Source organism: Nomascus leucogenys, chromosome 15, assembly GCF_006542625.1.
Source record: "Nomascus leucogenys isolate Asia chromosome 15, Asia_NLE_v1, whole genome shotgun sequence".
Lineage (NCBI taxonomy): Eukaryota > Metazoa > Chordata > Mammalia > Primates > Hylobatidae > Nomascus > Nomascus leucogenys.
The window spans coordinates 10124432-10185379 of record NC_044395.1 but is presented as its reverse complement, the minus strand read 5'-3'; the positions used below and the strand labels follow the sequence as shown (position 1 = coordinate 10185379).

The following is a 60948-nucleotide window of genomic DNA, read 5'->3' as shown; positions in this document are numbered from 1 at the left end:
GCAAGCCACATGGTGCCCCTGGCTCCTCTCGCCACCTCAAGCCCGGGGCCGGAGGAAGAGGGTGGCCCCGTTACGCCGGCCGCAGTGAAGTCGGTCTCCTCCGCGTGTGGCTAACCTGGCTAAACAGCAAAAGAGCCTGCCTTGCCATCTAAAACACAACAAAGGACCTCAGGAGACCGCCCCTTTCTTCTTCTCCTCAGGGAACTTTGGGCATGGGTCCCAGACCACCTGCAGATTGCATTCCAGACCCGAATTAAGGATCGGCTCTGCCGTGCCAAGCGAGTAACCTTAGACAAGTTACTTAGTCCTTTGAGCCTCAGCTTCTGGGTCTGTAAGATGGGATCGCACTCCTTACCTGCCCTAACAATGGCTTTTAGTGAGTGCCAGACACTACTCTAAGCACTTGGCGTGTATAATCTCACTGATTCTTCCCAGCAACTCTAGGAAGTAGGCTCTGTTATGATCGTCTTTACTTCAGAGATAAGGACATTGAGGCAGGGAGCAGGGACTTAACTTGCCTGAGGTCACACTGCTACTTGCCAGGAATGACCCAGCTAGTAAGCAGTGGAGCCGAAAGTGAACACCTACAGGCTGATCCCAGAACCTGTGTCCTGTCCTTAGCATAATGCTGTGGTGCTAGTTCTCAAGGCAGGTGTGAGCATCAAATCATATCCTCAAATCCAGAGAGAGGCTTCGTTTTTGTTTTTGAGACATCGTCTCACTCTGTCGCCCAGGCTGGAGTGCAGTGGCACAATCTTGGCTCACTGCAACGTCTGTCTCCCAGGTTCAAGTGATTCTCTTTCCTCAGCTTCCCAAGTAGTTGGGACTACAGGAGGCCACCACCACGCCCAGCTAATTTTTTGTATTTTTAGTAGAGACTGGGTTTCACCATGTTGGTCAGGGTGGTCTTGAATTCCTGACCTCAAGTGATCTGCCTGCCTTGGCCTCCCAAAGTGCTGAGGTTACAGGCATGAGCCACCATGCCTGGCCCAGAGAGGGACTTTGTACCCTGTAAAATGCTAAGCAAATGTGAGAAGAAGCAATTATTATTACTATTAATATTAACTTACTGGGCTCTGTGGCTTGTGCCTATAATCCCAGCTACTTGGGAGGCTGAGGCAGGACGATCACTTGAGGCCAAGAACTCAAGACTCTTGTGATTCACATTCATTCCTAGTTTTGAACCCAGAGTAGAGACAAGGCAGTGAGGGATGGAGCCACTGAACAGAGAGAGAGAGCAGGCAGGGTGATGGCTTTTCCTTGTGTCCTAACTGCAGCAGTAGAGCTGACAGTGACCTCTGCCTGACCTCAGGCAGTGACCCCCACGCCTTCAACGCACACCCCCAATGCACACTCTTCTGTGGTCAAAACACAGACACACCAAATGGTCTCCATCTCCCTACAAATGGCAGAGGAGTAGTAGCCTGAATTTTAAGAGAGAGCATGGTGCAAAGGGATGAGGGTGAGTTTGGACTCAGATGACCCATGTTACCATATGAATCTGTCATCTACCAGTTGTGTGAGCCTGGGTGAGTTGCTTATCCACTCTGAGCCTCATCCTGCCAGTTGGGAATGGTAGCTGCTCTCCCTATGTCGCAGGACTGCTGTGAAACGGCTAACAGGAAGTTCTGGATGTGAAAGGACATTGTCACTTTTTGTCCTTGGTTGGAGAGTGCAGGTCACTCCCCTGGGACATGCCAGGGGTTTCTAGAAATGGGCAACAGGGCAAAGAGCCTGAGCTCTCCCGTGAATACCCTTCCCCTCCCACTAGTAATCTGATTTTGGGATCTACAACTCCATATTGATCTCCAGTCAAGAATGATTTGAGACCAGAAGCCAATCATCTCCACCCAAGTCTTGATGAGTTTGAAATGAGCCAGTTTCCTCTGGATGAGTTTCTTCTGCTGAATCAGGGAAACTGAGGCTGCTCAGGCCAACTGAAAACAAATCAGTCTACCCCCGTGGAAGTCAGACACTTCCACCTTCCCACCAGTCTGACTCTAAAGCCCCCAGCCCTCAGTAATGCTTTGCACCATCCCCCCCTCCTCTGTGGGGGCCACCAGTACTGGCAAAAGGGGAAGCATTAATAATTTTCTCCAAAGGAGCTTGTGTCTAGAGAAACCAATATTTAACATCCCCATTTACATTGAAAGCGTGATTCTGATTATGAGATGGTAATGAGAGGATTAGGCAGAGGAGAGGGCCCCCCTGCCTGCCGCCGCCTCCTGTTCCTCCCTCCATCACCCTGCATTGCACAGGGTCTTATTCCTGGAGGAGGACGTGGGGAAGGGGTTGGGGCACTCCCACTGGGAGAGCATCAGAGATGCCAGAGCAGGGCAGAGGTCCTTCAAGACCCCAAGTGAGAGCCCCTTATTCATGTCTGGAATCAATTAGCCTCAGAGGGGGTGACGGGTGAGATGTGAGACACCTGACTCTGGTCCTTCCCATGCCTCTCCCCTAGACTGAGCCCCCTCTGCTCCTGGATTCTGCCTGGTATTCCCAAAAGATGTGTTTCTTATGTCGTTCTTTGTTTCTGAGGTGGACAGCTGAAGTCAAAAAGTATGTTGGGAGAACTTTTGCTTGGCTCCTGGCTTCTCTGGCTGAACCTCAAATCCCACTCCTCTCCCCTAAATTCCTTGTCTCTCTGGAATGGCACCCTTGTCCTCCTTGCCCCAACCCTGTTTTTTAACCAGGCAGCAGTTTATCTCTGGCTTTTCCTATGGGGCAAGGGATGGGGGATGAAGAGAACCCAAGGGGGTCACCATCCTGAGGCCCCGTTTGTTGGTGGACAATTGCTCTCAGACGGGATAATTCAGTGTGTGATTGTGGTCACGCCCCCTGCCTTTTGTGCCCCTTTCAGAGCCAATCTCCCAGGCCCAGATGGGTTAATCCATAATGCAGACGAGCAAGTAACTGGCTGTCAGCCCAGCCCCCAGGACCCCCTCCCTATTAGTGCCACTGCCCTAATGAAGCCCAGCTTGGAGAGCCCCCTTCTCAATGAGGCGCCGGCCCCAACCCAGCCCGGCACACATGTGTCTCCGCTGCTCTGCCTGAAGCCTAGCTCCCTTTAGGGACCCCGAGCCCAGCCTCCCCGGGGTGACCCAGCTGCCAGGGCTGTGGAGGCCCGGGGGGAGGCTGTGATGGATGGGAGGGAGATAGTTAATAGAGCCCAAAACACATGGGCCCTGTCTCCACCCTCCACACACAGACACTTTCACAGCTTCCACTGACAGCATCCCTGGTCTTTCTGAAATAGCCCCATGGAATAGTCCCCACTCCCATCTCCAAAGTAAGTTGTGCTGAAATAGGATTTAAATGGGGATTATGAAGCTGATTTTCTGGATACTGGCCCAAGTCATTGCTACACAGCCAACCCCCAAATTCTGCCAACCTCAGCCCTCTTGTAGATTTTGAGCAGAAATGGCTCAAGGCAAGTTAAACAATGAGCTCGACCTTCAGCCTTTAGGGTCTCAATCAATATGTGAATCTTATACCAAGAGATATTCTTTTTCTTATATCTTGGACTTCCACCTCTGCTCTCTCTTCTCATCCACTTTTTTATTTTTATTTTTTTTTTTGAGACGGAGTTTTGCTCTGTCACCTAGTCTGGAGTGCGGTGGGGCAATCTCTGCTGACTACAACCTCTGCCTCCTGGGGTCAAGTGATTCTCCTGCCTCAGCCTCCCAAGTAGCTGAGACTACAGGTGCACGCCACTATGCCCAGCTAATTTTTGTTTATTTGTTTTTTTGGTAGAGATGGGGTTTCACCATGTTGCCCAGGCTGGTCTGAAACTCCTGACCTCAAGTGATCCACCTGTCTTAGCCTCCCAAAGTGCTGAGACTACAGGCATGAGCCACTGCGCCCGGCCTCTCTTCCTATTCATTTCTGAACCAATTATTTAGAGGCAGGACCAGCCCAGCAGATGAGGCAGGTGTCTGTAGAGAAGACCTGCTGTTTGTGAGAGCCGCCTTACCTTGTCCTAGGCACTGCCCATCAGGTTCTGAGAGCCCTGCCTCTGGAAGGATTCCAGCCAAACCTGGATGACATCTGTTTAAAATATCATAGAAGAGAGGTTTGGGGAGGATGTTTGCAAAGAAACCACACTTCTCTGATTCTCTGCACTTACTTCCTATTCCCACCTCTTTGTTCCCTCTTTTGCCCTAATACAAACAACTGGCCTTGCTGGCTCTGGTGCCAAATCAATGGGGGGAAAGAGACTCTGGCCTCTGCGGCCTTGGGCTGCCCTACGATGCCCACAGAGGCAGGAGCTTGGGGTGCTAAGGGGAGCCAGCTGTAATCTGCCTGCCCACCTTCCTCTACTTCACCCTTTCTAAATGATAATTGTATATTTTTCCATTATTAATTAGGAGGACAAAATATTCAAAAATGGAGGAAAGATGGAAAAGTTGTATACATTCTCTTACACCTAATTCCACCATTGGTTATACTTTGGTTTATTTTTCATTCCATCTTTTTCATAGGCACATTGGAAATCATTCAGCATAATTGAAATATTTACTGAATATCTTCTATGTGCCAGGCACAGTGCTTATAATTTTTCCACCTAGGTTATAACTCTAGACCCATTTCTATTTCCTTTTCCTCTTCTAATGCCAGTGTAATTGCCTTGGAATAGGTAAACTTTCTCATCATGGAACGTTTGGAAGTTTTCACATTTAGAGATACAGGACCCTGAGATGATGGAGGTTAGAATCTATACCGGGCTACAAAGTCACAGTGAGGAATCTTTTTATGATTAAGACCACGAAGAGGAAAATAAAGCCCTCATCCTGATAAGAGGAGGGCTCAGGGGTTGAAGGCAAGTGACTCTGAGAAAAGTCTAGCCCCATTTCTGATTACAGGAGGGAACAACGCTGGGTGGTGAAATACCGTTCAGAGGTTGCTCCTAGGAGTTGCTGAATATTTATGGGCTATGCAATCAGGACTTAGGAGGTAAGGCTTAAAGAATAAACAGGCAGCAGGATGGGGGTAGGGGAGAGAGACATGGAAGAGAAGCCATAAGAAATGGGGAGGGACACACAAAAGGAAGGAAGGAGAGAGGGAGTATTTCCCATGACTTGTCAGAATGGTGACTTCTCTCTACACCCATAAAACCTAGATGCATCTCATTGTGTAGACCGGGAGTGAGGTTAGAGTGAGGCTGGACTTTCCCAGGGTAGACTCTGCTTCTCTGTGGGAATCCAGGGAGATCTTGGAGTCATCTTTACTGCAAGGAATTGAGATCCAGAAGTCAGTGAAAAGGAGTCCCTTACAGGGGCTCAATGTGAGGCAGTGGAGGCTAAAGATCAATGTGAGGCAGTGGAATGAGGGACTTTAGGGTCAAGAGATCCCTGCAGATAGTGGAGAAAGGTCCAATATTCAATGAATACAAACAAATCTAGGAACGCACACACAAGCACAGAGAAACAAAACAATAAAGACTCAGTGATGTCAGGTGGAAAACCTTTCATATATGCATTTAACACAAAAGCATTTCCCTCTGAGTGGAAATCATTAGAGGCATGGGGATATTCCTCTTTAATTGAAAAGTGGGACATCCTCTGTAGGATGTAGGGGATTTGAAGATCTTAACTGGTCCCTTCCTTTGTGAATTTGATCCTCACCTACAGAGAAAGAGAGAAAAAAAATGGGGGAGGGAGGAGGGATGTGGGAGAGAAAGGGAGAGAGGGGAGAGAGATTAAGACAGAGAGAAATAAAGAACAGAGTGCATTTCTGACTTTCTTGAGACTGAAAAAGTTTCAGGAATTAAAGAAATGGCAAATACAGTAATCCCTATCAAAATACTAATGACATGCGTCATAGAAATAAAAAAAATTCGAAAACTTTTATAGAACCACTAAAGATTTTGAAAAGCCAAAGCAATCCCGAGCAAAAAGAACAGGGCTGGGTGCAGTGGCTCACGTCTGTAATCTCAGTGCTTTGGAAAGTCAAAGCTGGAGGATCACTTGAGGCCAGGAATTTGAGTTTGAGCTCAGCCTGAGCAATATAGTGAGACCCCCTCTCTATAAAAAACAAACAAACAAACAAACAAAAAAACCCGGGCATGGTGGCACAAGCCTGTAATCCTAGCCACTTGAGAGGCTGAGGCAGGAGGATCCCTTGAGCCCAGGAGTTTGAGACTGCAGTGATCCATAATTGCGCCACCGCTCTCCAGCCTGGATGACAGGGACCCAGATTCTAAAAATAACAACAAAGCTGGAGGCATCATACTACCATATTGGACTTCAAAGTTTACTACAGAGCTGTGGTAACTAAAACAGCATGGTACTGGCATAAAAAAACAGGCACATAGCCCGATGAAATAGCATAGAAAACCCTGATACAAATCCATGTGTTTATAACCAACTTATTTTCTACAAAGGTGCAAAGGACATACAATGGGGAAAGGACAGTTCTTTCAATAAATTGTGCTGGGGAGACTGGATATCTATATGCAGAAGAATGAAACCAGGCCCCTACCTCTCACCCTACACAAAAATCAAATCAAAATTGATTAAAGACCTAAAACTATGAAACAACCAGAAGAAAACTTTGGGGAAATGCTCTAGGATATTGGTCTTAGCAAAGACTTTTTGTGTAAGACATCAAAAGCATGGTCAACTAAAGCAAAAATAGACAACTGGGATTGCATCAAACTAAAAAGCTTTTGCACAGCAAAGGAAACAATCAACGAAGTGAAAATGCAGCAACAAACAGAGTTGGAGAAAATATTTGCCAACTAGCCAGCTGACAAGAGATTACTAACCAGAATATATAGTTCAAAATCTCAATAGAAAAAGAAAACTAAATAATCTGATTTTCAAATGGGCAAAAGATCTGAACAGACACTTCTCAAAAGAAGACATACAAAAAATTAAAAAAAAAATTAGCCGGGTGTGGTGGTGCACGCCTATGCTGCCAGCTATTCGGGAGGCTGAGGTGGGAGGATCGCTTGCACCTGGGAAGTGGAGGTTGCAGTGAGTGGAGATCGTGCCACTGCACTCCAGCCTGGGTGACGGAGTGAGACCCTGTCTCAAAAAATATATTAATAAATAAAATAAAAGGAATAGAGATACATATACTTATATATGCTTTTTAAAAAAAATCGGAAAGGACACACAAGAAACCACTGGTAGCTACCCAGGCAACTGGATCTGTAGGATTAAGAAGGACTTAATGATGGAGTGAGGACTTAGAGTTTTCATCTTATAATTTCTTATACTGCTTGAATATGTTTGCCTGAGCATGCATTATGATTATCATTACAAGAATATTTTTAAAGCTCAAATAATAGGGCCCTGGGAGAGTATCAGAAATACGGAGAGAGCAGAAGAGGAAGGAAATACAGGAAAATAAGGTATACTAAGTTAAATGTGTTGTCCCCCCTAAAAAATTCCTACTCACCCAAAACTTCAGAATGTGACTTCATTTGAAAATGAGGGTTTTTGCAGATGTAATTAGTTAGGGTGAGGTCACGCTGGATTAAAGTGGACTCTAATCCAATGACTGGTGGCCTTATAAGAAGAGGTGAGAGACACCGAGACACACACCCAGGGAAGGCCATGAGAAGACAGAGGCAGAGATGGAGTGATGAATCCTCAAGACCAGGAAGGCCAAGCACTGCTGGTAATCAGCAGATGCTGGAGGAGGCAAGAACAGATCTCTCCCTGGAGCCTTCAGGGAGAGCATGGCCCAGCTGACACCTTGATTTCAGGCTTCTAACCTGTGAGAGGATACATTTCTGTTGTTTTAGGCCACCTAGTTTTTGGTACTTTCTTACAGCAGCTGTAATGCAAAAGGAGAGACAGAGAAGGCTGGTGGGCTCTGCAGGGGCAGTTGTGAGGACTAACTAATCAGGTATAGTCACCAAATGTATATTTATGGAAGCTTGCTCTGTATCTAGTTTTATAAAAAGAACCAAGATAGCTCTTTTTCTCCCTGGCCTTTGTTTTATCTGCATTGGGATGTGAACATTTCTGCCCAGTTGCCTCCAGATATCCAGACTTGGTAGAGTGTGTTGCAAAGTGTCTCCCCGCAGTCTCCTCCACTGGAACCCTGTGGGGAAAGGGGTACTCTCATGCAGGGGGCCTTGGCTTATTATCTCAGCAGCTACAGGGGTTGAGCCAACACACTCCGGCTCCTGCTGAAGGCAGGCTCCTGCTGTGTGCTTTCCAGCTGGGTGCCTGCTCTTTGCTCTCTGATTCCCCCTCCTGTTTGGTTCTCTGGCCCCTGCTGGCTGGGTCATTGCCCCCTGGCATCATCACTCTGAAGCTAGCAGCCCTGCTGGGCCATTCACAGGCATACCCTAGTGGGGGTAAGGGGCAGATGTTATTGCTTTGTCCCCCTCCCAGCAAACACACACACACACACACACACACACACACACACACAATCTCACACTCAATATGTATTAATGTCCTGGGAAGAGGTCCAGGCAGAGAGCGATGGGAGGCTACAGGCTCTGGGGGGATGCAAATGGACTGGACAGTGTGTGTGTGCATTGTGGGGAGGCAGTGGTAGTAATGGGGGGTTGTCTTCAGACTGCCCTCCTGGGCAATTACATGCCAGCAGCTTCATCCACTACCAGCTGGCATGGAGGATTTAGACCACCAAGAAGCCTCCCCATATGGCCCCAGCTTGGCCACTGAAAATTCCCAGCCACATTCTCTGGCCGATATGCTGGCACTAGGCCAAGGAAGTTAGCCTGGGGTAGCTGTTCTCTCCCCTAGCACGTGAACACACACACACACACACACCCCAGTGGGGGGTGGGATGGAGAGTTCCTTTAGAGGCTCACGATTCCCAAAACACCACTCTTGTGTAGGGTTCCTGCCTTACCCATAATCACTTGCCCTTCCCATTTCCCATGTTCCTCTGCAAATCCACCCACCCAAAATACCACCGTAGGAAAGAAATATTCCTCTTCTATATTACCTCATCAACTCCTGGCCCAGGGCTCTTTTCTAGGGCTCTACCTGTGAACCCACACATGCACACACATGCAAACACACACACATGCAAACACACACACACACACACACACACTTCTTCCCATCAGATGCTGTAACCTTATCAGAACAAACTTAGCCCCTAACTCTACAAATTCAACTCACCCCATCCTCCCTACTTCCTGCTACTCTCTCTTCTTTCTGCCAACCCTCCTTCAAAACCTCTGTTTCTTTTTCTTAACCTTTCTAAAGTCTGGAATGTACATATTGTTGGTAAAACTCTGGGAAAGAAGTAGTTTCCTGAGGTGGTAGAAGGGAGGGGCTCTAAACCCAGCCCTGACTCTTTCTCCAGCCCAAGGTGGAAATTTATAAGTCAACAGAATGAATGGACCCTGCCTGAGTCTCCTCCAATTGCAGGGCATCTATTCAGTGTTTTAGGTGCTGTACAGGCACTTACAGTTGACAAATTAGGAAACGGACATAGTTGCAATGAGTTGCATACCCACTCCAGGAAAAGGACAAAGAGTTGTCTTGGTAATTTTCAGAGAGTGGAGCAGGCAATGAGGAGACTAGTAGGAGGCAAACCCCTTACAGAACTGCCTATGGGGGTAGCCAGGAGAGAAGCTGGATGTGGACAGGGGCAGGGCCAGTTTCTAGGCTGCCTGTCTGACCCTCAGTAAAGAAGAGAAGGTGGGGAGAGGGCTTCAGAAGAGCTGGGAGGTGTGACTTCTGTTGGGCCTTCTCTGCCCACTCTCCGCTCCACTCTGCCCAGCCCGGGGCCCTGGGGACACTCGAGAATGGGAAGGAAAAGGGAAGGAACTTAGGTTGTGGTTGGGAGGTATTTATTCTCTGCTACCCCCAGTTGGGAGAACTCAGCCCTCTTGGCTTAGATCTGAGTTTGGTTTAAAAGGAGAGTATCATCAAGATAAAGAGAAGTACAAAAAGGAAAGAGCAGAGAGAAACGAGAAAAAGTGGAGAGTGAAAATTAGAGAGAGCCCAGACAAGGTGAGGTGTAGGAGAGACAGCAAATTCCTGGAAAGTAGAGTGGCTCGGCTATTTGTCCAGCCTCCAAACCCACATGACAGGGCCTGTGAAGCAGCCTTGCTCACGGGCTGAGCCGCGCCTCCGCTCAGGGAACCCTGAGCAAATACGCCCTGATCCCCACATAAAGGGCCAATTAACTGCGCCGTCTCCGGGAACAAATCCGCTAACAGGGTGACAAGCCCCTAGACGCTGGCAGGCCCTGTGTTTGCGGAGAGGCCAGCCCGGAGCAAATCAGGGGATTAGGACCGAGCAGGAGCCGCATGGTGGGAGGGTTTCTGGCCCCCTCCGCCCCAGAGCAGGGCCTGGTGCCAGGACGCGGGGTTTCTATCCCGGTTCAGCCGCTGATGTGATGGAACCCAGGTGACCGCGGTCAGCAGGGGACGGAGCAAAGGGCCCCGGAGCCTCGAATCTCACTGGTCAGAGTAGATCAAGCACTCCAATTCCTCCTTAACAGATGGGAAGACTGAGATCCAAAGCCGTAACATCTTGTACTTGGCAAACGTAGAATTAGAACCCACTTCTGTTTTGGTCATTCCTGAAGGATAGATTTCGGGTGGGAAATACATCCCTTACTTTCTCTCTTAACTGAATACCATCCTGGAGCGAGGAAGGGGGGGGGGCGTCAAATCTCTTAGTATCTTCTTGCTTTTGAAAGGATGTGTCTCTAGCCCGTCTCCCATCTACCCCAGTCCTCAGCCTCAGGGTCTGCTCGGATTTATGTCTTCCTTGGGGGCTCCAGGGCCCTAGTCAGGCACCGACAGATGAGGTGCTGAAAAGGACAGCTTTCAGGGCGCTGGGTGGCGGTGGGGGGGGTCCATCCGGCCCCACTCCCACTCCCACCTACCCCCTCCCCCACACCTAGTGCTTCCAGCCTTTCTACGTCCCGCCCAGAACTGCTAGGGTTGGAAGGCACCTAAACACTCATAGTTGGAGGCTCACAGCCAGGCGCCTGGACTGAGGAAGGAGGCTTGGAACAAGCCCCCCAACCCTTGACAACGTCTCGGGTTCCCTTGAACAAGCTCTGCCTGAACTATTTCAATTCTTGATTCTGCTTACTCCCGAGTCTGCGACTGTATAGCACCCACCCCTCTGATCTCGACCCCTCTAGGGTCAGAAGCAGTCGCCCCATGAAGGTTGTCTCATGCCAGAGCCTGATGGCTGAGCCAGAACTCCGGCACTGACTCTTCAATCAGCAGGGCCTTACCTCAGGTTAAGAATGCCCCGTCTCTCTCTTTCCCTGACACCCCAAAGCCATCTCCTGTCTAGGAAAGTGAGTTTGTCGAGGTGGGGACTGGGGGGTCTTCAGGTAGAAAGAACTCCAGAAAAGTCAGAAGCAGACCGCGACTGGAAGTGGGAGGTGGGAGTGGGGGCACATGGTTTTCTTCTCACCCCCCAGTAAGGACGACTGTTAACCGATTTGAAGAGATTTGCACTAATTTTGCATCAATCCCACGTGCCTTTACAAAAATAATATTGTCTTTGTTTTTGTCCTAGAATCCTTGGTTCCATTTCAGTCTCCTCAAAAACGTAAAACAACTTAATAAAAAATGTCAAAGCAGGGTAATGTAAAAGGATTCAAACAAATGACAGTTGCCTGGGTTTCCCTGGCTTTCAGTCTCCTACAGGAACTCCTAGATTAGGGCGTTTGGAGCAGGAATCCCGGGTCAGGGCGCGCCGCTCCATACTGTGGCCTCCCGCCTGCAGACCAAAGGACCAGAGGGCAGAGAGGTGGACCTGCCTTGGAATTCTCTTCCTACTCCCAACTCTTGCTGCAAACCACCCCAGTCTCCTGCCCTTCCGTCGCCAAACCCCTAGACTTGGGAGGGAATGGAAACCAGAGCTTTGGCAGCAAGGAGCATTGGTTGCGCTTTGCCTCAGTTTCCAAAAGGTTCGGGAAAATAGAGGACAGATTCCTATTCTAAAGTTGGGCAGAAGGGCAGAGTCCGACAGAGCCTCGTCCCTCATCTGGGGTGCTTTGAGAAAGAAGGGAAAATCTCTCGCTGCGTCCAGAACGGAACGCTGGGCTTGGGGTGCGGGGCGGGGACTCCAACTCGCGCGCTACGCTACTCGTGTCTCCTGCCCGGATAGTGACTGTAGAGGTAGGGGTGGGAGGGTAGAGGGAGGCGGATTAATCCCTTAATTACGCCGTGATCGGCGTGGCACCTGCTTTCTGCCTGCCCAGCTCCCGGGGGACTCCGGCACTGGGGGGTGGAGAGAAGGACGAGGGAAGGAGGAGGGCACGAAGAGGCACCGACCGTACCCAGGCGCACAGGCAGGAGAGCGGCACCGTGGCTGCCGCAGCGCGCAGAGGCTGTGGAGGGGCTTACGGCTCCCAGCCCACGGGTCTCAGACCCAGGGGCTGGGCCCCCAGCCCCCCGCCCCGATCCCAGCTGGGTCGAGCCATGCTGCGCTACCTGCTGAAAACGCTGCTGCAGATGAACTTGTTCGCGGACTCTCTGGCCGGAGACATCTCCAACTCCAGCGAGCTGCTCTTGGGCTTCAACTCCTCGCTGGCGGCGCTCAACCACACCCTGCTGCCTCCCGGCGATCCCTCTCTCAACGGTGAGACCCTGCCTCTTGGGGATATGGGATCCTGGGATGGGGATGAGGTGAGAGGGCGGCGTGGAAGGGAAGGAGAAGCGCTCCTGTCCCGAGGTCCAGGATTGAGTGGCGCCTCCCAGCGCCTCCCTGGGTTGTGGGGTCTAAGCGATAATTTGGAGCTTCGAGCGCCTGAGTGGGGGCACCCGCGGGAGGTCGAGGGCTTGGGAGAAGATGGCTACTGAGTCTTTTTACACCTCCTTCCCTTCCCCTACAACGCCCACCCCAGGTGAGAAGAACCGTTGCTAGTAACGGGCAGGGAAGTCCGAGCTAAGAAAGGCCTGGGCCCAGCGCAGCGAGGGCAGAGGAGGGGGCACGGTCTCCCGCCGGCCTAGGCCAAGGCGGGTCACTCGGTGACCCACCCAGGCAGCTGGTCTTCGGAACCCCGAAGTTTCCCAAGAACTCACTTAGGACCAGAGGAAGCCAAAATGCTGGATGTGTTTGCTGCGGAGGGGACAGGGGCTGCGATCATTTTAAGGAAACTTAGAAGTTTGTCTTTCAGCGGCGGGACTCTCAGCCGGCCCACCCCGGCAGAGCTGTGGCGGGCGGGCGGAGCTGGCGGCGAGGTCGTTACCGCTAATTACGGTGATTAATAAATGACTGGGACAGCGCGCTCTCCCCTAGCGCCGCGGGGAAGCTGCGGGAGCCGGCCGGCGCCAACCTGCGGAGAGGCCGGAGCGCGCCCCCTGCCTACCGCATCGGGAACCCCCCCTTTACCGGGCGCTTTCGCGTGTGGTTCCCTCCAGGTGCACGCGGTCCCCATCCCTCTGCCTCGACCCACTCGAGTCTAGTGACAAGTACTGTGCTGGGGACTTGAAGGTGGAGAGAAAGGAGATCCAGGCAATATGTGTGTGTTTATGTGTGGGGCACATCAGGTGCTGAGGGAGGAGCCCCAGAGTCTCATTAGCATGGCCATTAGCTATTCATTAGGCTGCAGTCGAAGCATCTCCTGAGACCAGGAAGGATAGAGGGGGAAATTCCAGGGAAAGGGCGCCTGCAGCTGTGTCTACAGGAATTAGGGGGAAAAGGCCGACCAGAAGGGTGTGGTCCGTATAGAAGGAGTGGGGAGAAAGACGATGGGGGAGGAGCCCGATTCTCCAACCTCTTGACCCTCCTAGATTCCCAGGAGGTTAAGCACAGATCCCTTCTCGCTGGCACCCCGCAGAGTCCCGCTTCTGCTCACCTAGCGCGTTTACAGAGTGTTTTCACCATACTTTGTCTCATCTAAGCTCGAAACTTACTGAGGTACGTAAGGAAGGTGTTGACAGACACATTTTGCCGCTGAGAAAATGCTTTATAGAGTGAATGGTGCCCTAATCGTCACAAAAGCAGCATGAAGCAAAACCTAGCGATAAGAGATCAGTCCGTTTCCATTACACCTGAGGGCTATACCAAGGGGAAAAAAGAATACTGGGGCCTGGTAGAATTTGATTCAGGTAGAGACTGTAGGAGACAAGATAAGGTGCATATGCTGGGAACACAAGCCCTTAAATAATGGCAGAGTAGTGACGTTTATCTCCCAAGGGCTTTACATACATTATGGTCTTAGAGCAACCCTATCACTGCTCCCACATCACAAATAAAGAAACTGAGACTGAGAGAAGTTAAATAATTTGCCCAAGTTCTTACAGCTAGGAAGCGTCAAAGTCTGAGATTCCAGCCCTGGTTGGTTCAACAGCAACACTTGAGCTCTCAATCACTCCAGTGTTGCTCACCACGGGGTGTTCCAAAATTGGGAATGGGAGGAGATGGAGGAGAAGAGACGGGTGAAAAGCAGAGATTTCCATTTGGAAGGGAGGAGATAGAGAAAATTACTGTCCCAAGTGGGACAGAAATCGATCTTCTTGACTCCAGGCAATTAAAATAAACCCAGGACAGCGCCAGCACGGGTCAGCCTGTCCAGCTTTGTCTACAACAGAACCTCTAAGAGGAGGGGCGGGAAATGAAACCCAATCTCACACGCGGGCTGGAAGCGGGAGGTTCCTGCAGATTTTGGAACAGGGTAGGAGGGGCGGGGGCAGGGGGAGGGGGCAGGGGGCAGAACAGATGCTTGAAGTGGTCCCTAGTTATTTTACACCAGATTATTCAATGCTGCAGTGGCACCTACTGGCCGCCACGGGTTACAAATCCACTTTTGTTGGCTGGACTAGGGGCTGAGAGGGCCGGAGTAAAACAGGCTCGGGATTCCAAACCGTGCTGCAGAAGGCGAAACAGGCCAAAGTCTGCACGCCAAGTGACATGTAGGACAGACTATGTGGATGAACTGATCGGAGTGAACAGGGGAAGTAGAGGAACATCAATCAGTAGAATACTCTATTGGAAACTATGCACCTCTCAGGAAAAAGAGCCTTACTAACATTTCTACTGCTATTTGCGTTCAATTCATGTGACTTCACAGGACCCTTGAAATGAAGCGTGATTATCCGGGGTGTCAGTAAGAAGGACTCTGTGCCGACTCATAGAATCTAGGTTGACAACCCCTTCCAGTCCCGGTCCTATCACTCCCGTCTTGCCTTTCATAAGGGATCCCAAGCCAGTCCACATTCCCAATTTCACTGGGCCGGGACCTTGCAGAGGTCAATAACCAATTGTTGGCTCCAGTGCACGGTTTATGGTCTTTCCCTGAGCAAGGACGACCCGTGAACCAGTGCAGGTGGGAGATGGAAACCACTGGCCAGGAGGCGAGGGAGCGGTCTACTCGCCGAGTGGTGGTTTAGCCACTCCCGCTTAGACTTGGCGGGAGAGGAGATGGCGGTCTCTAGGTGGTCCAGAAAGCCGGCCTAGAAGTTTGTGTCCCGCTTCTTCTACTAACCGGCCTGTCTGGCCTGTCTGTAGCCATCTTCTTTTGAGACGAGGAACGCGGAACGTCTGCCAATAAGGAGATATTGGATTCTGCAGAGGGAGAGGGTAGGCAGGTGGGGACTGAGCTCCAGCAGAGAAGCATAGGAGATGGGACGACCAGAGGATTCTCTTTCCCTCTGGAGCCTCAATCTCTCCCCACAATTTCCCTGTCTGAAAGCTCTGCGCCACCCCCTGTCCCCAGGGTCAAGGGTAGGACCGGAGGACGCTATGCCCCGCATCGTGGAGCAGCCGCCAGATCTGCTGGTCTCCCGAGGCGAGCCCGCCACGTTGCCCTGCCGCGCTGAGGGCCGACCCCGACCCAACATTGAATGGTACAAGAACGGGGCTCGTGTGGCCACTGTGCGAGAGGATCCGCGCGCGCACCGCCTGCTGCTGCCCAGCGGCGCCCTCTTCTTCCCGCGTATCGTGCACGGGCGCCGCGCGCGGCCGGACGAAGGTGTCTACACTTGCGTGGCTCGCAACTACCTGGGGGCAGCAGCGAGCAGAAACGCCTCGCTGGAAGTGGCAGGTGAGCATCAGCTGGTTGCTTCCAGAGCCTGGGGTAGGCGGGAGGGCACTGGGCAATCAGACCCAGAACCAGCCCCAAAGGACCTCAGCCCACTCAGCATCCTCCTTTGGGACCGCGACCTTTGATCTCTAATGGCCACATCACGGCCAGAGAAGGAAGTGGATGTGACTCCAGGCTGATATTTTCTCACCTGGGAACGAATTCCAGTCTGCAGCGATCAGCCCCTTCCCGAGACAACACTTTCCTTGTGTCCTCAGCCAGTTATGTCACTCTACACCCTGCTTATTCTCTCCCCCCGCCCAGTCCTCCGCGATGACTTCCGGCAGTCTCCTGGAAACGTGGTGGTGGCAGTGGGGGAGCCAGCAGTACTGGAATGCGTGCCCCCCCGCGGCCACCCGGAGCCTTCCGTGTCCTGGAGGAAGGACGGTGCAAGACTCAAGGAAGAGGAAGGAAGGATCACGGTGAGGGCGGGATTATGACTGAGGACCCCACCAGGGGAGGGGACATAGGGTAGGGAGGTGACAAGGCTGGAGATTGAGATCAGGGCATTAGCTAACCAGAGACTAAGAGTCAGCTATACAGTGACGGATAAGGAAGATGGAATTGGTATAAAAAAGGGGCGGGGCATGATGCCCCAGGAACTTCTCATTTGATATGTGGGTCAACTTCCTTGGTCTCCTTTATCAGCTTGCTGTGAGGATCAAATAAACTTTATACATGTGTATATACACATATATACACCATATATATATAAATTATATATATTATATATAAAAATAAATTTATATTATATATATAAATAAATTTATATATATGCTGTGATAGCTGAAATGGACCAAAGTTACCATTATAACGCTGCAGATCCGTGGAGGGAAGCTGATGATGTCAGATACACTCAAGAGCGATGCAGGCATGTATGTGTGCGTGGCCTCCAACATGGCGGGAGAACGGGAGAGTGCGGCAGCTGAAGTCATGGTACTGGGTAGGCACAAGGAATTTTGAAATTATGGGAACAGGTAGCCTGTAGAGTAAGTAGCCGTGCAGACACCCTGACTGTTCACTCACTATTACTCCATAGAGCGTCCCTCATTCCTGAGCAGACCAGTGAATCAGGTGGTCCTGGCTGATGCCCCTGTGAATTTCCTATGTGAGGTGAAGGGGGATCCCCCACCTCGTCTGCGCTGGCGCAAGGAGAATGGGGAACTGCCCACAGGCAGGTGAGAGGCCCGCTTCTGCCTGTAGGAAGACCCAATCTGATCAAGAGACTATTCTGCCCTAGAAAACTGGAAGACAGGCACATTCTCACTTGAGAGCACAGAGAAGTCTGTTCCCTAGAGCCTGTGGCCCCAGTCCTATCCAGTCCCCACCTCCACTGATGGGTCCCATGGGTAACCAGCTTCTGTCCCTGCTGGGTCCTGCCTGTCTTTATGTACCTTGACCCTGGTGTCTGTCCTGGGGGAGAGAAAGGGTCTGTAGCTGTGGCCAACCCAGCCTGGGGTGGGGAGTGGAGCAGGTATGAGATCCGGAGTGACCACAGCCTTTGGATTGGGCATGTGAGTGCCGAAGATGAGGGAACGTACACCTGTGTGGCGGAGAACAGTGTGGGCCGCGCTGAAGCATCTGGCTCCCTCAGTGTTCACGGTGAGGGCTGTACTTGGGACTGCCTGCAGCAGGAATGGTAGGAGGGGAGAAGGAGGATGGTTGGCAGGAGACTGAGGGAGAAAGGGCAGAGCAGGGCATGGGGGTGGGACACCTGAGACTTCTACAAGGAGTGGGAGGAGGAGAACGCTAAACAGGCCAGGAGGAAGAGATGGATTATCTGCTCCTATACACTTGAGCTAAGCTGGAGCTTCTCTCTCCTGTTCCCGCAGTCTCCTTTCTTAGTGCCTCTGACTCCCTGTTCCTTTTTCTCACCCTCCCTTCCCAGTCCCACCCCAGTTGGTGACCCAGCCCCAGGACCAGATGGCAGCTCCTGGAGAGAGTGTGGCTTTCCAGTGTGAGACCAAAGGAAACCCCCCACCTGCCATCTTCTGGCAGAAGGAGGGGAGTCAGGTGGGTGGCCATCTCCAAGGAGCTTCCCATCAGCCTTCCTCTGCAGCTCAGCCTCCCTCCCTCTACATTCTGCAAACTTCTCTCTGGGGCTTCTGTTTTATCTTTGGGAGCCCCCAGAAACCCTTGCAGGTTATTTGAGAGGATTAAGTAAGATAATGAATATAAAAGGCCTGGAACACATTGGGACACTTTTTAATAAATTATAATAATACGTTTAGATGGTGGAGAACAGTCCTGGATGGTAGTTTCTTAGAGAATCTTTCTGTTTTGGGCAAGGCTATCCTGAGGATGTAACAAATTCAGTTTATCTCTCCTCCTTTAGACCCCTTGGGCTTTGGCTTTGGACATAACACACTGGAAACAGTATTGAACCAAAGCTGCTCAGGGTAGAAAAGTACTCGCTCTTCTATTTATAAGAGCCACAAGGGACTTTCACAAGGGAGAGCTCGCAGTCATCCCTTTTGAACCTTGCAAACAAATCTCAAAATCCAGAAGCAGAATGAACATTAACTGAAGTTACAACATAAAAAACTCTCTCTAAAGGAAGGGTAGGAATTTTGCTACTGGAAACAGGGTCAGTAAGATAAAATAAGTATGATGAGCTCCACTCTGCTGGAAAACAAGGCAACCTGCTACCTCATTCCAAATCGACAGCCACAATTTTCTAACATCTTTTCTAGCACCTGGGACTGCTGAATTCTAATTAGATTCTTACATGAATAAAAAGGGTGATGGTTAGTAGGGGTGAAGCAAGTGTTAGCCAGGGTCTCAGCATGGTGCCCTTTGTCCTGAGACCCAAACCTGCTTCCCTATTAAACCTAATGGATTATCTTCCATGGATCTATGTAATGACAACTGTTAAAGCAGGAAGAAGAGGAATGCGTTTACCACAACGCGTTAGAAGACTTTCATATGATTCCTTCATGTGATCTTGATAACTATCCTCTAGGAGTCAAATTTGGGAAATTGGGGCTCAGGCAGGTTAAACAGCTTGTCCAGGGTTTCCCAACAAGTAAGTCATGGAGCTGGGAAGTAGACTATGAAATTGTCTAATAAAATTCCATGATTTTTTTGTGAATAAATTTAACTACTTTGCCCAAGGTCACATCACTGCTGGAGACAGACAATGAACTAGAATCACAGGAATTCTCTGAATTTTGAGATTGACAGGAATGAGGACCTCTCCCTGCCCAGCCGCCTGCTCATTCCCTACCCTGGTTCCTTGCTGTGTCCCCAGGTCCTGCTTTTCCCCAGTCAGTCACTTCAGCCGACGGGGCGCTTCTCAGTGTCTCCAAGAGGCCAACTCAACATCACTGCGGTGCAGCGTGGGGATGCTGGGTACTACGTGTGCCAGGCTGTCAGTGTGGCTGGCAGCATCCTGGCCAAGGCCCTGCTGGAGATAAAAGGAGGTACGTGCCCATGGAGATAGGGCTGGATCCATGGCTTGGGAGGAAATAATGGCCTAAAGTGATGTGTTTCTCTTGGAGTCTATATACTATGTCTGCAAGAGGAGAGGTGTGTTCCTGAGGCATGACCTTGAAGTTTGGAAACCAGCAGCAGAGGCCACTAATAATGGCTGGTCCTGGGCAGAGACTTCAGATGATTATCAAAGCCCCCTCTGATCACCGGAAGTTTCAGGGGCTGGGGGTGGGAGGGCGAAGGACCAGAGAATGAGGACAAGGGGCTGGCCGCGGGGCCCTAAGCTCCTCCCCTGAGGTGCACAATTTCTTCCTCTCTCAGCCTCTTTGGATGGGCTGCCTCCTGTAATCCTCCAGGGACCAGCCAATCAGACGCTTGTGCTTGGCTCCTCTGTGTGGCTGCCATGCAGAGTGACTGGGAACCCTCAACCCAGTGTCCGATGGAAGAAGGATGGGCAGTGGCTGCAGGGGGATGACCTCCAGTTCAAGAAAATGGCCAACGGTACCCTGTACATCACCAACGTGCAGGTGAGTGTCACCCCTGGGGCCCTAGCAGCTGAGAATGGCTATCTGCTCCACGTTCCTTACACAAGTAAGTACTCACTGGGCCTGTAGCCCCATCTTTACCCCTCTGTTCTCTCAGAGCACCCATTGTCCAACATCTTCCCATCCTTCTGCTACCAGCCTCCACCCCCTCACTGAATCTTGCTCCACTCTCAGTTTGCCAATGCTCTGCCCTCTCTTACAGGAGATGGACATGGGCTTCTACAGCTGCGTTGCCAAGAGTTCCATAGGGGAAGCCATGTGGAGTGGCTGGCTTAAGATGCGGGGTGAGTTTTTTCTTTCTTCCCTTATTTTGATAATACCTTCCTCCAAACCTGCTTCAACAGGTAGTCAATACCTCCTCAAACTCTGGGATTAACTTTATGTCACAAATGCCATGGTTACAGCGGTGAGGATGAGGAGGACAGTAGTGGTACCCATGGGAGGCAGATGTGAGTAGGGGTTCATACGCTATAGCCCACTCTGACCATCACCACTGCTCAGAGCTCCATAGCTCCCCTGGGAAGGAGACAGGTTACACTAGGATTATCCTTTCCCTATCTTTCTACTTAAAGATTATCTCCCACTGCAGAAGACTGGGGAGTATCACCAGACCCCCCTACGGAGCCCAGTACCCCTCCGGGGGCTCCCTCTCAGCCAGTGGCCACTGAGATCACCAAGAACAGCATTACCCTGACCTGGAAGCCCAACCCACAGACTGGGGCTGCAGTCACGTCTTATGTGATAGAGGCCTTCAGGTATGGAGAAAGTTTTCAATGCAAACCTGGAGAGTTAAAAGGAGGGGATCCTATGCCCTTAGGGTCTTTGCTATTGTGAGGCAGGATTCTCCAGTACTCTCTCCCAAGGGGAAGACATAATGGTGGTTCATAGAGAGTGGATGAGATGGAGTAGGCAGGTTGGGAGTTCCTGGCTTAGAAAACCCTATCATCTCCTTCTTGTTGTAGCCCAGCAGCTGGCAACACGTGGCGTACTGTGGCAGATGGCGTGCAGCTGGAGACACACACAGTCAGTGGTCTGCAGCCCAATACCATCTACCTGTTTCTGGTTCGAGCAGTGGGAGTCTGGGGCCTCAGTGAGCCCAGCCCCGTCTCTGAGCCTGTCCGTACACAGGGTAAGTTCAGAGTCCCTGGGCTCATGAGCATGAAATGTAACATCGTAGAGCACCCCCCTCCCCCCAGACCATGACACCATGGCAGTTCATAAAGTTCTTTCCTGCTATGCCAGGTCTATACTGGTGGCCCGGCCTGGAATAGGAGATCACATTTGCCTCTCATAGATGAGACAAGGGAGGAGGAAGGCAGGGAGAGGGGAGGAGGGAAGAAGGAAAGAGAAAGAGGTAATCATTCATTTTGGCAGCTTCTGACTTCTGAGCCTTTTACCCATAGATAATATAGATTATTAAGACTAGAAGGGACCATGGAGGGGCCATCTTCATCTTAGAGATGAGGAACTGAGGCCTTTAAAGGATGCATGTGTAGTTATGCTAGCTGGACACCGAGGCCCACATCTGGAAGCTATTTCCCTGACCAGTCCCCTCCTGACCATGGGGTGTGCTCTGGAGTACTAAGTGGAGCAGGGCAGAGGTAGGACACGAGCACGCCCTCAGCTCTATCTCCCTGTCCCTGGTGGCCTCTGCTGAGTGGGTTCTTTGGTCAACAGATAGCAGCCCCTCTAGGCCAGTGGAGGACCCATGGAGAGGCCAGCAGGGACTGGCGGAAGTGGCTGTGCGCCTGCAGGAGCCCATAGTCCTGGGACCCCAGACCCTGCAGGTGTCCTGGACTGTGAGTGTGGTATGGGGAGGAGATTCAGGGTGGGGATGATTATGAGGCACATGAGGGCCTCCAAGAGTGAGTATGGGAGAGTGGGAGGTGAGTGGCTAGGGAAGGCGGCATGAGTGGAGGAGGGGCTGGGCCTGGAGGACCTGTATGGCCCCAGCCTCCCCCTCTGGTGTGCCTTGTCCTGTCTTCCACAGGTAGATGGCCCAGTCCAGCTGGTGCGAGGTTTTCGGGTGTCTTGGAGGGTAGCAGGCCCTGAGGGAGGAAGCTGGACAATGTTGGACCTACAGTCCCCAAGCCAGCAAAGTACTGTGCTAAGAGGACTCCCTCCAGGGACCCAAATCCAGATCAAGGTGCAAGCCCAAGGCCAGGAGGGGCTGGGGGCTGAAAGCCTCTCTGTGACCAGGAGCATTCCTGAGGACGGTAAGGAGGGCCACTGAACGATGGATGGACAAGAGGGAAGAAGGGGTGGGGGTGGAGGTGGAGGGGGGTTGAAAATTTGCAGGAGGAGAGCAGGGTGAGTGGGTGGGAAGGAGGAATGGCTCTCAGTTCCCTAAGATGTTAGAACAGGGAGGGGGAATGTTGGGGCAGGAGGGGCAGCTTGCAATGACTGTCTGTGTCCTTCTTACCATGCTCCACCCTGGCCCAGCCCCCAGTGGCCCCCCCCAGGGAGTGGCGGTGGCCTTGGGGGGTGATGGCAACAACAGTATCACTGTGTCCTGGGAACCTCCACTCCCCTCCCAGCAAAATGGGGTCATCACAGAATACCAGGTAGAGGGATTGAGAAGGGACTGGATGGGAGGGCCAGGCCGGGAGGGAGAGGGAGGACCTAGTGGCCAGAATTAGGGTGGAGGAAATCTACTATAGGTTTGGCTTTACGGTTGGGGATGAGTTTAGGGGAGAAGAGAGAGGTTTCCAAGTGTTGTTTCCAGGTTGAATTACATCTGTCTAAGGCTTCTCTACCATTTGGAGCCTTAAGTTTCCCGGTGAGGCTAAGAATCCCATTTCTGACTCTAAATCCGGGACTCGGCCTCCCTAGATCTGGTGCCTGGGCAATGAGAGCCGCTTTCACCTCAATCGGTCTGCAGCAGGCTGGGCACGCTCCGCAATGCTCCGAGGACTGGTGCCCGGTCTCCTCTATCGAACCCTGGTGGCGGCGGCCACCAGCGCAGGCGTGGGCGTGCCCAGTGCTCCGCTGCTGGTGCAGCTGCGTGAGTCCACCCAAGGGCAGTGCTGGGGATCTTGGCGGGGACGGGGCAAGGCCCCCGCTGGGGTAGCTGTGCCTGCCGGGTCGGGAATGACCCTTTCCCAGTTCCAGGGTTTCGGGCCCCTCCTCCCCTCACCTCTCTGACCCCTCACAGCGTCCCCGCCGGACCTGGAGCCCGGGCTGGAGGCGGGCGCGGGGCTGGCGGAGCGGCTTGCGCGGGTGCTGCGGGAGCCCGCCTTCCTCGCGGGCAGCGGCGCCGCCTGCGGGGCGCTGCTGCTCGGACTCTGCGTCGCCCTCTACCGACGCCGGAAACAGCGCAAAGAGCTCAGCCACTACACGGGTGAGCGCCCGGCCTCGGAGCGGACGGAGCCGGGAGGGAGCCAGGCGGGCCATGGGGAGGGGCAGGGGCTTAGCCGCTGGCGAGTGAGGACCGGGTTGGGAGGAAGGGGTCGCACCTGGAGTTCAGCCTCTTGGGTAGGGGCGGGATACGCAGGGCGGCTCGAGGAGCTGCCAGGACTGGGGAGGGCTGCGGGCCAAGACGGGGCGGGATCTGGATCTGGGGAGGAGGGATGACGTTTGCCCCTAAGACGCCGCGAGGAGGCCAGGCTTTGCGACCATCTCCATAAAGAAGGGGCAAGTTCGAGGACGGAAAGCCCACTCCAAGGGTGGGGGGCGGGGCCTGGCAAGAGGGGGTGTGGCCAGGATCCCAGGCAGTAAATTGTGAGGCGGGGTCTGGATGGAAAGGCTGGGCCCGCTGAAAGAAGGCGACCCGAGTTCTGCTACTTCCTAGTAAGGGACGTCTCTGGAGAGATTCTGAGGTGTCTGAGGTCAGTGGTTTTCAGTCTTGGTTGGCTATATATAGGAATCACTTGGGGAGCTTGAGAAAAATACCGATACCTGAGTCCCACCCCCGAGAAATTCTGATGAAATGGGTCCAGGGTGCAGCCTGAGTGGTGGAACTGGGACCGGGGCCAAGGAGTGGACAAGTATAGGGGTATTTCTGACCCTTCTCCTTATTTCACCTCTTCTTTCTCCCACGGGTTCCTTTCTGGAAGCTTCTTTTGCCTACACACCGGCAGGTAAGCCATCTCTGCCCCAGTGGGGTTCAGACCCCCCAGGACTGGCCCTTCTCTCACTCATTCGCCCCCTCATTTTCCCCAGTGTCCTTCCCGCACTCAGAGGGCCTCTCTGGAGCCAGTTCCAGGTAATTCTCTTAGCCCATTTCCTCAGGATGACCTCCACCGAGAGGCCACTCTTCTTCCGCCCCGCTGCCGCCCCAGGTGGAGGGAGTATGGCCACCTCCCACCCCAACACCACCGCCACTGTCCCGCAACTCCCGAATATCGCCACCTGCCTTTCCTTTGCTGGCCTCTTCAGGCTTTCCGTCCCCAACGCTCACCTGCTCTCCCTCAGGCCGCCCATGGGCCTTGGCCCCGCCCCCTACCCATGGCTGGCAGATTCGTGGCCCCACCCATCTCGAAGCCCCTCGGCCCAGGAACCCAGGGGAAGCTGCTGCCCCAGCAATCCTGACCCGGACGACAGATATTACAATGGTGAGGAGTTCTCATTCCCTCACCTGGCTTCAGCGCACTTCTCCCGACCTACTGGGGCAAACTGAAGGGCGCCCGGGAGCCCGGTCTCTCTGAGGTTGGTCAGTCCCTGGGGAGGATGTGAGCTGGGGAAGCCTCTCTGACCTACCTCCACCCTGGTTTAGGATGTAAGGCTTGTGTGGGGGAAGAAGTTGATCCCGTAGGATTTCCCTTTGTCTTCAATTCTGTTGTCCTCTATTTTTCTGTCTCTGCTCCCGGGCCTCCCTCTCTCTTCTCTGCAGAAGCAGGAATCTCCCTGTATCTGGCTCAGACGGCCCGGGGCACGGCCGCCCCTGGCGAGGGTCCTGTCTATAGCACCATTGACCCAGCGGGGGAGGAGCTGCAGACCTTCCATGGGGGCTTCCCCCAACATCCCTCAGGAGATCTGGGTCCCTGGATCCAGTACGCTCCTCCAGAGTGGAGCCAGGGGGACAGTGGTATGACTCCAACTCCTGAAACCCCGTTTAGCCCTGACCAGGGTATCCCCAAAGAGGATCCTCCTCCCTGACCCTCTGGCACCTAGCATGGCACTTCCTTCTGACCTGTCTCATCTCTGGCTCTTTCCTGCCTGTTCTCCGGGTGTCCCCATCCTATTCTCCTCAGGAGCCAAGGGAGGTAAAGTGAAGCTTCTGGGGAAAGCTGTGCAGATGCCCTCTCTGAACTGGCCAGAAGCCCTGCCCCCACCTCCTCCTTCTTGTGAACTGAGCTGCCTAGAGGGGCCCGAGGAGGAGCTGGAGGGCAGGTAGGGATGCTCCCTGCTTCCAGGCCCACACACCTGTGGCCAGACCATGGGCTACTGGGGAGGAAGGGGAGGGGGCAGCAGGAAGGCCAACGGGAAGGTATGGAAGCAACTGAGCCCTTTCCTTCTCTCCTGCCTCTTTGACCCCAGCTCAGAGCCAGAGGAGTGGTGCCCGCCAATGCCTGAGAGAGGTCACCTGACAGAGCCCAGCTCCAGTGGGGGGTGCCTTGTCACTCCATCCCGAAGGGAAACCCCCTCTCCCACGCCTTCCTATGGACAGCAGTCCACAGCCACTCTTACGCCCTCACCTCCTGACCCTCCCCAGCCCCCAACTGACATGCCCCATCTCCATCAGATGCCCAGGTAGGGAGGTATATAGTACCTTACTCATTGCAAGCCCTCTATACATATCTACTCAGTAGATGACTGGGTGGGTGGGTGGATGGATGGATGGATGGATGGATGGATGGATCTGGGGTACAGAGGTCTCAGGGCTGCGTCAGGGTGGAAGTGTAATTTGGGCAGGAATATGGAGGCTGACAAGATCTCTCATGCCCATCAGACTGGCTCTCGCTGGAGTGGTCAGCATGCTTCCTGAGACATTTCAGATATGCTCTCTTTATGCTTCTGTAGCTTGGGAAGACTTATGGGCGGACGTGTTGTGTCTTGCTTATCTGTTAGGCTGAGTGTCTAGCACAGTGCCGGGCACATAGTAGGCATTCAGTTTTTGTGGAGGGAACAGATGCTGAGGCTTCCTGTCATTGCAGGAGGGTGCCCCTTGGGCCAAGTTCCCCTCTCAGTGTATCCCAGCCCATGCTGGGCATCCGTGAAGTGAGGCCTGCTGGCTTGGGTGCTGGCCCTGCAGCCTCACCCCACCTCAGCCCCAGTCCTGCCCCTAGCACAGCCAGCAGTGCCCCAGGTAAGTCGCTACAACCTTCTTTTGCCCCCTGGCTCCCTCCAGTGCTTGTTTCCCCTTCACCCTTAGGCCTCTTTCCTGATCTTTGCCCTTACCTGTTCCTCTTCCTGTCTCCTAACGCTACAGGAAGAACCTGGCAGGGGAATGGGGAGATGACTCCCCCACTTCAAGGACCCCCTGCTCGATTCCGGAAGAAACCCAAGGCTCTTCCCTACAGGAGGGAGAACAGTCCTGGGGGTGAGGGGGGATGCACCTGGGAGATGGTGACAGTAGTGGTGGGGGGACAGGCAGGAAACCAAGGGTGCACTCTGGGGGCTGGAGGAGGGAAGAGGTGAACCCCAATCTTGGGCTGTTCATTGGCAGCCTCCTGGTGCCAGGGAATGCAGGTGAGAGAAAGATTAGTGACAGGAGTGGCAGGAGGCTCCGCTGAAAACAGCTCCCTCCCCAGACTTGCCCCCACCCCCCTTGCCACCGCCGGAGGAAGAGGTGAGCTGGACCCTAGAGCTGAGGGCAGCAGGCAGCATGTCCTCCCTGGAGCGCGAGCGCAGTGGGGAGAGGAAAGCGGTACAGGCTGTGCCTCTGGCAGCCCAGCGGGGGCTCCACCCAGATGGTAAGCAGGGCCAGGGCAGGCAAGAGGGCTGCTGCCACAGGAGACTGCGGGCTTTGGGACTGGGGGCTGATAGTAGACCAGCTCAGCCCTCCCTTTAGGTAGGTTCATGCATTTGATCCACATCAAACTCCCCTGTCTCTCTAGCTCTCTCTGAGCACAATCCCCTGAAGTCCCAAGTTGTGTTCATTCCCAGGATGGAAGCCCAGATGAGAGGACTGGGCTCTAGGTGCTCTGTCCCCACTCCCCACAAGGCCCCCTCTGATTGGGAGCTCCCCCGCAGCGTTCTGAGCACCCGTGATGTCAAGGCCATGTGCCGGTCATTCTGCTGCTCCTCAGCCCCAGGCTGGCTGAGCCCTGTGCCTGCCCTTCATCTTCTTCCAGAGCTGAGCTTGTGGTCAGGGTGGCAGGGTGGGTGACAGGGAAGTTCTGCTTCCTGCCTGCACCTGGCTGCCCTTCCCTCTTGTGCTGCAGAAGAGGCCTGGCTCCCGTACAGCAGACCAAGCTTCCTGTCCCGGGGCCAGGGCACCAGCACGTGTTCCACGGCTGGCAGCAACTCTTCTAGGGGCTCCAGCAGCTCTAGGGGCTCCCGGGGCCCTGGCCGGAGCCGGAGTCGGAGCCGGAGCCAGAGCCAAAGGCCAGGACAGAAACGCCGAGAGGTAGGGGCTATAGATTGCAAAAAAATGAGGGCAGAGGACTAGGGAAGGGTGGGCCAAGGGGTCATGGAAAACAGGAAGGTGGGCAAGGGCTTGTGGAGGAGTGTCAAAAGGAGGGGATCAAGACAGTGAGGGGGAGGGAGGAATCCTGTAGAAGTGACAAGGGGACTGAGCGTGGTGGCTCATGCCTGTAATCCCAGCACTTTGGGAGACCGAGGTGGGCGGGTCCCTTGAGCTCAGGAGTTTGAGACTAGCCTGGGCAATATGGTGAAATCCCATCTCTACAAAAAATACAAAATTAACTGGGCGTGGTGGTGTGCTCCTGTAGTCCCAGCTACTCAGGAGGCTTGAGGTGGGAGGACAGCTTGAGCCTGGGAGGTCAAGGCTGCAGTGAGCCATGATCACACCACTGCTCTCCAGTCTGGGTGACAGAGTGAGACTCTGTCTCAAACAAACAAACAAAACAAAAGAAAAGAAATGACAAGGGGTGAGGACAAGAAGACACATAATAGAGGAGCCTGGGCTCATCGTAGGAGAACTGGGTTAGGAGAGAGAAAGCCTGAGCCCTTCCTGGACTTGTTTGCCCTGGGCCAGGGTTTTACAAAACATCATCTCTCTCTCTCTCTCCCTAGGAACCAAGATGACACTTGTTGGGGCATTGAGAATATCAGGAGTGCCACAGGGAAGGGGAGTGGGGATGTCTTTTCCCTCCCAGCAGTGATGAGTGAGGCCAGCTGAAGCCCTTTGGTTTCCACGATTTCAATCGGCTGAGAAGGCAGAGAGCTAGCTCCTCCCTTTCTTTCTCTTTCTACCTGAGACTTGTTTATAAAAAACAAAACAATAAAAAGAGTCTGATCAGAGCCTGGGGCCCTGTCTGTCTGGTTCTGTGCGGAAGGTTGGGAAGAAGGGGACTGCAGGGTCCTGTATATCAACGCACACTGGTAGCTTCTGCTTCCCTTTCCACTCCGTCAAAAGCACTAAGCGAGGTCAGGCACAATGGCTCACACCTGTAATCCCAGCACTTTAGGAGGCTGAGGCAGGAGGAGCACTTGAGCCCAGGAGTTTGAGACCAGCCTGGCCAACCTAGCACACACCACACACACACACACACACAAATAAAATAAATAAATAAATTAGCCAGGTATGGTTGTGTGCACCTGTCATCCTATCTGCTTGCGAAGCGGAGGCAGTAGTATTGCCTGAACCCAGGTGTTGGAGGTTATAGTGAGCTATGACTGTGCCACTGGACTTCATCCTGGGTGACCGAGTGAGACCCTGTTTCCAAAACAAACAAACAAACAAACAAAAAACCGAAGAAACACTAGGTGGGGACTGTACTGTCCTGCTTCTTAAAGGAGTAAGAAGCTCACTGTCCCTGAGTTACAACCATAGAGACTTTCCAAATGCCCAGTAATAAGACACATGTTCCACCTTTGGAAGGTCAAGCCAGGCCCTTCTTTAGTGCCCTCCTCTGGGATCTGTCTACTTTCCCACAAGAAAATATACCCTTCACAAAAAATTATTTTGAAAAACTCAAAAGGAGGAGTTTATGGGAGAAACCCCAGGCAAGAAGGAAGAGCATGCTGTTTCAAACCCTCTGACTCCATCACAGAGGGTACGTGCAAATGGGCACCTCTTGGTGGGCCCAGATGTGATTGGGTTGACGGCACAGAACTGTTAAGACATTTTTGTGGTAATGCCATGGTCCTCGTCACCTCCTGTCCCACATCCCGTGTGCTCACTGGTGACCTGAGGTTTTGTTCCTTCTCGCTTGCTCCACCCTTGACTCAGTGACTTCCCTGGACTCTCTGGGCTTGGCAGCTGCCCTCCAGTCCCAGGCCCTGACCTTGTCTGCCCCTTTGACCTATGAGTGTACAAATCTCTCTTTCCCTTTCAGTCTGGCAAACAGGGTTGGAATGTTTTCAAAAGGAATTTTACCAGGAAGCTAAAAAAAAAACCAAAACAACCTCCTCCCCGCAAATGCCACAAAATCCAGATAAGGAAAAGCAAATACAGAGGAACAGATGTGTACGTGGAATACTGATTCTTCCTCCTGAGATCACAAAAATCTGGCCCAGACTGTCCTGATTAATGTGGTTCAGGAAGCCCCCAGTCCCCATGGTCCTGCCTCATTCAGCCTCTCAACTCCCAGTGGCCTCCAAGTAGAGCTGCTGGGTTTGAGGGATGAGCACCCTCTTTTAGGCTCTGCTTCCTGCGGCCCTGTCATACTCTGTAGCATCCCCTCCACCAACTTGTGGATTCTGCCCCCAACCTTTCCTGCCAAGGGAGGAAGACGCAGGCCTGCCTACCCTCCAGCGCCTCCTGTGGCTCAGGCCCTGGAAGTCCTGCTTCGAGGTTCATCTCTCTGTTCTGTTTTTTTCTTTGAAGGGTGTTCCCAAGCCAACCATGACAGGTGGTTCTACCTTTTGTGGAGTTTAGCCACTTTGTCTATTTTAAGAAACCATCTGGGACTGCTGAAAGCAGTTGTCTCCTCAGGATGGGTGAAATCAAGGGGTTAATTTGATCAAGTCTGCCTGCCTTGCTTGCTTTTTGTTTTTTCCCTTTTTCCATGGAGCACAAGGCTTCAGTAGCTGAAGGTCTCGCTGCTGAACGTGGAAACAACCTTCACCGGGTACTTTATAGATAACATTCATAGGTCACCATGAGAATGGGTGCTACAGTCATTTTTCAGGAACTTGGGACAGCTCTTGTCCAGCTCAAACCAATCGAGACCACCGACTTTTCTACTGGGCCTCTGCAAGTGCTCGAGGGGTGGCCTTTTGACAGCGGGGGGCCAAAAACTCCACCCTCAGATCATAACACAACCATTTTCTTCTCTTTTTTTTTTTTTTTTTTTTTTGAGACCGATTCTCTCTCTGTCACCCAGGCTGGAGTGCAGTGGGCAATCTCCGCTTACTGCAAGCTCCACCTCCTGGGTTCACACCATTCTCCTGCCTCAGCTTCCTGAGTAGCTGGGACTACAGGCACCTGCCACCATGCCTGGCTAATTTTTTGTATTTTTTTTTTTTCATTTTAGTAGAGACAGGGTTTCACTGTGTTAGACAAGATGGTCTCGATCTCCTGACCTCATGATCTGCCTACCTCTGCCTCCCAAAGTGCTGGGATTACAGGCGTGAGCCACCGTGCCCAGCCAGCAAAACAATTTTCTACACATATGTCCTTATGAAATGCCATGAACCCCAGCTACACTTGGGCAGAATGAACCTATTACTTCATTTTCCCCACAGCCAATCACCCTTCCCCATGCCTTAGACCATCCTACTTCCCTCAGCCATAAATATCCCTAAGGCTTGTCTTGGGGAGGTGGATTTAATATAAGCTGCTAGGAGCAGCAGACCCTGAAACTCCCCACCGCTGCCCTTCCTATATTCTGCTTAAAATTTGGCGGATGAACCTCATTCTCCCTTTAATTGCGAACAGAAATGTGTGACACTCCTTGAGTGTCAATGAATGCCTGATCCCTGCCTAACTCAGGAAATTCTTGCCATCTCTCCAGGTGCTCTCCTAAAAATGGTGCTCCGGGGAATGATCTCACAGAACTCAAGTCTTTACCATTTTATGGTATCAAATTTCTTAAGCTCATAGTGACAACAGTACGAGGATGGGGCTTTTGACCTATGGTCTCATACCTCCCTTCCTTCAGCATCCTCCCTAGACCCAGCCTTGAACCCTTTGTTTGGCATGAGGTAGGGCCTCAGTGCCTCAGTGGCATTCATAATTATTTTCTTTCCATGGTGAGGTTGGGAGAGAGTTGAGCTCTTCTCTAGAGGAGGGGCCCAGGTAAGGCTGAGAGGGGCCTCCGAGAAGCTCCTTCCTCCACAGCCCTCTCCCAGCAGCCACTGTTGTCCTTCACAAAGGCACCTCTGGCTCCTCCACTTCCTGTGATCCAAATGGGTGGTGAGAGGAGGAGACAGGGCTGCTCCTTAGGCCAAAACGACCTGGTGGTGGGCGTGGATGGCACAGAGGAGAAAGCAGTGGCTAGGAGTCAGGTGGAGATGATGTTTTGCTCCCTGAGGGCTCCAGGTCAGCTTTGCTCTAATTTTGTTTTCATTTGTTTTCACAATCCTGGAGGGAGAACTCTCTGGAGGCTTGGGAAGGTGGACCCCAGCTGCAGAGAAACACAGGCCAAGACCCACACACCACAGCCCAGGTCTTGTGGGTGGACAGAAGTGGTTCTGATTCCCGTCTAGGAAGTCTCAGGGACACAGTTCAGGAGTAATCTACAGGAGAAGCTGAAGGACAGTGGAGTTATCTCCCTTGCTCCTTATCTCCCTTCCCCAATGCCAGGCTTCCTCCTGGCTTCTTCCCAGAGGCCCTCTGGTCAAGAAGAACACATTAGCCAGGAAGACAGACACTCACCACCAGCCTTGGGCATAGGACAGTGGAGCTGACTTCTCTGGGAAGAGATTCGAGAGTCAGGGGGCCAGGGAGGCATCCCCATTCCCAGCCGCTGGGTGTGGTTGACCTCCATGTCTTCCAACCAGTCCGGCCTCCACTCCCACAGGGGCAGGGAGAGGTTGGGGGTCAGGAAGATCTCATCCCGTGGGGAGGGAGGTGATGAGGCATCTGTCAGGGAGGGTAGAGGTGTCTGTGGGGGGTTGACCTTCAGCCCCTAGGGGCCAGTTTAGTACAGAAAGCTTAGGACCAGCTCAGGGCATGTACCCAGCCCTAAACATAACCTAGCCCCAACTCAGCCCTTCAGTCCCAGAGGCCACATCCCCAAGGGCCTGATCCATTTGTTTCTTTAGGGAGAAGTGATTGAACTGTTTCCTCCCAGCCCAGCTCTGGCCTTCTATCTGCACTCTCCCTTCACATCCCCATTCCCTGGGCATTCTTCTTCTGCCATCATGGCACTTCTGTCCTGGATAATCCTTGCCCTCCCATTTACCACAAGCCTGGTTTTTTTTGTTTGTTTGTTTTTGTTTTTTTTTGTGGGGGCAAAGGGTAGAGTTAGGGTTAGTAAAATGGGGATGGGGGATCTGATGGTACATGTGGGGAAAGGACACCCAAGGAGCCAGGACCCTGTACTACCTTCTGCTGACATACAGATAAAGGTCCCACTCTGCTGGGAATGTCAGAGGTGAGCCCAGTGGCTCCTCAGCTCCAGCCATGGACAGAGCAGGACGATGGTATTGGAAGAGGATGGAGCAACCTTTCCTGGAGACTCAAGTCAGGGTAAGAGGGGAGTCCTAGAGGCAGGGAAACGGACCTACAGTTGGCTGCCTTTAGAATTGGACAATTTGGGCCAGGCTCAGTGGCTCATGCCTATAATCCCAACACTTTGGGAGGCTGAGGCAGGCAGATCACTTGAGGTCAGGAGTACAAAACCAGCCTGGCCAACACAGTGAAACCCTGTCTCTACTAAAAATACAAAAAAATTAGCTGGGCGTGGTGGTAGGTGCCTATAATCCCAGCTACTTGGGAGGCTGAGGCAGGAGAATCTCTTGAACCTGGGAGGCAGAGGTTGCTGTGAGCTGAGATCATGCCACTGCCTGGGCAAACAAACAAAACAAAAACAAACAAAAACGAATTGGACAATTTGTCCTTGTTCTGTGGGTGACCTTGGGCAAGCTAATAAAACTATCTGACTTACAGTTTCCTCATTAGGATAAGAGAGATAAAGAATATTCCACATAGACTTTCAATATTAAATGTATGCAAAGCACTTATCATAGTGCCTGAGATACAATAATCATTCAATAAAACTAGTTGTTTTAACAATGATGACATGATAATGGTTGTTAGAAAGGCAAGGGGCATGAGTGAGGAGTAAGATGGGGAGACCTCACATACCTGTGAAGACGCAGTCTGCCTCCCTGGGCTCTAGACCAAAACCAAAGCTATCCACAGCCACTGCCAGGGCCCGGGCAAAGTGAGCATCAGCGAGGAAGGAGCCATCGGAGGAGCTGACAAGGCTGGCTCTGGCGCTGGCGGCGTTGTCCTCAGAGGCTGAGCCCCAACCATTGGCTAAGGAGCCCTCGCTGGGGGTGGGGGTGAGGCAGGGCCGAGGTGGGCACAGCAAGACTCCCCCCTCGGGCCCCACCCCTCCTCCGGTCCTGCCCATGTCCGTGAACTCTGAGGCTGTTGGGACGCTGATGTACCCATAGGTGGTGGGGGGTGAAGGAGCCCTTGGCATGGGAGAGATGCTGTTCCTAGGGAGAGGCAAAAGGTGAGACGGCAATGGTTTCGATGGGGTGGAGGTTGTAGTAGCAGAAAAGCCCCAGTTGAGGAAGGGCGGAATGGGTGGAGAACTACAGCTTTTCTGTAGTTCTTTGGTTATCTCTCAAGCTACTCACCTGGGAGTCTCCTCACCCTCACTGAGTTCCAAGCACAGGGCTACCTCCTCAGGGGTCAGCACACTGTCTTGATCCTCCCCCAGGGATGACAGCGAAGAGCTGGACAGGCGACTGGAAGCTGGGCTGGGGCCAGAGAGGGAAGAGGCCTGGGGGCTAGAGGGACTGCAGGGACTAAGGATGGGGATGGGGGCTGCTGGCAGCAGGATGGAGGAGGGAGCCTGTGGTGCCACGGGAGGCCTGATTGGGGTGAGAGAGTGATGGCACGGTGGTCAGCACAGCTCTTCAAGTCCTTTCCCCCTTCCCCAGCCTGTCCAATCCTGGCACACACTCCCCACACCCCCGCTCTCCCAGCCCTGCTTCCCGACCCCATGCCCTCTTACTGGGTCTGTTGACTCTGAGTCGGGGGAGTTTCATGAGGAAAGAGGGGTGCTGGAGGGAGAGGACGAGTAACCAGCTCTTTTGAGGAGCTGAGGAGTTTCGGTCCCAGGGCCCGCCAGGCAACCAGAGCTTGGGGCACAGCTCCTGGGGAACAGAAGCCTGGGTGTGAGAACAGTGGCATCCCATCTGCTCTGGAGCTCAGCCTGCCGGCCTGTCCACCAGCCCCCTTAGCTACCTGTCTGCTACTCCAGCAAACCCTCATCAGCCTCCTCAGGGACAGGAGGATGAGCCCATGGGAGGGGCCTGGGCTGGTGAGCCCCTGCACCCGTATACCCTATCTCACCCCTTCACTTCCCTTTCAGGGACCCCCTCTCACCTGGGCTTTGGGAAAGGTTCTTAGAACCTCTATTTCCCAGCTCACAGGCCCGGAGCTCCAAGGGGTGGCTGCCCCGGAGCAGTGGGGAACTGTTGGCATGCTGCAGCTCTGCAAAGAAAGGGTTGGTGGTTGTGGGGCCCGGGATGGACTTTCCAGACCCCAGCTGCTGGCTCTATCTTCAGCCTTATTCAATTCAGCCTGCACGACCCTGAACTCAGAGAAAAGAGGGGGAATCCCCCCGAATCCCCTCCACACCCCCATCTTCATCCAGCAGCTGTGATAGGGTAGAAGGAGCACTAGGCTTAGAGTCAAAAGACCTGCCCAGCTTAGCTGTGTGACCTCAGGGCAGTCCATGTACCTTTCTGAGTCTCGGTTTCATGTGTAAACAACCACTTCGACTGATGGTCTTGACAATTAAGTAAAAACAGATTGCACAAGTTCTTGGCCTTGACAGATGCTTTAAAAAACAACTTTCTTTTCCTTGACTGTATTCGCTCTAATCTTCCTGATCTCTATACCCTCACATTGCTACTCTCATGAATTTTGGCTCAGTAAGAAAAATACTCCTTCTTTTCTTGGACAGAATCTATTAATTTCCATTTCTCACATTGCAAACATCTCACATGGCTCCGGATAGCCCTGCTCTGGGAAACTCGACTGTCTCTCGCTTGAAAGATGGGGTAGACTGTCAGGTTGAGCTGAGTGGGTAAGACAAAAACAGGGATCGACACACAATGTCGGCTGTGACACGAGACAGTCAGCTAATAGGAAGAGGAACTTCAGAGTGGGAAAACGTATTGGTCTATCCCAGGGAGGCAATGCCCTGCCCATAGCTACTCAATACTTTTTGTTGAATGAAAGAATGAATGTATATCAGAAATGTGGATATAAACACACAGTGAGAAGAGTCACCTACAAGATGGAAGCTGTCATCTGGCCCACATGGGCAGTGGAGAGACAGGGCTCTGAGTGAACTTTCACAACAGAGAAGCTGGAAACTAAAGAGACAGCCCCAACTATGTGCAGTGACCTGTGAGCATGCTTCTTGGTCAGGCCAGAATGCAAAAGGGATCTAAGTTTAAGCCAGAGAGGAATAGGGTAATAGAGGAAAGAGATTTTTCCAGGACTGCCAGGCACCTGAAGAACATCAGATAAAGGAGAAAAGAAACAGCCTTTAGATCAGTGTCCCACGATCAGAAGCCCAGATAGGAAAGGGTTTCCCTTCTTGGTGGACCAGGGACCAGGCAGGACCCTCAGGGTAGAGCTTTCTAGTCAGTCACGTATCAGAGATCTGGGGGCCACTATGGGCAGCTTCAGAGCAGGGAAGTGAGCCAGGCTTTGGCACTGACCAAGACCCCATTTATGTACTAGTGGCCAGACCTTCTGATCCTTTGGGATGAAAACTCATCAATGACTAGACTCCCTCCATCAAAGTTTCCTTTGGTACTTTGGCTGTTTGGTTTTTATTGATTTTCTATAGCTTTCATATGACCCAGGTAGTCCTGGGAGCCAACTTCAGGGTTGGTGCACCAACTCTACTATCATCAGCTTTGTCTTGTCTGGTGCCTGGCTTCTTGACTAAGCTCAGAAATGTGAGCACAAGTTGGTTGGCTGGTTTGAGTGGAAAGGGAAAGAAAACAGCCAGGCCTGGAAAAGGCCACTTTTATCCCAGCCTGTTTCACTTCCTCTAAGGGACCCTGTTAACAAAAGCCCTCCTCCTACGTTGCTGGGAGTTACTTGGACTTTAGTTTCAATTCTAATCGAATAAACTGTACAAGAAAAATGTTACCAAGGTGAAAGGTTGAAACTCATTGGTCAAATTGCAATAAATATTTGTTTGAATAAAATGATGAATGAATGAGGATATTCAGTGCATATATCTGGCAAAGTGAGCAGAACTAAGAACCTGCTATGATGGATGAGAGACAGGAGACTGTAATTGTGAGGATATCAGCCCTGGAGAAGAAACCCCAACTAAGGCCAAATAATAAGAAAAAGGAGCAAGCAGGTCAAGGGGAGTGGGGGGCACTGGGAGAGCCTGCCACTTTTAGAAGAGGAAGAAACAGCAGTAGAATCAACTCCATGGCTCTGGAGAAGACCATAGCATGATCTTGCTGCTGCTCAGGTCCTGGGAGACAGAGGTAGAATATCTAGTGTCTATCAGCCAAGGAGTCGCTGCAGTTGACCTATCCTGGGGGCAGTGGTGAGATGGGGCTGGAGCAAGGAGAAACAGGGAGTGAAGTAAGGACCTAAACCACAGGCTAGGAAGCCTCATCTCAGAATTGGAACCCTTCTTAAGAACTGGCTGTAGAAAACCACTCACCTCTTCCCAGTAGCATTACTGTTCTAAGAGGGGCTATCCATTCCATTAAAGTTGGTGTAGCTCTCCCCGGGAAGGCTGTTTTTTAAATGAGACTATTCAACCTCTTTTTAGCTGGTGTTTCATTACCACCAAGGATTTATAACGCAATAGCTCTGAGGCAAAGCTCGTAAGAATGCCAGCTTCGCTGATATTTAGAGTCATAAAATTCTGGATATTGAACAAGCTGTTAATTATCTTAATCCATCTTTGTCTTATTAAAAGTTGGATTAAATCCACTTAAAAAAAAGACTTGGCTGTAGAACATTTGTTAGGTCTTACTAATTAGTACAGAAGACTCAAGAAGACAGCAGGTAGAGTGCAGGCCAGTGTTCTGCAGGCCAGAAATAGGAAAAAAGACTCAAAGAGAGAATAGGATTTCCTGAGGAAGCTCCAGAGAGACTCAGAATCACCTTCAGAGGCAGACTATCCTGCCTTCAGATTTGAGTCCTGCAGCTAATTACTTGCAGAATTTTGAACCAGTAACTCAATCATTCTGACCCTCTTCCTGTCTGTACAATTAGAGAAATAGTAGCTAGCCAATCTATTGTGAGGATTAAATGAAATAATAAATATAAGTAAAGCACCTAGCATATAGTAATTGATCAAAAATGGAGGCTATACTTATTTTTCTCTGGAAAGTCAAAGAAGGCAGCTGGGAGTCAGGAGATAAACCTGTCCAGAAAGGAAATAGCCATTCCTCTCTGAGAAGTGAGTTGGGAGTTGGTGCCCAAGCACACCTGTACATAGTACACCAGGAGATGAGCTCATGGGAGCCTGAGGCTTTGTGCCAGCACTGGTCACATTCCTCCAGGTTCTAGCATTACTTATATGCTAGTCAACACTTTCGTTAGACAGGCCCTGAGCCCTTAGAAGTCAAGAGTGTCTGACGTCTCTTGTGTTCCCCATGTCTGGCATGCAGTGGTGCTTATTAAATGTTTGCTGAGTTGAATTGAATGCAGCATTAGGGCTCACTACTGGTGTAGCCAAACTGAAACAAGAGCACAGTGCAAAAAGCTGAGGCTATTGCACCCCTAGCTGAGTGCTCTGGTGGTAGGAGAAAGAGGTCTTTTATCTACCTGGAGAGGAGAATGGAAGGAGGGTGTGGAGGTTGCACCCCGCTCCAGGCTTTGAGGCCTTGTTCCCATCACATTCCCATTCCTGGGCCCGCCTACCACCAGCTCAGTCTATGTGTATTCTCCCCCTCCTTACCCTGCTTCTTTTTGGCCTTCCAAGCCTCTGCAGGGGCCAGAGACAAGCGGGGAGAAGAGAGTCCCCTGCGGCTGCAGAGGCTGTCTGAGCTGGAACAGGGGCTGGAGAGCTGGGCCAGCTGGGGTGGGAGGCGCCTGACAGCTGGGACCTGGGGACTTGGCCTGGCTGGGGTACTGGAGGGCAGCTCAGCGATGAGGGAGCCATAAAAAGTGCTGGTGTCTGGAAGCAGGGGCACGCCGGGGCTTCGGGAGTCCCAGGAGAGCACTGTGATATAAATGACAGGAGGAATTATGGTGAGCATGTCCCGCTTTCCATCCCTGAGATCACTGCCCCCAGCTAGGCCCTTGCCCCCACTGAGCACGCTCACAGGAGCGACGACAGTCTAGTGGGTCCCGGGCGTCTGCCCCCAGCCGACTGCTGAGGCTGCTGCTGCTGCTCAGGTCCCGAGAGCCAGAGGTGGAACGCCAAGTGTCTGCCAACCACTGGGAGTCACTGTGATCCATCCTGGGGCGGTGGAGGGAGGGGGTGAGGCCGGGAGAAACAGGGAGAAGTGAGAACCTTATTGGCCAAGACCTCCTGTTCAGAGGCAGCAGAAGAGGGCAAGGAGATGGTGGTATCGGCTTTATCCTTACTACTGCTTTTCAGCTTTTCACAGACTCCTTGAGATCTCTGACCCGGTCCCCCAAACTCAGCACCCCTTTCTATTCCTGGATGAGGGGAAATCTGAGTCACCCAGAGCTGGGAGGTAGTAATGACAGACAGCTATGTATGCTGAGGTAAAAAGAAGACCTGAAGACAAATTTGGTTTGACAATCTCTATCTGTCACAGCTTAGCTTGGGTAAGTATATCTGTTGTACTTGGGTAAGTACATCCTCTCTAAGCCCCAGTTTTCTCATCTGTAAAATGGTAACAATAAGGCCTTCCACACTCAAGACTGATGGTCTGAGTTTATATGAGGAAATGTGAGATCACTCAGCTGGCAGAGCAGGAGCTTCCTCTATGGACATTGGCCTCTGGCTGCCTGAGTGATCCTTCAAGAACAGGGATCTGAGCAAGGAGCTTCTCTGCATAAGACCTTCAATGGCCCCTCATTTACCACGACAAAGCCCAGGTACCTAGCATGGCTAACAGGACCCTCCTTGGTCTGGCTTCCAGCTCCCTAACTATATCCTTTGCTCTGACCCATCTCATGCCCTATACCCGAGCCAGAACAAATGGTTTGTCTTTCCCTGTGGACAGCAGGCTATTACTTGCTGCTTCATTGCTCTTCTCTCCACTCCCTTCTTACTGTCAGGGTAATGTGGAATCTTCTTTCTCCTATGTTTTTCCACATTGACACCCTCCATGTGTCTTATACCCGCTTCTGCGTGGCCAGTACACGATTGCACTCATATCCGCTCATGCCTGTCTCTGCCTATACTGAGAGATCCTGGCAGGTGGAGGCTATTCCAAAGGAATGAATGAACCAAAGATCAGAATGGAATCTCCCTCAAGGACAGAGCAGAAGATCCCAGGGAAGCCACAGAAAGCTTAGGGCAGAGCAGACAAAGCCAGGAGATAGCTGGAAGAAAGAAGCCAGTGAGCTCAGAAAACTCAGAATACAACACCAGCCGGCTTGGACCCCTGCTCTGGGCTGAGGACCTGACAGTGAAATGGCAGCTGTAGGCCTGGATATGCTGGCACATAGTAGGTGCTCAATAACTTCTGTGGAGAGATGCAGACCTGGAGTGGGAAGCCTCCCAGAGGAGATCTAGTGAAATAAAGAGCCAAGAAGGCAGACAGAGAGATGAGGCGGTTACTTAGTACAAAACTCAGACAACGGGAGCAAGAAGGATGTGTTCTCTATCAGCATGATGTCCCCAAACTGCAGACTTATTCTGGCAGCCAAATATACCGGAAGCAGAAGGGCCTATGGGCAGATCCTGTTTTTGAGAACAGTGAGGAAGAATCTATGATGTAGGCACTGAACACCCTCTGCTGGGGCTGCGGGTGGATTATGATGCAGGCACAGTGGCTCAGTGAGAGAATTACTGAGTGCAGAGGCACTACTTGGTAGACCATGGGTGCACACAGAAGATGAGACATTTGAGCTGGTCATCTCATGCTGATTATTCTCCACCTAGCAGGGTGAGGCAGCAGGAGAGGTGGGGTGACAAGAGTCCTGGATTGGGGGTTTAGAAGGTTTTATGAGTTTCAGTTCACTAGTCTGTCAAGTGGTGTGATAGGAATATTAATGACAGAGAAATGAACTATCAGTTGGAGTTACAGGAGAGATTCATGTACGAGAGTCCCAAACTTCCTGGCAGGGAGACTAGTACTCCATTCTTCTCTGTTGCAGCTCCACTGTCCCTTGCCACCCTCCCTTACTTCAGACCTCCCCTTTCACCTCTCACCTGTGTTTTAGGATGGCATCCTCACTGGTATATCTGTACAGACCTGGGAGAAGGCAGGAGGAAGGCTAAATCCAGAGGCTGGATCACCTGGCCAGAGACCCAAAGCCCCTGCACCATTCTGGCTGGATGCTGAGGAGGCCTGTATACATGTGGGTCCTCCTCAGACTCTCACCTGGGCCCAGGTGCACCCCAGCTCGGCGCCGGTGCTGGATACACATAGCGGTGCCCAGAAGCAGCAGCCAGAGCACAACACCACAGGTGGCAATGACCTCAGGTCGCTTCAAGGTGGCCCTCAGCTGCTCCAGGGTCCAGGGACCATGCTCACTGGGTTCTCGGGCGGCTTGCTCCATGGCCTGCTCTGTATGGGATGCAGAGCTCAGGGGGAGGGGGAGTGGAGGCATTGAGGGCCTGGCAGGCAAGGGGGAAGAGCTGGAAGTGTGAGGTGGGAGCAGGGAGAGAGGAAGGCGGGATGCAGGCTGAAGGGTAGGGTGGGCCTGTGGGCACTGCCCTCACCTAAAAGGAAGCAGACAGGGCTACTGGGCTCCCCAGCTCCAGCACCAGTGACTGCAGCCACTTGCACGCAGTAGGAGCCTGGCATATGGGTGGCGATTTCCAGCTGGGTCTGCTCACCAACTACAGTCCAGTTGGCTGGTGGCAGTGACGTGTTGCCCAGGCTCCAGACCTGAGGCACAAGCAGAAGTGAACAGCTGCCCCAGGCACCATCCCAGAAGCTAAGCCCTTTATCTGCAGATCAGACTCCGGGGATGTGGTTATTCTGCCCTACCATCCAGTTGGGGAATGCACCCAATTTCCTGTTCCCCTCCTATTGTCCCTACCAAGTGAGAGATACCTCTCTCTAGATCAACAGTAGAAGGGCAAGAGCAATCTGCTAAAATACATGTAACATAGCAGTTCTCAAACAACAGCATGCTTCCAAGTCACCTGGGGGGCCTGCTAAAGCACAGTTTGCCAGGCCCATCTCTGAGTTTCTGATTTATTAGGCCTGGGAAAGGATCTGAGGGTTTGTATTCCTAACAAGGTCCTGGGTGAGGCTGATGTTGCTGCTCTAGAAGTCAAACTTTGAGCACCACACCCTTACTCACAGCCTGGTTTGATCTACTCTGTTTCTTATTCCTGTGGCCTTAGCCCCACTTTCCATGTCTGTAAACTGGGGATAATACCCCAGGGTGGACTGTGAGGTGAGACGGGATCATGGAGGTCAAGTTCTTGGCAGGGTCTGGCAGACAGTGGGTCCTTGCTCAGCAAAAGCAGGTTTCCTTTGCTTCTCTGCCCAGGTACCTTTCTCAGTGCCCAGAGCAGGGGTATGCAGAACTCCAGAGAAAAGAAATGCCCTGGCAGCACTAGGAAGGGCTATGTCAGCTTGTGGGGGTACCTGGTAGCCACGGATGATGCCATTGTGGTTTTCAGCAGGTGGTGGGACCCAGCTCACAAGGACACTGCCATTGCCAGGTTTTAGGGTCACCTCCTGGGGTGGGGCACTGGGCACTGGAGGGGTGGAAGAGAGGCTATGAGGGGCCCTGAGGGAAAGGACTCTAGGGAAAGGAGCTGGGATGGGGGACACAGAGTCAGAACCCCACCAAGGAGACAAGAAGCCTCTTGAAGCTCTGCTGTCCTGGCCAGGGCAGAAGGGAGTCCCAGGGTAGGACCCATAATCTCCCCCCAAGACTGAAGCAGAACAGTCCAGGCGCCCCCAAATAAGAAGGAGCCAGAGGGGATATTGTTGGGTTCTGAAGGGATCAGGCCCCGACCTTTTTCCGGCAGCCTCAGGAGCAGCACGTTGCTGTCAGGGCCTCTAGCCCGGCCAGAGGATGGTCTCACTTTGAACTCGTAGTCTTGGCCCCAGTGGAGGCCTCCAAGCTCTGCACTCTGCCAGCCGGCCAGCAGTTCCTCTGCCCACGGAGCTCCCTGGCCTCCTGGGGCAGTCTGGGTCCTGAACAAGGCTGTGTAAGATTGGGCAGGTGCAGCAGGGCCGCTCACCTGGGAAGGAGTTTCGAGGAAGGGTGAGGGGTCAGAGAGCTCAGGAACGCCCTCTCTCGAGCTCTGGATTGGCTTTCACCCTTAGCACCTGGCCTTCACCTTCCAGCTGAGCCACACCGCCGGTCCAGGCTTGGGGCCCTTTGCGGGATCCGGGTTCAGCAGTGTCACATTTTCCAGCTGAATTCGCACAGCCAGAAGCTCCACAGGCTCCGTGTAGTCCTGGGGCTCTGTGGGGAGGGTAGGGCTGGGCTGGGGCTTACAGGCCGGAGTGACAGAACTGAGGCGTGGAACATCCCTCAGCCAGGGAGGAACCCCAGGGAACCCAAACTCCCAGAGTCTCCAGGTCTTGAGCATTCCGATTTCTACTCGAGCAGGGGGGAGCCTCCCGCTACATGAGACCCCCAGCACTTTGACCCTGACCCCACATATCCTAACCCCAGCCCAAACCAGCACACACCACCCTAACTGGAGCCTGCAGCCTGGCTCTGATTTTAGCCCACCCCCGCCCTTACCCTGGATGGAAACCCGGGCTGCACGGCTCTCCCTGTGTCCTGCGCTGTTGGTGGCCACACACATGTAGGTCCCTGCGTCACTCTTCTCTGCTCTTGCCATCAGCAGGGACCCCCCGGACACCTGTCAGGGCCAGGTTCACTGTGAAGTCTCCTATGTGGGGAGGGGCTCTGAGCTGGGGGGACGTTTGAGGCCCGCCTGCTCTCCCCTCCTCAAATTCTACCAGAGGATGCGGGGCTGGACAGCAGGTCAGTCCCTCAGAGTGTACCCAGGTCTGCCCAGGCCAGGATGAAGTGTGGGGGAGGGGGCCACACTTACCGTGTGCCTTCCAGGCTGAAGGGCCAGGGGTTTCCCATCTTTCCACCATGAGACTGTGGGCTCTGGGTGGCCCCAGGGTGGCCCACATTCCAGAGTTACCTGCTCACCCACCACAGCCACCATGTCCCGAGGCTGGATCTGGAAATCCTCCCGGAGGACTGTGGGGAGGATGGAAGGTGACACGGAGCAGGGCGCAGGCCTCTTCTCCCTCCCTTATCACTCTTGCCCCCTTTTGCTTTGCCCACCTTCCTGGCCTCCCACTTCGGGCCAGCCCCAGCCCAGCTTGCCCTCCCAAGCCTTCTAGCCCAGGCCTCTGCTCACAGGTATCCCACTGACCTCTCAGATGTTCCCCTGAACATTCAACTCAGATGTCGCCACCCAGGTTTGCCCCACCCTGAAGCTCCCCTCCCAGGCCTCACCAGCCACAGACAGCCGAGCGCCTCTGCTGACTGCTGTGCCAAGCCGGTTGCTGGCCTCACACGTGTAGATACCCAGGTCTGTGGACAGGGCCTGGCCATCGTGGGCATGTCCCCGGGCAGGGGGCTGCAGCAGCAGAAGGGTCCCATCAGGCAGGAGGTGGTGTGGGTCTGGGGGCACCATGCTCAGGGGCTGCCCGTTCAGCAGCCAGCGGATGGTGGGAGGTGGCTGGCCTGAGGCTCGGCAGCTCATCCTGGCAGGGCCAGGGCCCTGGAACAGCTGGTCCTGTGGGTGGACTAGGATCTGGGGCGGAGAGTCCTGAGCCATGCCTCCTGGGAGGGAAAGGGAGCAGAGCCCAGTCTGATCACCAGCAACACCCCAAATTCCTGGCCCACCCCTTATCTGTCTTCTCTTGTGGGCAAGTTTGCCATAAAACCTGTAATCTGAACTACTAAAGTTTGCCTCCCAAAGAACAAGCTAGCTAGGAGGAGAGAGGGCCAGCATGCACGGCATCCAGGCCAGGGCTCGCACAGCATGTTCGCGCTCTCTCTCGCTCTCTCTCTCTCTTTCTCTCTCTCTCTTTTTCTTTCTCTTTCTTTCTTTCTTTCTCTCTCTTTCTCTTCTCTCTCTGTTGTGTGCACACATGCACAAACACACATACACTTACACACTAATCATCATCATCATCATCATCATCATCCTCCTCCTCCTCCTCCTCATCTCTGGTCCCCCCACTGCAAAAGGGAAGCAAGCAGTCAGCAGGCCTCCTCTGCCCTGAGCAGGCCTTGGATGGAGGGAGCATGGGCCGGGAGAGGGAGAGCAACTCACCCATGATGAGCAGGAGCAGCAGAGACAGGGAACACCTGCCCCCCCGGAGGCTCTCTCCTCCAGAGCCCATGGCTACTCTCAGCCCTCTGTCCTTGTCCCGAGCACTTTGTCCTGCTGCTCTGAGCTCACAGGGAAGAGGGAAGGAGGGGCGGGGTGGGCTGGTGGTGGTTGTTTGTGACTGAGACTCTGCCCCAGGAGGGAAGCGGCTTTGAGGAAACCGATGCTTCCTGCCTGGCCCTCAGTGACTTGGAGAACTGGGAGGAGACCAGAGGCGAGAAACTCTCTGACCTCGACCCTTTAGCTATAACCCCCGACCCTAACTTCAGCGCTAAGCTTTATCTCATGATCTAGTCGGGGATTTCTTACACGGTATCCCTACACTAACCATAACTCCAATCAGAGCCTTAATCCTCTATTTAAATCTTATCCCTGGATCCCAATCCTTATCCCTTTGCCACCTGCTAGAGAAGAATGAAAACCCCAGGAGTCTCAGGACACAGCAAGAAGCTGAGGACAGAGGGCAGTGGGGCTGCAGGTTGGGGAGGCTGAGTGAAGTGGAGCAGGGGTGGATTGTAATGCCCTGGTCCATTTCCCCAGGGCAGATGGACCAGGAGGTGGGGTAGGGTGGGAGACAGGAAGGACTCAGAGAGTCTGGGACAAGCTGGGAGGTTACCACAGGGTGTGTCCATATTCAGCTCAGAGATGGATGAAATAAGCTTCTGTGGAGACCTTGGGCAAGTCAGTTTCCTTCTCTGTAAAATGGAAATAATAATAGTAGTTCCTACCTTGAGGGATAAGTAATGATGAAACACGTAAAGCATAAAACCACTGGCATCCAGTGCCTGACTCATTATGAGTGATCCACAAAGCTGAGCCAACATTGTGTATTTATTTTTAGGCCCATCCCATCACTGAAACTATTCGAGGATCCTCGGCAGGAGTATTTTTCAGGCCCTGGAAAGGTGGTTGGAGTAAAAGACCTTTTAAGAGTCTTTCCAGTCCCGAGACCCTGTGTCCATATCTGTAGCAGGCAGGCCTTGCAGGTTTTGAGCCTACAATGTCAGCTCTTGCCCACTGCCCCCTTTCCCTCACAACCTAGACAGAGGCCACACTCCCCTCTCAGATCCCAGCTCGTGTTTACCGGTCTCTTCCTTCCAAATCTGGAATCTCAGCCATTTCCTGGAGCTGTTCCCGGAAGGCCAAGACCAGGCTCTGGGGCTCAGCGGAAGAGTATCCAGCCTTTGTTCCCAGTTGTTCCTGGCCGGCTTCTCTGCAGGGCCCCTAACCCAGCTGACGCCCTCCCTTCCTCCCCCTTCCCATCCTGGCTTCCGTGCCAGCCACAGCCTAACAGCCTGTCAAGTAGAAGGCTCCTTCACTCCTCCTCTTTCCTCTCAAACTCAGACCAAGACTGACAAAGACAGAATTGGAGCAAGGAAACACCATGGTCTCTACAAACTGGGGAGTTTGCAGAGGCTAAAGAATAGGCAGAGTGAAAGTCATAGAGCAGCAGAGCTGGAAGGATAGGAATTGGGGCCAGAGAACAGAATGTCACTACACTTAGCACCTCTAATTCTGAAATCCTAAATTCTGTTCTCTGGTCCCAATTCCTACCCCAAATTCTGTGGGTATATCCTTACACTAACCATAACTCCAATCAGAGCCTTAATCCTCTATTTAAATCTTATCCCTGGATCCCAATCCTTATCCCTTTGCCACCTGCTAGAGAGGAATGAAAACCCTAGGAGTCTCAGGACACAGCAAGAAGCTGAGGACAGAAGGCAGTGGGGCTGCAGGTTGGGGAGGCTGAGTGAAGTGGAGCAGGGGTGGATTGTAACGCCCTGGTCCATTTCCCCAGGGCAGATGGACCAGGAGGTGGGATAGGGTGGGAGACAGGAAGGACTCAGAGCGTCTGGGACAAGCTGGGAGATTCCCACAGGATGTGTCCATATTCAGCTCAGAGATGGATGAAATAAGCTTCTGTGGAGACCTTGGGCAAGTCAGTTTCCTTCTCTGTAAAATGGAAATAGTAATAATAGTTCCTACCTTGTCACCTTCAGCACAGCCTCGCCCTACTCCCAGGTTCTGGAGAGCTAGGTGCTAACACCTGAAGGTGATTGGAGGGGCAGATTCCTCAGTTGTTCCTGCAGGACACTAGAACTTTTTTTCCAGGGCACTCAGAGTGACATGTGGTGGTGGCCGAGGAGACTTCCCAACAGTAGGGTATGTCTGGATGGCTCCCAGAGACTGCAGGGCTCATTTCCAGCAACCTGGTGCATCAGCATCCTCATTGTCTCATTTCCACAAACTAAGGAAGAGCCGACTGCATGAGTCATGGGGATGATGTGGCTTGGTGGGAGCCGCCTCCAATTGCTATTTCAGGGAAGCTCTGTTCTGGGGCTCTGGTGATGCGCAGTCCTGGTGACCAGTTTAAGCAGTGCCTTCCTTCACCCCTAGTTCTAGTGTTTTGTGTATTCTAACTCCCTCTTCGTTGCTTGTAAAAGGGAGAAGAGAGGGGAAGCACTGGTGCCCTTCTGAGCAAACCTCCAGAGGAAATTTCTCTTCAACCTCTGGCTCCTGGCTTCTTTGGCTTTCTGCTCTGTGATCTCTGAAGATGCAATCTGAGACTCCTGCTGGCCAAGCCGGTGGAGAAAAAGGGATAAACTCAGGTGGGATTTGGAGTCAGTTACACTGAGGTTGAGATCCTGCTTCCACCTCTTATTGGCAGAGAGATCTTGAGTAAGTCACATAACCTCTCTGAGACCCACTTCCCTCATCTCTAAAATGTCCGCATGAGGTTTACAGACAATGGACATGGAAGTTCTTTGAAAACACTAGATATGTGTTACTTGTCCTTTGAGTGTTCTGGGATCAGCATGCCTGACCAACACAGCCATAGCCAGTCCCAGCTACTCCTTGATACTCTTTTTGGATTTGAGACTCACACTTTTTGCCTTCTTGTTTTTTCCCCTTTTTTGCTTGAGTCTGCTTGGTCTCAATCTATAAATTCTCATGTTTTTTCCAAGATGCCAACAGCTGGAGGGAAATTGAGCTGAGAGAAGACAGTAATGACCTCTTTTTAGCTGGCTGGAAAACTCACCCTAAGTCCACTTCACTGGACAGCATCTATTCCCTAGTTTCTGATCCCATCAACATCATGGGTGTTTTTAGGTGCTTGGAATCTAAAATCACATCGAATACTCTCAACCCTACATTTTCTTAACTTTCTCGACACCAATGACTACGAGTCACACCTAGGTTAAACATTGCCCAGTTGGAGATTTCAAGGGCTGCTGACATCAATATTTAACCATTTGCTCACATGTCCAGGAAGAAGGGGATATCAGCTACTGTGCTTTTTGTTCACCCTGTCAATGCCCTCCAGTCAAAGACCATCAGGAACATACCTATTGTTGAACAAGTTGATTTACTCCTTGTAGCTTGAGAGAGTGCATGCCATGGAGAACTATGTAATGTCTCAGTAAGAGAGCTGTTAGAAAGAACCTATTCTAGGATTTGGGCTTTGATTGGGTGATTTCGAGAAGGGTCCAGGGAAGTGAGACTTCACTCAAAATTGGGTGCTGTTGGGAAGAAAGGACATGCAATGATTCTTTGCAGAGGAGTGTCTTTGTAGTATATCAAGTGGTTCTTTTTCTATTATAAACAGTGCTGCTCTGAATCTTTATTTTATATGTCCCCTAGTATAACTATTTAAGAGTTTCTCTAGAAAATAAACCTAGGAGTAGAATATCTGGGTCTTGAGATGTACAAATATTCCACTTTTGATGAAATTAGCAGATTGTTTTCCAAGTCAATCATACCAATGTCCTTGAGCCATGTCCTCACAGCAGTTGGTGGACTTCTTAGCTTTTGCCAGTTTACTAGAAGAAATGGTATTTTATAGTTGTCTAATTTGCATTGCCTGGTTAAAAAATAATGAAGCTGAGCATCTTTTCAAGGGTTTACTCACAGTTTAGGTTTTATCTTTTGGGAAATATCTACTTTTACCTTTTGCCCACTTTTCTATTGCTTATTTGTCTTTTTCTCAATAACTCTTAGGAGTTTTTATGTATCTTGGGTAATAATTCTCTGTGGATTAAAGATGTTGCAAAAACAAGTTTGATCTCATATTTTATTTCTTTATGATATAACAGAAGTTGTTAATTTTACTGTAAAGTTATTAATATTTATTTTTATGTTTAGTGTATTCTTTCTACTTTTAAAGAAAACTTCTACACTAAAGTAAATATATTATTCCATATTTTCTTCTAAAAGCTTAAACATTTTACATTACAATTTTTGAACTATCGCTAATTGATTATTTTATATGGCTTGAGGTAGGGATATATTTTTTTCAGATGGTAGCCTATCATCCCAGCCTTATTCATTGCTTAATCCCAGTGACCTGCTATGATTCATTCATACATCAAATGTTCATGTATACATAGCTTGTTTCATTAACCTATTGTCTATTCTTGCATGAATACCACACTTTCTCTATTACTAGAGCTATATAATAAGTTTTGCTATCTGGTAGGGTGTTTCTCCTCCCTCCTTTCTTTTTCAGGAGTATCTTGGCTATTCTTGGGTCTTCTGCTTGTTAAGTTCTTTGAAAATATTGTGGAATTTTTATTGGAATTGTTTGAATCTATAGAAAGAACTAACATTTAAGTCTTCATATTCAGGAACATGTATACCTCTTTGTAAATTTAGATCTTCTACAATGTATTTTAATAAAGTTTTATAATTCACACTATATAGATTTTACACATATTTTGCTAAATGTATTCTTAGCATACTTGTTAAACATTGTGTTGCAGATTATCTGTAAAGATAGCTGAATAATCCCTACCATCCTGATGCATATCCATTTACAATGCTTTTTTCCTATCTCATGAAGAATAAAATCTATTTCCCAGCCCCCTGCAGCTGGGCTGGCCTTGTGAATTGCTTTGGCCCACAGAATAGAGTAGAAGTGATACCACAGAACTTCCAAGACTAAGCCTTAAGAAGCTTTGTGGCTTCTGCTTTTCCCTATTGAAACACTTCCTAAGATGGCCATGTGAAGAAGCTTGGGTTAGCCACATAGAGCAGAGATGAACTCTTTTAGCCAACAGCCAGCATCAATCACTAGACGTGTGAATGAGGCTATCTAAGACATCCAGCTCCAGTTCAAATCCCTAGATAATATAGTGACCACAGGCAGCACCCGCAAATGAATTGCCCACCTGAGTAGGCAAATTGCTGACACAAAGAACTGCAAACAAATGATACGCTATTAAGGCATGCAATATTCAGGTGGTTTGTTACAGAGCAATAAAGAACTGAGATATCCTGATATTAGAAATAATGGCTTGTAGATTCTTTTGAATTTTCTATGTAGAAAGTCATAAAATCTGAATATGTGACAGTTTTGGTTTTTTATTTCCAAACTTTATATTGTTATTTCTTTTTCTCACTTTACTGGTACAGTGTTGAATAGAAGTGATTGCATCTTTATTTACTTCTTCATTTTAAAAAGAATATTTCTTGTGTTTCACCATTAAGAATGATATTTGTTGTTAGCTTTTATGGATACTATTTATCAGGTTTTACAAGTTTCCTTTACTTGTAGTTTGTTAAGAGATCTTAATCATAATTAAGTATTAAAGTTTACAAATGCTTTTTTTGGGCATCTATTGAGATAGTTTGTCTCCTTTAATCTGCTAATGTGGCAAATGATATTTATGAATTTGCTAATGTTAAATTATTCCTACATTCCTGAGAAAAATAGAGTTTGGTCATGATAGATACCCCTTTTAAACATTCTTGGATTCACTTGCTTATATTTTGTTTAGAATGGTTTGCATCTATGTTCATGAAATTGACCTATAATTTTTTTCCTCTTACTTTCCTTGTTTCATTTTGATATCAGGGTTTCACCAATATCGTAGGATGAGTTCAAAAGTATTCACACTTTTTAAATTTCCTGCAATATTTTATATATAATGGAACATATCTGTTGCTTGAATGTTTGGTAGAACTCTCCTGAAAAAACATTTAAGCTGATTTTTTAAATAGGATGATTTTAACTTTTTTCTGGCACAATTTCTTTAATAATAACAAGACTATTCAATATTTTAATTCTTTTTGAGTCAGTTTTAGTATGATACATTTTTCTGGACAATTTTCCATTTTGCCTAAGTTTTCAAACTAATTTCGTTCTCTCATGATATAGTTTGGATATTCATCTGCTCCAAATCTCATGTTGATTTCTAGTTTTATTACATTGTGGTCAAAGAAGATATTTGATGTTATTTCAATGCTTTTGGATTTTAAAGACTTGTTTTGTGGCTTAGCATGCGGTATATCCTTGAGAATGATCATCATGCTCAGGAGAAGGGTGTGTATTTTGTAGCCATTGGATAAAATGTTCTGTAAATATTCTGTTAGGTCCATTTGGTCTATAGTGCAGATTAAGTCCAACGTCTCCTTTTTAATTTTCTGTCTGGGAGATCTGTCCAATTCTGAAAGTGAGGTGTTAAAGTCTATTGCTTTTATTTTCTATCTCTGTCTTTAGCTCTAATAATATTTGCTTTATATATTTGGGTGCTCCACTGTTGGGTGCAAATATAGTTAGAGTTGTTATATCCTCTTGCTATTTGAAATGTTATCATTATATAGTGACTGTATTGGTCAGGGTTCTCTAGAGAGACAGAACTAATAGGATATATATATATATATGTATATATATGTATATTTATAGATGTATGTATGTATATGTATAGATTTACATATACATATATGTATATGTATAGATGTAGATATATGTATGTATGTGTATATATATATATGGGAGGTTGTTAAGGAGTATTAACTCACACAATCACAAGGTCCCAAAATAGGCCATCTGCAAGCTGAGGAGCAAGGAAGCCAGTCTGAGTCCCAAAGCTGAAGAACTTGGAGTCTGATGTTCTAGGGCAGGAAGCATCTAACATGGGAGAAAGATGTAGGCTGGGAGGCTAAGCCCGTCTAGTTTATCCATGTTCTTCTGCCTGGTTTTTATTCTGGCCACGCTGGCAGTTGATTAGATTGTGCCCACCCAGATTAAAGATGGGTCTTCCTTTCCCAGTCCACTGACTCAAATATTAATCTCCTTTGGCAACACCCTTACATAAACACCCAGGAACAATACTTTGCATCCTTCAAGCCAATCAAATTGACACTCAGTATTAACCATCACAAGTCCACCCCTTGTCAACTTGAATCCATACACATCTCCTGAGATCATATATAATCTTCAAATAAAGAAAATAATAAGGTCATAATTATGCCTAACATAATACAACTCTCAGTTGTACAACTGGAAATGCACCAATCCCCAACCCAAATGCTATTACATAAAGTTAACATACTTAAATGCTGATATGAAGCCAATAAATTTTATGTCACATGATTTTTAAAAAAGGAAATAAAATGAAGATGTTTTCTTAGTACAAGTGTATACATGCACCAACATGTTTTTAACAAAAGAAGTACATGACAATCATAGTCCTTGTTTCTGCAGCTGGTCATGTGGTCCTAGCTGGTATTGATGGCTGCCTTCTACTACCATTTTGTATTCCCTTTGCCTTCAGCAAGCACCTCAGCAGGTTGTGGTTTTTTTCCTGATGGAGTGATCCAAAACTTCATTCCTGAAGGGTGTGGGCCATTTGTAGTCCTGCTCGGATCGGGCTGTTGTAGTTTCCCATTGACCTTAATCACAGGGCATGGTAGTACTAAGAGATGCCCTAATGGATCTCCTGTATTCCATGAATACTCTTCCTTACCTCCGTTGTGGAGTAGTAGACTGATTTCATCTTGAAAGTCAGGGTCAGTCTCCCCAACCAAAACTGTAACTCCCTTCTCACCCTGTTGGCTTAAAGGTAGGAGGAGCCCAAAGTGTCCAGGTGGCAATCTTAACTTCCATGTTAATGAAATCGTTGTTGTGTCTCCTGGTGGCAGCGTTCCTCCTTCTGGAACTAAGACTTCTAGGCCAGCATAACTTAATGTCATGGGAACAGGAAGCAAAATTTTGCTAGTGGGTCATTAGGGGTAATGGTGAGTGGTGCCACTTCTGCTCCCACCCCTGATTCCTGGACCCATTAATCCTGGCTATGGGAGAAACAGTACCATATATTGGACACTGGTTCAGAGCATACACAGCTTTCTGGAGAACTTTGCCCCAGCCCTGCAAAGTATTGTCACCTAGTTGGTGTTGTAATTGTGACTTCAAAAGGCCATTCCACTGTTCTATCAATGCAACTGCTTCAGGATGATGGGGAACATGGTAAGATTAGCGAATTCCATGAGCATGAGCCCACTGCTGCACTTCTTAAGATGTAAAGTGAGTGCCTTTGTCAGAGGCAATGCTATGTGGAATACCATGATGGTGGATAAGGCATTCCATGAGTCCACGGATGGTAGACTTGGCAGAGGCATTGCATGCAGGATAGGCAAACCCATATCCAGAATAACTGTCTATTCCAGTGAGGACAAACCTCTGCCCTTTACATGATGGAAGAAGTCCAGTATAATCAACCTGCCACCAGGTAGCTGGCTGATCACCCTGAGGAATGGTGCCATATCAAGGTCTCAGTGTTGGTCTCTGCTGCTGGCAAATTGGGCACTCAGCAGTGGCTGTAGCCAGGTCAGCCTTGGTGAGTGGCAGTCCATGTTACTGAGCCCATGCATAATCTCCATCCCTGCCACCATGGCTACTTTGTTCATAGGCCCATTGGGTGATGATGGGTGGCTGGGGAAAGAGGCTGAGTGGTGTCCACAGAATGGGTCATCCTATCCACTTGATTATTAAAAATATTACCCTGCTGAGTTCACCTGTTGGTGAGCACTCACATGGGATACAAATATCTTCAGTTTTTTTACCCCTCAGAGAGGTCCATCCACATACCTCTTCCCCAAAATTCTTTGTCACCAATTTCCCAATCATGCTTCTTCCAAGTCCCTAACCATACAGCCAAACCATTGTCTACAGCTCATGAATCAGCATATATTTGCACACCTGGCCATTTCTCCTTCCATGCAAAGTGCACAGCCAGGTGCACTGCTCGAAGTTCTGCCCACTAGGAATATTTCCCTTCACTGCTATCCTTCAGGGATGTCCTGGAAAGGGGCTATAGTGCTGCAGCTGTCCACTTTCGGGTGGTGCCTGCATATTACGCAGAACCATCTGTGAACCGGGCCCTAGTCTTCTCTTCCTGTGTCAACTGAGGATAGGGAACTCCCCATGAAGCCATTGGAGCAAGCTGGGGAAGAGAAGGCAGGGTAGCAGGAGTTTCATGTAACTTACTTGTGCCTTCAGGACCTGCTCCAGCTTGATCACGTATGTACCACTTCCATTTGATTTTGGAATACTGCTATGCATGACCCACTCTATGGCTAGATGGGTTAGAAAGCACCCAGTTCATGATAGGCAGTTCAGGTGGCATGGTAACTTAATGACACATAGTCAAATGTTCAGTTTCCACCAAAGCCCAGTAACAAGCCAAGAGCTGTCTCTCAAAAGGAGAGTCATCTGCAGAAGATGGCAGGGCCTTGCTTCAAAATCCTAGAGGCCCCTGCTGTGATTCACCTATAGGGGCCTGCCAAAGGTTCCAAACAACATCTTTATTTGCCACTGACACCTCAAGCACCACAGGATCTGCTGGGTCATATGGCCCAAGTGGCAGAGCAGCTTGCACAGCAGAACCTTTTCTTGTTCTGGACCCCACCCAAAACTGGCAGCCTTTTGGGTCACTTGATAAATGGGCCGGGGTAACACACCCAAATGAGGAATGTGTTGCCTCCATAATCCAAATAGGCCCACTAGGCATTGTGCCTCTTTCTTGGTTGTAGGAGGGGCCAAATTCAGCAATTTATCCTTCACCTTAGAGGGAATCTCTCGACAGGCACCACACCACGGGGCCTCTAGAAATTTACTGAGGTAGAAGGTCCGTGTATTTTAGTCAGATTTATTTCCCATTCTCTGGCCTGCAAATCTTTCACCAATAAGTCCAGTGTGTTTGCTACTTTTCACTCACTGGATCCAGTCAGCATAATGTCATGAATGTAATGGACCAGTGTGTTATCTTGTGGAAGGGAAGATCAATCAAACTCTCTTTGAACAAGATTATGACACAAAGCCAGAGAGTTGATATACCCCTGAGGCAGGACAGTAAAGGTATATTGCTGGCCTTGTCAGCTTAAGACAAATTGTTTCTGGTGGGCCTTATGGACAGGAATGAAGAAAAAGGCATTTGCCAAATCAATGGCTGCATACCAGGTACTAGGAAATGTGTCAATTTGCTCAAGCATTGAAACCACATCTGGTACAGCAGCTGCAACTGGAGTTACCACTTGGTCAAGCTTACAATAATCCACTGTCATTCTCCAAGATCCATCTGTCTTCTGTACAGGCCAAATAGGAGAGTTGAATGAGAATGTGATGGGAGTCACCACCCTGCATATTTCAAGTCCTTGATGGTGGCACTAATCTCCACAATTCATCCAGTGATGCAATACTGTTTTTGATTTACTATATTTCTCGGTAGAGGCAGCTTTAATGGCTTCCAATTGGCCTTTCTCACCATAATAACCTTCACCCTAATAGTCAGGAAGCCAATGTGGGGGTTCTGCCAGTATGTCTATGCCAATTATTCATTCTGGCACTGGGGAAATGACCACAGGATGAGTTCGGGAACCCACTGGACACACTGTAAGTCAAACCTGAGCTAAAACTCCATTAATTACCTGACCTCCATAAACCCCTACTTAATTAATTTATTTGTTTTTATTTTTATACTATTTCTCTATATGGTTTTTATTATACTTTAAGTTTTAGGGTACATGTGCACAACGTGCAGGTTTGTTACATATGTATACATGTGCCATGTTGGTGTGCTGCACCCATTAACTCGTCATTTAGCATTAGGTATATCTCCTAATGCTACCCCTTCCCCCTCTCTCCACCCCACAATACGCTCCAGTGTGTGATGTTCCCCTTCCTGTGTCCATGTGTTCTCATTGTTCAATTCCCACCTGTGAGTGAGAACATGCGGTGTTTGGTTTTTTGTCCTTGAGATAGTTTGCTGAGAATGATGGTTTCCAGATTCATCCATGTCCCAACAAAGGACATGAACTCATCATTTTTTATGGCTGCATAGTATTCCATGGTGTATATGTGCCACATTTTCTTAATCCAGTCTATTATTGTTGGACATTTGGGTTGGTTCCAAGTCTTTGCTATTGTGAATAGTGCTGCAGTAAACATACGTGTGCATGTGTCTTTATAGCAGCATGATTTATAGTCCTTTGGGTATATACCCAGTAATGGGATAGCTGGGTCAAATGGTATTTCTAGTTCTAGATCCCTGAGGAATCGCCACACTGACTTCCACAATGGTTGAACTAGTTTACAGTCCCACCAATGGTGTAAAACTGTTCCTATTTCTCCACATCCTCTCCAGCACCTGTTGTTTCCTGACTTTTTAATGATGGCCATTCTAACTGGTGTGAGATGGTATCTCATTGTGGTTTTGATTTGCATTTCTCTGATTGCCAGTGATGATGAGCATTTTTTCATGTGTCTGTTGGCTGCATAAATGTCTTCTTTTGAGAAGTGTCTGTTCATATCCTTCACCCACTTGTTGATGGGGTTGTTTGTTTTTTTCTTGTAAATTTGTTGGAGTTCATTGTAGATTCTGGATATTAGCCCTTTGTCAGATGAGTAGACTGCAAAAATTTTCTCCCAATTTATAGGTTGCCTGTTCACTCTGATGGTGGTTTCTTTTGCTGTGCACTTTTCACTTCGTTTCATATGTGAGCCCCCTGCCCTTGCAGTCCCGAATGCTCCCTTTTTCGTGAAACTCTCTTGTTCTTTTGATTGTGTGATATAGTTATCTCCTATATATTCTCCTATCTTACTGGCTGTGCCTTTTTAGCCTTCTTGGTGAGGTCCTTTTAAACTTTCTACACATACTGATGTCCTCAGAAATCTATCTGCAGCTTTCTTCACCTTCTACTTTGTATACTTTCCTGAAATAATTTCATCAACTGCTAGGCTCAGTATCCTGAATTCGCCCCCATTGTGTCTTGCACTTCCAAGCTTTTATACATGCTTCTCCCTCTGCTTGGAGTGTGTCCTCTCATACTTTTAAAAACCAGATTAACTAACAAGTCTTTCTAAGAAAGACTCAACTCAGGTCTGTTCTCCTCCAAGATGCCTTTGCTGACATCTAATCTACATGCTCCCAGAGCACCTTGTATCTACTTCTGCCATTGCATTTTACACACTATATTGTAATCATCTGTTTACTGATCTGTCTTCCTGACATAGTTATGCTGTATCAGCGGTGTCTAGCACAGGGCCTAGTCCAGGGTAGATAAACAAATGTTTGTTGAATAAATAAAAGAACCCCCGAATAAGTAAAGGAATGAACGAGTAAGTGATTTTGGAATGGACAATTTGCGGTTTGGAAAGAGGGTAAAGGATGTGAAAGAAGATGAGAAGAAAAGAAGGGAAATGACTGGTATATTTAAGCAGCTTCTTTTGTTACCCTTGTTTATGTGGAATAAAGTTGTCATTTCATTTCACCAAAAGTTTATTGAGCATCCAGTATGTGCTAGGCACTCTGCTGGATGCTAGTAATACAAAGATGAAGATGAAAACAACACAAAAACAAACAAACCCCACTTCCTTACTTACCCCTCCCCACCCACAATTTAAGGCAGATTTGGCTTAAGCCTGGCAAGCTGGCCCCTCAAGGATTCAGCACCAGGGTATGGCATGTTCTCATCTCACCCTAACCTTCACCTGTGCATCTCAAGGCTGACCAGCAGGTACTCCTTATCCAAGTCCTGCTGCCTCTTCCACCTTCCTGAGAAACTTTTCCCCTACATGCATTATATCATTATGGATGAGGCACCTGGGAAGTTTAGGGGAGCTGTGAAGGCACACCTGCTCAAATGAGCCTGGGGAAGCGCCGAGGGATAGGGAGCTGAGACAGGCATGCTGTTGGGGTCAGGGCAGAGGGGGCAAACTAGAAATGTCAGTGCCTTTGGGGCTGAGACAAAACTTGACCTAGTGTGGAGGTGATGGGTAACAGGGGCCTTGGAATTGATCCACGGGTTGATGGCGAATCAGAGCTGGAGTTTAGGAGGCTAGGGATGCAAGGATGCTTGGAGGCATTAAGGAGGAGGGGACAGAATACACAGAGGGCCTCCTTCTCTTTCAGCTTTTTAATTGCCCTCTCTCCTCACGCAGTAGATTACTGCCACTCCTATGAACTGTTCAATAGGTGGTGGCATGGGCATGTCCTGGCTACACAGTGGCCCAGCCTCTTTATTTTGATGTTAGTGTGATTAGGGAGTCTGCCCTTTTTCTGTGCCCTGGGACCTGAGCATGTGGGAGCAGGGCAGATGGGTGGCAGGAGGCCAGAGGTTGGATCATGTTCCCCTGAAATGCTGGGAAGCAATAAGCCTCCTCCTCCCCCGCTCCCCCCACCATTTCTCTGGAGATTAGGACTTATTCTCACAGCTGGAGGAAGCTCAACAACTTTCCTGAGGACAATGATTGTTTGAAAGGCTTGTTTTGTAAGGAAGCCAGGACGAATATATGAGTTTGATGAGCTAAAACAGTTTCTTACTTGGTCTGGTTTTCTGGGCCAGGGGAGTAAGTGAAATTCACTCCTCTATAAGAATAAGCCCATCCATCTCTTTTATTCATGAACAGAGACAGAAGGAATGCTTGGCATGGCATGCCTCTGAGGGAGGCTCTGGGAGGAGGCCAAGCTGGCAGGCTCGGGTTCTTTGCCCTTGCTAGGGCCCAGGTCAGAGGGAAAAGGAATGTACTTATACCCTTCCCTCACCACTTTGTAGGTCCCCAGGTACCAGATGCCCAGGGAAGAAGGCCTTCACAATGACCCCCCAGCTCAGCACAGCTCCTGCACACCGAGTAACCGGCATCTGGCTTCTCCTTAGCTTAGTGCAGCTGTGGATTTTGGGAAAGTGGCCTCTCTAATCTAAGCTTGCAAAAAAAAAAAGTGCCCCAGCACTCAGGCATTTGTTCAGAGGGAAGGGTGGTGGATGGGAAACAACACAGCTCCCTAGGAAGAGCACAGGATAGTCACGGGGGTTAGGTTACTGATGTTAGTTTCCATAAAACCCTTTTGGGTATTGGGCCAGACATGTAATAATCTATGTGGTCCTAAGAGGGCACAACCTATACCAAGTGAGAACACAGCCAGTAAACCGGAAGCAAATGCGACCAGGTTTCACCACATCAACACTCTGCCGCCTCGGCGCACCCGCCTCCGTCTGCGCATGCTCATACACGTCCACACCCGAGACACCAGCGCCCCGCCCGGATCTCCCCTGGCCCCCAGCGCGCCGCGCCCCGGCTTCCCAGCCCCAGCCCTCCCCCGGGCCACTGGCCGCAGACCGCGGGCGCCTCTCAGGGGGTCCCGAGGGGGCTCAGGCGCTGATCTCCACCGGGCCGGCCTCGTCTTGCTCGCGGATTATGTGCACGCCCGCAGTCCGCAGTGTGCGTGAGGCGCTGCGCGAGCGGCCGGGCGAGCTCGGGGCCCTGGGCGGCGACGTGTGTGTCCGGCCGGTGGCTGGGGAGCGCGCTGGGGAGCGCGGGTAGCGGCGGGCGGAGCGGATGGGCAGCCCCGGCGAGCGGCCGGGCACGGCGGGCGACACGGAGTAGCCGGGCGGGCCGGGCTCCGTCGCGCTTCGAGGCTCCGGGGCCGGGTTCTCTTCGGGCTCCGGGGAGTCCTGCAAGGACACGCGCCGCAGGGGTCAGGGGACAGTCAGCCCAGCCTGGCAGCGCGCCTGGTGTTAGAGCGTGCTGGAATTCCGAGGGAAGGGACCCAGTTTCCCTCTGCACGCCCACCTCCTGGAAGGCTGCAGACAGGTCTGATTTTCCTGGCGATACGCCACGCTGAGCATGGGGCCTCCTAGCACATAATAGGTGTTCAGTAAATTTTGAAATGCGATGATTTGAGTGCTTTTCCCCTTTACTTTTCTCTTTCCACCCGTCGTGGACAGCCTGGGACAGAGTTAGTTGTGGAATACTGGGGAAATCACCAGAACTGGTGTCCAAAGACCTAGGTTTGAAACCTAGATCTGCCACTCATTGACTTGTTTAATCCTGAGCAAGTCATTTAATCTCACAGCCTTGTTTTTTCTAATCTCTAAAATGTGCATGACACAAATATTTCACAGGGTTATTCTGAGAACTATAAAGCAGGAGTCCCCACCCCCAGGCCGAGGACTGGTACTGGTCCGTGGCCTGTTAGGAACGGAACGGCAGAGCAGGAGGTGAGCGGTAAGCCAGAGAGCAAAGCTTCATATGTATTTACAGCCACGCCCCATGGCTTGTATTATCGCCTGAGCTCCGCCTCCTGTCAGATTAGTGGCTGCATTCGATTCTCGTAGGAGCACAAACCCTATTGTGAATTGCGCATGCGAGGGATCTAGGTTGCACACTCTTTAAGAGAATCCAATGCCTGATGATCGGAGGTGTAACAGTTTCATCCTGAAACCACCTGCATCACCATCCATGGAAAAATTTTCATCTGTGAAACCAGTCCCTGGTGCCAAAAATGTTGGGGACTGCTGCTATAAAGGGATAGGAATATAGTATGGCTCCCTAGCACCAGGCATGTGGGAGGGGCTCACTGCATGTTTCTGGGCACCCAGTCCGGAGCCGCTCACCTTGTCCTTCAGGATATAGAGTGCCATGGGGTTCTTCCGTTCCTGCTCACCACTTCGAGGGAGGGTGTCTGCTGCACAGGGGAGAGAAGCAGGTGGCTGGCCCAGGTACAGACTCTCCCCACCAGCCAGCACCTACTCTCTGTGCTTCCCAAATGGCCCGCCACAACCTCCACCACCATATCTGAATATCCTGGCTCCTACCTTGGCCAAACCTCTCCCTCCTCTGCAGTCTTCGTGCAGTTGGTGGGGGAAGGGTCCCTGCAGAGCTGTTTTCCTTGTCGCCCAGTTCTGCCTTTTCCCAGCAGCCCACTGATCTGAGTGTTGATGGGATGGGTGAATGGGTGGCTGGGAGCTCACCTTCTGGTTTCAGGCGGTCATCATTCTGATCCATGTATTCCAGGGAGCTTTGCTTTTCTAGCTTCTTCTGTTTCCTGTGAATCAATTCAGCCCCACCATGAGCCGAATTATTGAATGTGAGCAGAAGATCCAGTGGGGACACAGGGAGGGATCTGATGGCCATAAAAGAGGCCTTGTGACAGGAAGATGGGCTAGGTACAGTTCATGAGCTTTGGAATGAATCACATCTAGGTTTGCACCTTGAGTCTGTCGCTAGCATTGTGACTGTGGGC

At 50.6% G+C, this 60948-nt stretch overlaps 4 protein-coding genes across 13 annotated transcripts in view; 2 read left to right on the top strand and 2 right to left on the bottom strand.

Moving 5' to 3' along the window:
- The first annotated feature begins 12208 nt into the window (after positions 1-12208).
- ROBO3 (roundabout guidance receptor 3) lies at positions 12209-28346 on the top strand. 5 transcript variants are annotated; one of them, XM_030829537.1, is made up of 28 exons: positions 12209-12554; positions 15634-15960; positions 16264-16421; positions 16822-16942; positions 17039-17177; positions 17474-17601; positions 17888-18012; positions 19250-19421; positions 19753-19958; positions 20179-20260; positions 20566-20731; positions 20939-21105; positions 21654-21775; positions 21967-22192; positions 22419-22540; positions 22809-22980; positions 23131-23316; positions 24032-24055; positions 24138-24180; positions 24390-24529; positions 24808-25002; positions 25169-25307; positions 25455-25667; positions 26072-26223; positions 26347-26457; positions 26669-26830; positions 27302-27486; positions 28116-28346. In XM_030829537.1, the coding sequence occupies exons 1-28, from the start codon at positions 12395-12397 to the stop codon at positions 28125-28127; spliced, it is 4155 nt and encodes a 1384-aa protein (XP_030685397.1). In that variant the 5' UTR covers positions 12209-12394; the 3' UTR covers positions 28128-28346. The 5 variants fall into 5 exon arrangements, with proteins under 5 accessions (XP_030685397.1, XP_030685398.1, XP_030685400.1 ...); XM_030829538.1 differs by lacking the exons at positions 12209-12554; positions 15634-15960; positions 16264-16421; ... (12 more) ...; positions 22809-22980; positions 23131-23316 and adding an exon at positions 23330-23803; XM_030829540.1 differs by lacking the exons at positions 12209-12554; positions 15634-15960; positions 16264-16421; ... (12 more) ...; positions 22809-22980; positions 23131-23316 and adding an exon at positions 23331-23803 and having other exon boundaries at positions 24390-24623; positions 24808-25307.
- A 2698-nt stretch (positions 28347-31044) lies between these two features.
- ROBO4 (roundabout guidance receptor 4) lies at positions 31045-45354 on the bottom strand. Of its 5 annotated transcripts, none has more exons than XM_030829189.1 (18): positions 45264-45354; positions 43765-44094; positions 43346-43503; positions 43030-43150; positions 42617-42744; positions 42289-42517; positions 41913-42025; positions 41033-41201; positions 40692-40877; positions 40520-40562; positions 38493-38629; positions 38126-38389; positions 34555-34662; positions 34181-34322; positions 33801-34037; positions 33298-33656; positions 31864-32070; positions 31045-31736 (listed from the first exon to the last, which is right to left on the bottom strand). In XM_030829189.1, exons 1-18 carry the CDS (start codon positions 45277-45279, stop codon positions 31714-31716), a joined length of 2970 nt encoding a protein of 989 aa, XP_030685049.1. In that variant the 5' UTR covers positions 45280-45354; the 3' UTR covers positions 31045-31713. The 5 variants fall into 5 exon arrangements, 4 of the variants coding, with proteins under 4 accessions (XP_030685049.1, XP_030685048.1, XP_030685047.1 ...); XM_030829188.1 differs by having other exon boundaries at positions 42289-42470; positions 42606-42744; positions 44591-45349; XM_030829187.1 differs by having other exon boundaries at positions 44591-45349.
- An 11781-nt stretch (positions 45355-57135) lies between these two features.
- Positions 57136-58644, top strand: HEPN1 (hepatocellular carcinoma, down-regulated 1). The gene has a single exon (XM_030829552.1). The coding sequence runs from the start codon at positions 57698-57700 to the stop codon at positions 57962-57964; it is 267 nt and encodes an 88-aa protein (XP_030685412.1). The 5' UTR covers positions 57136-57697; the 3' UTR covers positions 57965-58644.
- HEPACAM (hepatic and glial cell adhesion molecule) overlaps positions 57190-60948 on the bottom strand; it is a 17184-nt gene continuing 13425 nt past the window's right edge. Inside the window, exons 5-7 of one of the 2 annotated variants that reach the window (XM_003253336.3) lie at positions 60677-60750; positions 60320-60390; positions 57190-59377 (exon numbers count right to left, since the gene is read on the bottom strand). In XM_003253336.3, the coding sequence (XP_003253384.1) occupies positions 59075-59377; positions 60320-60390; positions 60677-60750 (448 nt within the window). In that variant the 3' untranslated portion in view covers positions 57190-59074. The remainder of the gene's footprint in view (positions 59378-60319; positions 60391-60676; positions 60751-60948) is intronic. The other variant, XM_030829551.1, reaches the window with a different exon arrangement.

Excerpts from the sequence above, each read along its gene's own strand:
- HEPN1 (XM_030829552.1), top strand. The coding sequence starts at position 57,698 with ATGGGTAACAGGGGCCTTGGAATTGATCCACGGGTTGATGGCGAATCA.
- ROBO4 (XM_030829187.1), bottom strand. The coding sequence starts at position 44,660 with ATGGGCTCTGGAGGAGAGAGCCTCCGGGGGGGCAGGTGTTCCCTGTCT. Across the intron at positions 42,518-42,616 it reads CGGTGTGGCTCAGCTGGAAG|GTGAGCGGCCCTGCTGCACC; the intron begins GTGAAGGCCAGG and ends ACTCCTTCCCAG. Across the intron at positions 34,038-34,180 it reads ACTCAGAGTCAACAGACCCA|GCCTCCCGTGGCACCACAGG; the intron begins GTAAGAGGGCAT and ends CACCCCAATCAG.
- ROBO3 (XM_030829537.1), top strand. The coding sequence starts at position 12,395 with ATGCTGCGCTACCTGCTGAAAACGCTGCTGCAGATGAACTTGTTCGCG. Across the intron at positions 21,106-21,653 it reads TGAGCCTGTCCGTACACAGG|ATAGCAGCCCCTCTAGGCCA; the intron begins GTAAGTTCAGAG and ends TTTGGTCAACAG. Across the intron at positions 25,003-25,168 it reads GTGGAGCCAGGGGGACAGTG|GAGCCAAGGGAGGTAAAGTG; the intron begins GTATGACTCCAA and ends TATTCTCCTCAG.